Below are 72,089 nucleotides of genomic sequence, written 5' to 3' on the forward strand. Positions count from 1 at the left end.
TAATACAGAGCTGCATGAGACGGTTGCAGAATTGATCAGTAAGAGAATTGAGTAAATTTCTTTCCCCCCCCCCCTCCTCCGCCGCCATTTGTTTGAGGTGCCTAAAATTATGCCTTCCAAGTTCGTTTGTTGTAGCTTGTATGCCCAAGATGTCAGAAAAACTTCCCATTTGCAAGCGGACCACTCACAAAAAAACTAAAAAGCTGACGGCATATCATTGTCACTCATGCGGTCATGTATGGTCTAGCATTTCGGCTCCCGTTCTGGTATCAATTTGTGCTAAGAAGGTAACTTCCTCGAAGCAATGGCAATTAAACTTAGGCTTCAAAAGTTTATATAATTAGGAGGCTTCTATTACAGTTGGGAGCTATACCGCCAGAGAAAGCCCTCCAGAGAGAAAACAATGTTTATGCAAAGCATAGCACTGTGAAACATGACACATAGAGCTTTAATTCTCACAAAAAATACAACGTTAATCATTGCCCCAGCACCTATCTTTCGGCCAGGCTTAGGGTTCACTATATTGTCGCTTTAACAGCAAAGAAATGTTTAATTTATAAAAGAATAAATAACTTCAAGATAGAATGATTAGTTGTGAGCTGATAACAACAGTTTTTGCAATATTATTTACGTATACTTTTATTTCAGAGCCTGTTTAAAATTCATAACTACCATTTCTGTGCTACGCATGACAGAAGGAAACCAGCACTACAAGCTTCATATGAACGAAGAGTTCAAGAAGCTCTCTTGACGGCATTGTTCACTGAAATTTATTTATTTTTACATTACTTCACTCTTCACTGTCACGAAAAAAATTTAATTTGAGTCAATAATGGCGTTAAAAAAGCTTCTAGATATTTTCGTTGTGATAGTGTTGGAAGTTTTGCTTTGTGTCTCTCGTGGATACTACAAAGGACTTGCAGTTGCCGGCAGACAGGGTTAATTGGGGATGAATGGAACAGACATTTGTTTTGTATCGAAACATTTTTAGTTAAAGGGTTTTGCGCCCTCCAATTACAAATGAAACGAAGCTTTGCATTTCCAAACTTTCCAAGCTGTTTTGAACAAAGGATCTCTTAATAAGCACATGGCCGGTCTCTGCGTGGAACGGTTCTTTTGTTCTGATAAACTTCGTGTTTCCTGTAAAATATGAAATAAATCTTGGAGTTAGGGGCCCCGCTTTCCATCTTGCAATATATTGATGCACGTCGCTTTTGTGTCGAGCGCCATGATAAAGGCGCAATAGTTTGCGCACAAAGAACTTTGTTTCAATACCGAGGGCTCTTCAGCTCTTCAGTCCTTTTCGTCTGTGTCACCTTGGTGAACAAAGACAAAGAGCAATGAAATACGTGTGTACGGCACAATAAAGGAAGGCTTTGTTATCAGCGTGAGCTAACGTAGATCGATAGATAAAGACGAGGAGGGAAGGCAGAGATGTTAAGCAGAAAGGGGTTCCGGTTGGCTACCCTGCACTGGGGAAGAGGAATTAGGGGACTAAAAGGAGGAAGAGAGAAAGGGAAAAGGCATAACACACACACACGCACAATGCTGTCACAATTTGTCACTCAATCCAGTCGCGCTCAAGTAGGCAAAGAGTGCCTTGTATGCCTAGAGGGCAGTCGACTGCTGTGGCCACGGACCGAGGATCTTTTGCTCTGTTAATGGGCGAGGATCGAGGCGGTCCAGGGCACAACGCAGTGTATGCCTTGCACTCGCAAATGCAGGGCATTCACAGAGAAGATGAGCGATGGTCTCCTCACAACCACAGCCGGAAGGCATAGTGGTTGGTAAAAGAAACACCGATCCATAAACGGCATAACAATGTTGCTTCGCGACGTGCTAAGTTATGTGGAAGACGAAGGCGCAGTCCAGGGTCCAGTGCCTTGAGGTGGAGGTTGCACAACTCTCCCGTGTTCCACGCTGAAAGTGTGAGCTCCAGCGCCAAAGGGCGAAGCCCACACGCAGCGTCAGGTCTTGATATTGGGATCCTCACTAGAAGTCCGCTAACTGAACTAACGTAAAAAAGTTCTTTAAGGTAGATAACTTCAAGTCATCTAAAATACTTGTTGTTCAGGCCTGCAAGCGCTGTCCTGAAGAATAAAGAACACGCTGGCTTTTCGAGCAGATGGCTCCTTTTGAATAAATACCGGTGTGATCGATATCTCGCAGAAATTGCGCTTTGAAAGACTCATTTGCCTGCATGTTTTGAATAGACTGACCGGTTAAGTCAAATTACAAGCATCGACTTGCATCGAACAAAAAAATTTCGCATATAAGCGCGGGGATTCTTCACTAGTACAAGTGCTAGTTGTTGAGGCCAGGGATATGCAGGGAAAGAACTGGTTTTTTCTTTGTTGCTAGTTTTTCACAATCCTGAATTAGCTCAATCTCTCATCACTGTACATCTGTTTCTTACCCAGGCAAAATGTCAGTATTCTTTTCCTTGTTACCAAGAGATAGACTGCGCATTTAGTAGCGTTTCCAAACAAGGTATTCGGGTGCGGACACTTCGGGGGACCATTTATTAGTATATTGGGCGTTGCCCGGTAAATGAATGGCCCCTCCTTTCCGGCACTATACGGTGTGGAGGCAAACAAAACAACTCTCTCTCTCTTACACGGCGAAGCGTGTGCTGGGGCTTCGCTGACATTTTGGAAGGTGCTGTTCGCAGAAAAGCAATTCCAATTTCTTGCTTTTGCAATAGGAAGTTTCTCCATTTTGTCTCGACACGCCGATGGCGAGTACAGACGTTGCGCATCGGCAAAGGGTGACTTCTTCGAGGAGCACGCCTCGACGAGAGGAGAGGGTGTGAAAGTGCCTGAGGGGTTTGAGATGAAACTTTTATTTCCCTCTTCTTTGTTCCTATTGTCTTGAAAAGGAAGCTTAAGGCAAGCGTGTGACGATTGGCACTACATGAACGTGAGTGTTTGCCAGCTCATTATCCCATTTCAGACTCTGGAAGGGCGCACTGAGGCCCCTTTGACTGTCCAGCACTCAGCAACTTCATCGTCCACCTTTTTTTTATCCGTTTTTTTTCAGCTTCTGTCTGTGAGGCTACCATTGCCTACGCATTTATTTTAATCTCAGGCAGAATACGGTGCTGCAAAGAACAGCCAAAGTCGTGCTAGCATACATTTAGAACCTGTCCACCCCTAGTAGAATTGCCGCCCGATCAGATTTACATGCGCAGGCATGAGATATATTTGAAAGCGGTACTCTGTCTGACAACATAAAATGAGTGACAAGATAGACCTATTTTCAACTGCCAAACACAGAGAACCGCACTGTAAACATTGATATAAGTCGCCTCCACCTGATATATACACCAGGGCTGCGCTGCTAAAAGCATACTGACCACTGTGCAGAAAGCGATATAGTCTAATAATATAATCACGCCATTTTACCTCTAAACTTGATAAGTAATAGTGGTGCGGGTGGCTATTGTCTATTTCAAGCGATTATTGACATCGACCGGCGGTATTACTTCTTTGTGTTGGGATATGGTGAAACGCAACAATTGTTGCCCTAGAGTGTACCGCTATTTCGGCCGCTAAAGGATTCAACGGGAGCCCACACATACTGTCAGCGTCTTGTCTGAACCGCACTAATATGTGTCATTTTATGCGCTCCACAGATCGGATAGAATATTCTGCATTTTTAGCAGTCGCTTTATTCCTACGTTGAATGCTAACTTCAGCGTGATCACAGACCTTAATTCACAAATGCTACAATGCGACGTTGCCTTCAAAGCAAAATATGGATTTGCATGGTTGCTTAAAGACTAGGAAGTAAGCACTACGCACTTTTTGAGCCGTCTAGATATAAGCAACCGCATTTGGCTTGAACTTCCCGACTGGCGGTACCGAAGCGCATGCATGATACCTAACGCCTCCACAGGAACGCGGACAATTGCATTCAGTTCACCATAGAAGGTATGAGGTGGTGGCTTAAATCGGAACGACACTACATTCTGCGAATTCATTTTATTGTTGTCCCTCGTTTTTTACGCCTTAAGCACAGCGTTGTGAAATGTTTTTACTGAACACCGAGGCCTACATTTATTCCAATAGGAAGCTGACGGCGTAAAAGCAACAACACTGTAAACATAGATCTTGTGATTATGTGAGTATCGAGACCTCACTGACGTGCTCGCATGAAAGACTCCTCATGCATAATGCATTGCAACCAATCCTTGAGACTAGTTTTCCGCCGTCCCTGCTTCTGAGCACGATTGACGACGGCGAATGGCTTCCATGATTCGGCCCACGATTTGGTTTTCGCGCTTTTCTCCGAGGGCCACAACGTTTGAAGGACGTTGTTTTCGCACTTCCTTCATTATAAAGATGCTGAAAAGTGAGAGAGCGCCCGTTTTTTTCAATTACGATTTGTTGCACGGCACCCACCATTTACGACGCAAACATTTTATGAGGTAAAACACTGCTGTGCCCGAAATGCCATGGTAGGGTTCTGGGCCAACTGGCTTCCTTGTTTTATACTCGTGAGATCGGTGTCTTATGCAAAAGATGAAGATAAAGGCACTCACACCCTCCGCGTCGCACTTGCCACAGCGGCACTCATTCTTGCATATCATTAGCATAACTTTAATTTAAAGCCCTTTTTCAAACTTCTTCACAGAGAAGATTGGGAGGAGCAATATAACGAAAAAACCCGTACTATCGACCTGATGCTCGGTGCGCCAAACAACGCGGAATACTGTGGTAGACAATGAAAGGAAAGCAACTTGATATGCATTGTAATTTTAGAGGTTGATTTTTTTTTTAAACGTACAACGACATACTTGCTCTTATGAGCAAAGTCCTGCATATGAGTGTCTGCGCAGAAGTGATAGATTCGACCGATTTTCAAGAATTCATTTCTATAATGTCAGTCACAGAAAAGCCGAAGTAGTAGCGCGTAAACATCGCTTTCACTGCATTTTTGTCTTCAAAATAGGTTCATTCTTGTTGTGTTCTCTAAGACAATGTAAAAATTTCTTAAGTTTGTGGTCAGAAATGCTTTCTCGCGAAATAGTAATTAAGTTGATTCAGACACTGCGCCCACTGTAAAAAACTTTGTGCCGTCGATTTATACATTTCAACATAATCAATTCGCGCTCAGTGTGACCACGACCTGCATATAATCGGTTTTAGGGCTGCACTGTGTGCAGCATGTAAATATATGTCCCATTTTCGTTGTCACAATGTCACAATAACAGGGAGTTTGAAATAAAAGCTTGAATGAAAATGTTTGAAGAAGACGACGAGGATAGTGAAAAGGATCGCGTGGATTAAATGAATACTAAAGAAGATGACAAACAATTATTCGATGAGGTGGGGAGATGATTGGTGGAGAAGAGAAGAAGAGGGCGACGACAAGGATTGCGTGGACTAACCCCAAGACTATGAAAGCGCGAGGGAGAGCGAGGCACGGTGTGTGTGTGGGGGGGGGGGGGGGGGGGGGAGAACAGAGAAGCGGGGGCTACGGAGTCTCAAGGACGCTTCGGGTAGAAAAGAGTAACGATAGCTACTGCTCCGGTGAGCTCGAGTTCTAGGGCTTCGCACCGTGGTATTCCTGTTACTGAGCCCGTTCCGGGCAGTCAAAGCAGGACGATAGCACCTGCTACAGCCAGGGGTGTCTCCAGCGCTGTTGCCACCCATCCGAGTGGTGCCCCCAACGCCAACGTCACCGGCATCACCTCCACGGGCGCTTGGACCGCGAGCTTGTACGACGCAGCCAACGACGCCGCCAGCGACGCCAGCCCATGTACGTCGAACGCCGCCTCGACGCCGCCTACTGGATTCATACAACACCGCAGCCACACCGAACCAACCGTGACCACGAACGCAGACCGAAACAGTGGCACGCTAGCAGCAGATGCTAGTAGCAGTGTTCCCGGGTCGTGTGCATTGATAGTCTTTTTGTTTTGTGTTAGTTATGTGTGCTAGTGTTTGTGTCTCGTATGGGGTATTAAATGTGCGTCTTTGTGGGTACACCTGTCGCCTAGTCCATTCTTTCGGTCCGAGTGTTCTCCGGGGATATCCGTAACACACAACGGTCTTGGAAACAGCGTGCATCATTTGAATTTGAACTGTTGGAACGACGAGGAAAAGTGATAATTGCCGTCTTGGATCAAAATCTAGAACTGCTTTTTCTTGAACAGATTGCACGGGCATCGTCGCACTTTAAGTGCGTGAAAGGCAATCTGCAAACAGCCATTTAAAACAGATTTTTGTGCGTATCAATTAAGGAAGACCACAGTACTCAATAAATGAAAATTAGGAAACAACTCTTCTCTCGAGTGAAATTCACTTATTAAATGCCTTAATTTATAGTAAAAATCTTTAAACGGTAAAAAATTCCATGGGGAAGGATATTATTCTCCATGCAGGACAAAGAATTTATTTATGATCTAGAACGGGGGGATCACAAAACCTACTATCTCATTTTCCCGGTGTCGTCGCTTACTGCTCGCCGCTTTCTTCAATTAGGAGAGCTAAATTGCAGTACCATAATGGTAGTTTCACGAGCATGCATATTGTTTACACAAGCTTACATATTGTTCAAGTGTACATTTTGAGTGGCTTAGGGAAAATTGAAATCGAGTCAGCAAACGGGTCTGGGCATCCATACTTACGAAATAAATGTACCTGCATACAAAAAAGAATATATTACCTGGAACATCTGTAGCGCGGACATCATGGAACAACCGCTTACCAATCTCACATGGCGAGGCCACTAAGATTTTTTAAGGTATCATTCTCAAGAAAATAGGACAGCGCTAGTTGAACCGTAAAAGGAGAAAATCGGTAAAGACCAACAAGCAACCAAGTCGTGTAAGTACTATCGCGATCGAAAATAACACCAACAACGCGCGCCTACACGCTTAGCTGTTCGAATTTCTTGTGATCGCGCTTTTACCTAAGGAGCACAAATGACCTTAGAGCCGCCCTGGAATGCATCATGGATGACTCTGGCGTATTTTAAGAGCGTGAGCTCTTACTCATCACGTTTAGAGATTTCATGGGGTCTGCTAACAACATGAGATCAGTGCCATCTCTGGCAGCAGCTACTCATCACGTTTCGAGATTTCGTGGGGTCTCATACCACCTTGAGCCAGCGGTACCACGGTGGGGTCGCGTACCACCCAGCGCCGTCTGTGGCAACAACTAGAAAACAGCACATCTCGCATTGAGACTTGTAGCGGCGTCTACAATGCACACATTCATTCCATTATATATACTCCGAGAACAAAAGGCACCTTTCCGGAGAAAGTTGTGTACCGAATTTGGTAATCAAATAAAACCCTACGGTTTGTGGTATACGAATAAAACCACAATTAAACAATAGGTAAACCTTGTACACATGCAATTCCTAATTCAAGCGTTACCATAACGCACCGCAAGGCGAATTCTAGGTCCACCTTGACCCCCTACAAGAAGTAATTTCCGTTTGGGACGTATCCTGAGGGGGCGCAACTCGACAACGGGTAGACGTGCATCGTAATTTCTCTGATAGATAGCGCTCGGCTAGGTGGAAAAGTTTGTTTACTTTTCAGAACTGCTCAGGGTTTTCTTCACCGGCCCCGCTAGATGCGGAAAGACTTTCGTTTTACGCAGGGCCAATAAAGCTAACGCTCGTTACTTCAACGTCTTCCAGACGGTGGCGGTCTTTTTGATATCACCGAAATAAAATAATAATAATAATAATATTAATTGGTTTTTGGGGAAAGAAAATGGCGCAGTATCTGTCTCATATATCGTTGGACACCTGAACCGCGCCGTAAGGAAAGGGATAAAGGAGGGAGTGAAAGAAGAAAGGAAGAAAAGGTGCCGTAGTGGAGCGCTCCGCAATAATTTCGACCACATGGGGATCTTTAACGTGCACTGACATCGCACAGCACACGGGCGCCTTAGCGTATTTCCTCCATAAAAACGCAGCCGCCGCGGTCGGGTTCGAACCCGGGAACTCCGGAATAAAAGCGCTCTGAAAAGAAATTCGAACAGCGAACCAAGTAGGCGTCGCGTTGTTGGCGTTTCTTTCCATTGTGATAGCTTCAAGATTTTAGGGCGAAATGCTGAGAAGAAAACATTCCTTCTACGGACTTTTTTTATTTGAAACACCGTATCGATAAAGCGCGCAAAGAAAATACAAAATTATTGTCAGAAATTGAGCGGCGTCGAATCCCTTTTGAGAGGATCGTGACGAATCGAACACTGACGCAAATGTCACTTCCGCTGCTTGTGGATCAGTGGGTTCTGAAATATTTCAGGAATAAAATTATACTCAGACACAAAAAAAATCATTTTCGAGGAGCGAAGTGCAACCCCAGCTTTCTCCGTCAGAGCGCATTTCTTCTCGGCGGATCTGCCATAGGCTGCACTGTGATCCTCTTCACACCCCAGTAAAGCTGTCTGAAAACGTGAGAGGCATTCAAACGCAATCTTGATTAGTTATGATTAAGCACAAAAGATATCGTACTTTATCATGACAATTCGTCATTTTGCTGTGTCTTTCGCAGCATAACTGAACCAGAATAAATCTTTTCGACACCCCTTAAGGTGCTTAAATAAAGCAGCACGCAAAAAACGCAGTTAGTTTAAAGCACACAATGTTTGGTCATTTGCACAGCATTTATTCCTTCCGTCTGTTCCAGGCTGCATACCAAAAAGCCATTGCATTAAAGCGAATTTTCGTTCCCAGCGTGGTTAGGAGCAGTTCGAGGTACTGTTTATCCTAATATTTCTTTACTTGCAAGTCCTTATGCGTAGCTTTCTTCTTTTGTTTTCCGCATTGTAACGGAATAAAAAAAAGGAGACCACTGTGTTTTTCTGCTCTTAAGAGAAAACCAGAACACACAGAGCGAGACAGACGAAAGAAAAAAGTAGAAGACCGCACAGACACAGTGCTTTTCTGTGTCGTAATCTACTCTTGTCTTTTTCTGTTTCGCGCCGCCTACCCACGATGTACTATCATTAGCAACTCTCCCGTCTAACCACTATTCTTGAGAACACACAGCTCAGCGTTCGTTTCATTACAAAGGCTACCTGAACGCAGCGAGCACCAAACGTCAAACCGAAACTCTAAAGAAAGCAAAAAAAAAACGACCACCGAAGCGAAGAGATTTGCTCTTGGGCTGTGATTGGACTTCGGTATCGGAAAAGGCGAAACAGCTGCGCAGGTGGAAGGAAGGGCAGTATACCGGTGATGGTAAAGGAGACCCGCTGTTTCTAGGAGTGCGTAAATACCATATCCAGTGCAACAAGCGCTGTAAGCCGTAGACATAAAAAGGCAGCTGCTCCCGAAACTGGCTTTGTATAGCATGACAAGGAAAGGGGGTAGAATGAGGTTTGGACCGCTCTTTCGTTTCTATTGTAGTTTTGGTATGTCAACGGACTAGTACACTGTCAGAATAAACGAAACGACAGCTGGACGTTATCGCTGACAAGGCCGTATTGCTTCGTCCCGGATGAATTTGGGCTTGGCTTGCTTTCTGCTCCCAAACACGCCCATTCGGGGACTAGACCGCACAATTTGCTTCTCCTCAGTAGCAGCTGTCGACTTTACCAGAAGAAAACGGGGACACTACTGGCGCCTTGTTGACAATAAATCTAGGCTCAGCATAAAGTTAGCAACTTCTTTGATGTCACAGTAGCCCAGAACCTACACGCGATATTTCCAATGCGTCAAAAACAATGAAGCCACCAGTAGAGCTCGTGTCAATCTATTGTTTTACTTCAAAACAATCTTATAGAACTGCTGCAACTTGAACGTAACGCATAATAGTTTCTTGGTTGAATTCGGGAGAATATTCAGGTGTAAAAATAGATTCTAATCCACCAGCACTCAAAACCTGGTATACGCGATAAAGGAAAAACTCAACATTCAATGTGCCGACCAAGAAATAACTCTTCGTAAGCTAGTAAAGAACCACTATATAGTTTTTAGCTGGCTTGTTCCATACTTAAATAAAGGAAATTAAAATAAGTAGAACCCAGAAAAACCGTGTCTAGCATTCGGGGTGAAGGTTTAAAGGGAGAATAAGAAGAATGCGTTAGTATCAAACTGTCTTCTGACTGCCATGCACGTAAGCTACGTCCTACACCTGAGAGGATAGTTTACACGTACATTCATGAGAATAATTAACATGAACGCATAATCGTGTGCATCTCTCTACTGCCCCTGCTGCCTAGTGTACACTACGACTGACGTTACGCGCGTATGCCACACCGCTGTGGCTGTTTCGGGAGCGCGAGCACTTCCAACTCTCCCATAATTTTTTGCCTTGTTTCCCTCTTCAGTCCGAAGCGCTCGCTCTCTATTACACGGAGCGTGAGCACTAAAAACCACAACTCAATCATGCGAGCCCTACGTGGAGCGCACGCCCAGATGGAAGGATATTAAGTGGCACCTGCATGAAACGTTCCGCCTTTTGGTTTTTGATTAAGATGTGCAAGCAACCGAGAAAGCGCATCTGCATTACTTTTTTTGATTGCTCGCTCCGGTCAAAGCCATTTGGGACCCAGGCATCCTTTTCACAGAAGAAAATAGAGACCATAAAATGTTTGCAATACCCAGATGCAGAACAAATTACGGTTGTGCGATGGTGAAATATATTCTTCCGAAATGTTTGAACAACCCTCTCTATAGCAATTTAGCAGAAATGACTTCTGCACTTAGGGAACTGTTCATTGACTAGGATGTATTTTGTTACTCTGTTGAATGTTTTTACCTGTCATTTTTTTTTCTTCTTTCTCTAACATTGTATAATGACTCTCATGTGTAACTGTGTCTGCTAATGTTGCCAACTTCTACGGGTGACGAAGCTTGTCAAGCGGTCATTGCGAACCGCTTTTTTTTCGTCACGCACAGTTTTTGTAAGACAAAAGCTGAAATAAACTTTACTTCACTTGAAAAAAAAAACATGCTGGCTTATGATTCGAACCGTCGCTCACAATATCGCTGTCAACGTGCATGTCAAAGAAACCAAGCAGCCCTTTAGTGCCCGCCCATGTGTGATGAGCTATAGGGTGTGCGTTCTTGACAGCACGCATAGCTCGCGGCACGCGGGCGCTGCCCGACAGTGCAGCGGCTCGTCTAACATGCGTCGACACGATAATGCAACAAGGGAAGGCACTCGCAGTACACATTAGAGTGACCTGTCTGTACACCATAACAGGCGTTCCCATGCTCTCCGCTTACAGTTCTCACACTTCACTTCATGGAACATTCCTCAGTAGCGAATCCATGGGTATTCCATTTTTACTCTAAAACGCGGGAAAAAATGGAATCTCTTATATATAACACAAGGCGGAATGACACAACCAGTCCCAAAATGTTATCTGGCGGCAAAAAGGGCGGCGCTCGAGCACATAACTGCGCGATATAATGTAGGTGGGATTTAATGTGTAAAGAAAGTAAGCGCAGCAGAGACGGCAGAAGGATAGGTGGGCGGATGAGATTAAGAAATTTGAGGACAAATGGTGGATGGCATTGGCAAAGGACAGGGTTAATTGGAAAGGCATGAAAGAGGCATTTACCCTGTAGTGGGTGGGTGTACTGGCGCTAAAAGACGGAGACAACACACACAAGACAGGACTACAATGTCTTTACGATATAATGTCTTTACGTGCGCTCCACTTATAGGCTCATGCTGGTGGGCATTGGGAGAGGTTTGATTGATTGTTGGCGCTGAATACGCATATTTTTAGTATAACTTCTCGGGTACAACCTAACTTTGGAGGCAGTGAGCGCCCGAGAAAATATTATGCCCGATTTTCTTTACCGTTGTTACTCAATATAGCAAAGACACAATTTACAGAGCGCTTTCAGGAAATACTGATAGCTACCCTATGCATAAGGATGCGTCGACAAATTATGATAGCTGCAAAGAAGCAGCACATATATTTTTAGAGGTGAAGGCTAATTTAAGGAAAGGTGAAATAAAGTTGCGCTCTCAAACGGCACTGCCAGGATAAAAGAATACTGGAATGGTAAAGAATGGCGATCGATCAAGTGAATTTGGGGGAGTAGGGACCTGACATTTGCCGGCTCCCGATCTAGTGCACTAGGGAGGCGCGATTTTAACAGCATGTTTGTTAGGAGGAGTAAAAACATTTTCAAAAGCGGCCATTCTCGCTACGTCTGCGGAACAATGCTTTAGAGTTGTGCCTTTTTCAGGGCGCGCTTGCTTTAATAACTTATTCTGGGGTGATTTTGAAAAAAGACATACGCTGTAGTTGAGGAATGCCAAATATTTTATACCGACTGCGGTTCTTTAAAGCACGCACGGAGAATTCTTGAGCAGTATCCCGGGAACTTGAAGCAAACGACTATAAAGCGGAGTGTGACGAAGCAATGCGGCGGAAGAGTCGAGAATAGGGACAGGCGCAGAAACCGCTTGGAATCGCTTGAAACCGCTCGGCACTTGACCAAATCAGGAAAGCCAAATAACAAATATTTGCCGAAAAGTTAGCAAGGTGTGCAGGGCTATTCACAGAATCAAACCTCCTACCCAAAACTAAAACCAACAGTGCTAAAATCAAAGTCTCTACACAGTGTCCTAAACGCACATGATTTTCAGTGGTTGGTTATGTCGTCACTGAGGGCCATAAAAATTCTCCCGCACCGAACTGGTACGTAAAGCTCGACTGAAATTTTGTAGCCATTTGCTACATGTTGCAAAACAATTTTGTCCACGATTGCCACATTTGGGGACAGTGAGGTTCAGACGACTTGGTACTAGGTTTGTCCCTGGTGCTCTCTGCCACCGCCCGCACATCCTCTTAGCGCATGCTGAAGGAAGCAACCGAAAATTAAAAAAAAAACACGCAATCGTTTCGGAACATCTTAGCCTGGCTCTGAAGTTAAGTGACTTTATCAAAATGTTTGAAAGGGACACTTTCTTGCATGACTGGTAAGAGCAATGTGAAGGATTAAAGAGCGTTTTGAGGAGCGAACTTTTGAAGAGCGGTCAGGACATTGCATTACGAAAAAAAAGAGCATTTCAGTATTGCCACAATGTTTAATATTCTTTGCAAAGTTATATTTCATCTTTAGCTCTCTTTACGGTTTTTGGTGGCATTATTAATCAAAGTCAGATCACCTGCGTTTCCTTTTCATGATGACGTCGAAGGTTTTAGGTAGGGTGTTTTATCCACTAAGAATAGAAAAAGTGGAGCCACCAGTAATTTTTTTTGCAGTGGGTAGCGATAACTTTCACAAAACAACTTGGAGCAGAGACAGAGACAAGACCAACAGAACGAGTCGCTCTCTCCCTGTCCCAAATCGTTTCAAATCAATTCAATTCAATTTATTCAGCACCACATCATAGTGCTGGAACGCGGCAAAAAAGCCTACAAAAATCTTCGGCTTGACGGGAACCGCGCCCCGTTACAGACAATGACGGCGGCAGCGGTACCGCATTTTGTTACACTGAACAGAAAAGCACCAATTCGAGAGGAAAAAAAACAGGTAAAGACATAAATAATGAACAAGGAATTTTATTATGTAGCTATACAGGGCATGTAGACAATCACCTTTAAACAATCGTTCCTAACGGAAAAAAATTATATCAAGTGAGATAAAGAAGCACAAACAGCAAGAAAAACTGTGGTAACAAGAAATACAAGAGTTAAGGAAAATCACAATTGACTGTTGACTGCATGAAAGAAATTTCACATAAAAAGTCAAGTTTGTGCGAGGCATTGCAGTTTCCATTTTTTAGCTGTAAGGAAATGGAGATGAATGTTTAAAGGGGTCGTGAAGTGTTTTCCGAATATTTTGGACGAAGTGTATATTTGGAATTCTGACCCTTCATTCTATAGCGTACAGTGATTCGTTTCATCGTCCGGGTTGATCGAGTAGCGAAAAAAAAGTTAATTTCGATTTCCCGGCACGCGTCCTCCTCAACTCTACAGGAAACGTCATCATAAGTAGCCAATCCGAGGCTTCTGTCGCCGACACAACATGGCGGCTTAGCGAGGCCTGCTGGCCCATAGTTGACCGAGGTCAGAGCACTATATGTACTCAAATGTGGCGTCAAAATGACGTCACGCTGCATCACGCGCAGAAGGTTATTTAAAAATGGCCGATCTTCCCGAGCTGCAGCGTCGCTTGCTGGAAAGGAGTCGGCTGTTGGGGTTTGAGCCGTACGGCGACACACCTTTGCGGGTGCCAGATCAGCCGTCGTCAGAGGACGACAGCGGTGGCAGTGACAATGGCTGCGAAGACGGAGCGTGCGGCCAGCAACTAGCGGTCGTAGCCCGCGGCACAACCGCTACTTGCGGAAGCCCCGACCGTGAGCCTCCCGAACCCGGTCGTGTCGGGAATACACACTGGTATGTCCGAATCATGTTGCTTACGTTGAGCAGTTTTCGAGAGAGTGCCATCGCTAACTGAAGCATTCGAATAGGTGTTTCTGCGGGCGGTGCGTGTCGATGCCCACTGCACTCGAGAGCACCTGCTGCCGCGAGATCCCTGCAGCGACTGTGAAGCAGCCTTCCGCGTGCATCACGGAGCACCCCCACTTTTACACCCTGTGCCTCGACGAGGTGGTGCTTATGGTGGCACTGCAAATGCTTTTGGATCATGGGCTACGCGTCGAGCACACAGGGTAAGAACAATGCTCAAAGGGAGACGCAGCATGAACAAGCGACCGCCTTTTTTTGCTCTTTTCTCACATGCGAAGCGGTGTAATCAAACGGGGAGCCAGTGCTCATCAAAGACTTTAACCTAGCGATAACTTCTGGGATGACATCGCTCCCTAGGTAAATGCGTAAATGCGCCGAAGTGTTTGCACTAGGTGCCATGGTTTGTATACACATCGCGGCACGCGAGTGCGAACACAACATCGGTGGTCTTTTTTCATATGCGTGGACGATCACGATGTTTTGCTACTCAGGCGGTAAAATATTCTCGAGTAAACGAGCAAGCAGATGAGATGTGTCTTCTGGCATGTGTGAACTTGGATAATGCAGTTGAAGATCATGCACATAGTTGTGTGTATGCTGGCCAGACACATTTCTGTTTTATTGGCTGAATTTACATCTTTAACAGGTGCAGCACTAGAGAAGCCGATTGCAATGGAAAGGATTGTGAGAACTGCAGTAAAATCAGTATAAAACAATCAATCCTTTATTTCGCAGGAGACTGTACAAAATGGAATTTCATAGCAAAGTAACCTAGCCCCACTCACTGCCAGAACAATCACCATTCCAGCGCTGTCCTCATTGCCATCTTTTTTTGGCAACGTGCATTAGGTGGTAACATTCTATAGTGTGCCATACAAATGGTTTCAATTAAAAAGAATTTGCTGATAGACTTCATTGCATCCATCATCACTTCTACTAATGTGTGGATGCTTGTGCCACAGCATGGTGTATAAAATCCGCATCTTTAGCAGTCACACAGTAAACCTGTCTTCAACGTGTCGACACTGGCATCTTGCATGTGCTGACGGTGCAAGGCATACCTCTTTGAAACTCCCAGCTGTTCCGCAGCTCCACCCACCAGCTCTAAAGTTGTAAAGTGGTAGGGCCGACCAGCGTGACAGAAGAGGTGGTATCACAAAATCAAACAGAATTATTTAATTACACAAATAGCTTTGCATTGAACACCGCACAAAAAGTGCTTTGAGCCTTGCTTTTTGAGCCAGATGTGAACAACACTGCGAAACAGAATGTTCTCGTGCCACAGGTCGTTCTTATCGTAGATGACGGTTGCGCACAAGTGTGGACAGTGAATGCCTCATCAGAACCTGTTCTGATCCTGTTGGGGCTTAAACTCGCTTGATTTGATGCTTATGACATTCATACTATCAGATCCATATCTAAGTGTGAGCATTCCAGTCGAGCCACAGACTTCACCGTCAATATCGATCGCAGGATTAACAAGTCCCTTTTGTCGTCCGAACTGCTTGCATTACAGGCTGTTCTTAGCCAGTATGTGTCAGTGTTTGATTTTGCTCAGCCAGCCACTTCCTCTCCGCTGCCAATTTATGGCATGCAACACTATAGATTAACACTGGTACCGCTCTGCCCATCAGACAGAAGCCTTGGTGCGTGTCTAAGGCCGAATGGACTGGCCGAATGGCCGAATGGACTCACATAGCCTCCCTCAAATGCTGCCATCACAATGCTGTCTAAATTGCTTGAGGACAAGCTTCAACTGACCTGGGGCGAAATGCTAAGCCGCGCTATAGTGCAGTGAAAAATTACGACAGACTCGGTGGGCGCAACAATATGCTATGGTGCTCGCCACTGACTGTTCAGTGACGTGCCCAATCCCCGCTTTGGCCTTGTAAATAAATGCTTTCCTGCTCTCGCAACTTCGTATGAATATTGTAACGAAGATAGGACCGGCACAGATCACAGTCTCAGCGAAGTCCAGCGCACAGCAGGGAACTCACAAGATGGCTGTCCTAACCACACACACACTTCGTCTTTGTCCACCGGCACACGCACACTTCGTCTTCATCGTCGGCGCGCTCCCATGAGCACGCGCCATTACCCCCTCCATCAAGGCGGCGGCCCAACGCCGGAAACGAACACGGACAGCAAAGGTAATGTTCGGTATAGACGGCGGACGGCAGAGAATACTGAGAGCTGTTAAGCTGGTAAAGCGGCGGGTTGCAGCCTGTCATGGTAGGGCTTCATGCGCACCACGTGGACAGTCTCGGTCGGATGGCGCCGACGTGGTGAGGAGGTCGTGTCCCGCGGAAAAACATCGTATGTGACATCACTTATACGACGAACCACCTCGTACGGACCGAAGTAGCGTCGGAGGAGCTTTTCGGAGAGTCCGCGGCGGCGCACAGGTGTCCATACCCATACAGAGTCGCCGGGCTCGTACCGAACGCATCGGTGGCGGAGGTTGTAGCGACCAGCGTCGAGTTGTTGTTGATGTCGAATCCGGCACCTTGCGAGTTGGCGGGCTTCTTCAGCCCGCTGGACGAATGTGTCAACGTCAGCGTAGGGGCCGATGTCTCCGTCGTTGTGAGCAGCGGGTAGCATAGCATCCAGCATGGTAGTGACACACCGTCCGTAGACCAGCTGGAAAGGTGTAAGACGGGTAGTCTCCTGTTCTGCCGTATTGTAGGAGAAGGTTGCATAAGGAAGAACTTCGTCCCACGTACGATGCTCAACGTCGACATACATAGCAAGCATATCTGCAAGCGTCCGGTTGAGGCGTTCAGTCAAGCCGTTTGTTTGGGGATGATAGGCTGTTGTCTTCCGGTAACTGGTGTGGGTGTGTTCGAAGAGAGATTGAATTAATGCCACCGTAAAGGCGGTTCCACGGTCCGTGATGACGACTGATGGCGCACCGTGACGCAAGACGATTGATGTCATAAAAAACTGAGCCACTTCTGGAGCACTAGCGTGGGGGAGCGCCTGTGTCTCGGCGTACCGCGTTAAGTAGTCCGTCACCACAACAATCCATTTGTTCCCAGAGGAAGACAATGGGAATGGGCCGAGCAAGTCCATGCCCACTTGTTGGAAAGGTGTTGTAGGCGGTGGGATGGGCTGGAGAAGCCCTGCGGGTTTAACTGGTGGTGTCTTTCGTCGCTGGCAGTCACGGCAGGTCCTCACATATTGCTGGACTGATGAGAGCAACTTTGGCCAGTAATACTTCGCACGAATGCAGGCATACGTCCGCGTAACACCCAAATGGCCAGCCGATGGCTCTTCGTGGCAGGCGTGCAAGATTTCTGGACGGAGTTCGGATGGCACAACCAGATGAAAGGTTTCCGTGTTATGGGCGAAGTTCCTCTTGTAAAGGACGCCATCTCGGAGACTGTAGGAACCCAAACCTCGAACGAAAAGCCGCGGAACAGCGACGTTAAGGCCCTCCAGATGCTCGATGAGCGGACGCAACTCTGAGTCAGCCCGTTGACGCCGGGCCATATCGGACGACGTGACGAGAGCAAGAAACGGGAAGTCGTCCTCCGTTTCGGCCGGAGCAACGTGGGCAGGTGCACGTGACAAGCAATCGGCGTCATTGTGCTTACGGCCGGATTTGTACACTACCGCGATGTCGTATTCCTGGAGGCGAAGGCTGCATCTCGCAAGCCGTCCCATTTCTTGCACTTGGGATCGTATAGCCTCCCGTCCCACCGGCGACACTCTGTACGGGTGTTGGGATATGGGGCTAGTCTCCTCGTTGACGATGATGCGGTGTTTGGCTACCGGGGTGCGCCCTACCTTTGATGTCGTGGCGAAGCACTCTGCGAAATCGTGAAGGAGCTCTAACAAGCGCTGCTTCTGACCCACCGACAAGCCGGGATTAATGTCCACGGTAGACAGAACGGTTGCTGCATCGCGTCCGTCCGGCGACGGTAGCTCCAGAGCACATATTTCTGCGGGCTCAACGAAGTCGGTAACGTATGCGACGGCCGTTCCTTTCGCAATAGGCTGGAACTCTGTTCCGAAGTTGGTGATCAAGAGCGTCGCAGAGCGATCCCGTAAGCGAACAAGCCCTCTTGCAGCGCAGATTCCTTTCTCAAGTAGAAGGCTGACGTTTCTCTCTGCCATAACGTCTCGATCACCGGGCGAGTCACTTTGCACGGTGACCATCATGCTGCACCGCGGAGGCACCGTCACGTCATCAGCAGCAATACGCAGGGCGGGTATCCTGGAGTCGTCTGGGTCGGCTATTTCAATTGCTTGCGTCGGCGAAAACGTCACGCGCGGCTCTTGTAAATTGATAACGGCGACGTTAGCTTGTAAAATGTCCAGGCCGAGAATGACATCGTGCGAACAGTGAGGTAGGACAACAAAGTCACAAACGTAAATAAATCCGTCGATTGTAACTCTCCCCGTACACCGGCTAACAGGGGTAATTAGGTGCCCACCAGCTGTGCGAATCTGAGGCCCAGTCCACGCGGTTAAAACTTTCCTCAGTTCTTTTGCTAGCTCGTTGCTCATAACCGAATAGTCCGCTCCCATATCAACCAATGCCGTAACCGCTAAATCGTCGATATCGACCAGTAAGTTCGAAGCTGCACATCCTTTGTGATTGTCACGTGTCCTCGTTTGATAGCCGTCGTCTGGTCGGGAACGCGATGGAATATGTTCGGCTGTTCGCTCGTCAGCGGCCTTACCTCCGCAGGCCGCTGGGTCTAGTTTCCCCGGCGAGGACTCAGTGAGCGGCTGAAACGGCTAGTCGGAGGACGGGGACTCGGTGAACGATAGCGGGTAGAGGTTGGTGGGCGGTAGTCAGAGCGAGGGAAATCAGTGTGAGTGTGATCCCGGCGCGTTGACAGGTGCTCCTCAATTTCGCGGGACCGTTCGCCATTGGGCGGATAGGGGACTCGCGGATGAAATCCGCGAATTCCAGCTCGACGATAAGGGCACCACCGCAAGATATGGCCAGCCTCACCGCAGTGGTAGCAAAGGGGCCGCTGGTCAGGTGCCCGCCACACGTCCGTCATCCGCAGCCTGGCTTCGGGCAACACAGGGACAGGCGGGGGCCGCGGCTAGAAAGCAGATGCAGATGGGCTGGTGCTCCAAGGGGCGAGGTCGCAGTTCTGTCGGAGTACCGACGCGTACGTCTGGCGCGGGGGCGTCGGTGTAAGGGCAGCAGGGGCAACAGGTTCAGGAACCACCTGCTGCACTTCCTCTCGGATAATTTGTGCTAACGATGGACACTGCGGCTGCGACTGGGCAGAGAGGCGCATTTTGTGCAGCTCTTCTTTGACGATAGATCGAACCAGCTCCCGAAGGGTGTCAGCGGAGTCGCTGGAGGCTGGCGCAAAGTCGGCAGTTGATACGGTGTTCACGACGCGATTGTAATAGCGGGCGCGTTGTTGCAGGGTCTTTTCGACGGTAGTGGCCTCCAATAGAAACTCCGAAGTGGTGTTAGGTGGGTTTCGCACAAGCCCAGCAAACAGTTCTTCTTTTATCCCACGCATCAGGTGGCGCACTTTCTTGTCCTCGGCCATGTTTGGATCCGCCCTTCTGAACAGTCGTGTCATGTCCTCATAATACATTGCGACGCTCTCATTGGGTCGCTGGTTCCTTGACTGCAGCGCCGACTCAGCTCGTTCCCGACGGTCGGTGTTGACGTAGGTCGCCAGCAACTGGCTACGGAACCGTTCCCAAGAAGGAAACGTTGTCTCGTGGTTCTCGTACCACGTCCGCGCCGAGTCGTCAAGAGCGAAGTAAACATTGTGCAGCTTCCGCTCCGCATCCCAGCCGTTGTACCTGGCAAAGCGCTCGAACTGGTCAAGCCAGTCCTCCGCGTCCTCAAACACTTCGCCATGGAAGGACGGCGGCGTTCGCGGCTGGAGGACCAGGAAATGAGCAGCTGAGTTCCCGTTGTCAGCCATAGCTGCCGCGTCTCCGTTGCTAGCCATAGGTGCCGCGTCAGTCCTGCGCGTCGCAGCTGGAGCCCAGGTCCTAGGGGATAACGGACCGTACTCTGGTGACTGACCTTGGATTCGGCGGCTCGTACTGCGATGAATCGGAGTCAAATCCGTGTTCATTGAGAGCCTTCGGGGCACGTAGATGTTGGAAAGTACCCAGCACCTCCACCAAAAATGTAACGAAGACAGGACCGGCACAGATCACAGTCTCAACGAAGTCCAACGCACAGCAGGGAACTCACAAGATGGCTGTCTGAACCACACACACACTTCGTCTTTGTCCACCGGCACACGCACACTTCGTCTTCATCGTCGGCGCGCTCCCATGAGCACGCGCCAATATAGTAGTTCAGCAACATTTGCCTGTACTGCCTGTGGAGAACCGTGGCACCATGAATAAAAAGTTTCAATGCTGCCACGAAATTGGGGTCATGCCACTGTTGCATTTTTGTTGTCTACCATTCTCTGTCAGTAACTTCAAAATGTTGCAATAGAATTCAGAGTTCACAATGCTGCCAGGAAGAACACACAGTGACAATCACATGATTTAACTTGCAAACAATGACGTTAGAACTAACTGTACAGACACTGATAACATGATTAGCTTTCAGCATTGTAAAAGCCTGAAACTGAACTTTCATTTTGCTATGCTGAAAAAAATAGTGACTCTTGTTTTTCTCTTGTCAACAGGAGGTACCGCTACATCAGCTACAGCCAGCTTGCACACTGGCTTTGGGGACGCCTGGGCAGACATCACAGGAAGGTCCTCCCTGCTTGTGCTGTATGCCAAATAAGGGAGAGATTTCCATCGGAAGGTTACACTGGTTTCCAGTATGCACAAGGGCTCTAGAAATTTGTTCAGCAATGCTTGTGAACTTGCAGTCATGTCTTGTTAACATGGACACCTTGCTATAAGGACAATTTTCAAGGACTGATCCCCTCCCATTCCATTCTGCCTTGGTGATATAGAAACTCTCTGCGTAGACTATGGACAGCTTATTTGGAAACCAAAAGCAAAAAAAGATACATTTTGTCTCAGTTTTGCAGACATTGCTTTGGTCCTCTGGGACCTTGCTCATTGGGTATAATATGCAGTCGAAAATTGGTTGTTGGGGAAAGGAAATGGCGCAGTGTCTCATGTCTAGGTGTCCAACCATGCAGTAAGGGAACAGTTAGAGGAGGAACTGACAGAAGAAAGACAGAAAGAGGTGCCTTAGTGGCGGGCGCCAGAATAATTTGGCCACCTGGGGATCTTTAACGTGCACTGACATCACACAGCACACTGACGCCTTTTGTGTTTCACCTCCATCGAAATGTAGCCGCCACGGTCAGGTTCGAACAAGGGTACTCTGGCTGAGTAGCTGAGTTTTGACCTTCATTCGTTATTTTTGACCACTCATATTATAAATAATTTTTTCTGGGAACAAAAGTGTCCATATTAACCGCACATCACTTTATTATGCAATTCAAAAAGTATGGAAGAGGGGAATGCACCTTTGGGACAAGAGACTTCAAAGTGAGAAAAGTTTCGCTGCAGATGGGAGCATTTGAAAGAAGTAGCACCCCCTAGGTGTTCATTATTTTTGTGAAAGGGTTGCTTTTAAAAATCCTATACTTGTATCCATCCATTTCTGAATAATATTTTTATAAAGTTTCATCTGCATCCACTTTGTTATCATGTTATTATTTTTAATGTGCTGATGTTGCGTACAAGGCATAGGTAGGGACAGATTGATTGCATTTTCGCACTCTATCCCAAACTATGCTTTTGAGAGATGGAGAGTATTTCTTTTTTTTGTCTGAGTGTGTGACGACCTACACTTCAACCTCTGCCATGCTTCATGGCAGACATCATGGAATCACAGCACTTATAGCCGGGGACAAAGAGAGGACACACAAACAGCTGCACAGTTTTGCATGTCCGCTCTGTGTCCTCGTATGCAAGCGTTGTGAATCTACGATGTCTGATCAAAAAACAACTAGCCCAGCAACACTCCCTGCATAAATTCATGCGTATTAACATGCGACCAGACTACAACTTGTTTTGAAAGTAATGGGCCTATCCTTCAACACTGATTTCGTAATTTTAGGGAATACGCACCTGTACTAGACAGTGGTGCTCCCCATGCTACTGGCAAACCTAGACCTTCTTGCTGCCACGAGTTCATTCTTAGAGGGCCTCGGGAAAGAGTGACTCATGGAGGGTGGGGCAGTCGAAAGGTTTGCCGCAAAAGCTGCCTTGAAATACGGCCACTGTTCACAGCAATGGACTGTCTCCTTCAGAAGCAGGCCAACATAATCTGGAAAACAACAAGCGTGCATATAATAACATGAGCATTATTAATGCCAACATTCCTGACACTAACCAGTTATACAAAAAGAGCGTGCTGAAGCGTACTAAAGAGGGTATAGGAGATACTGCTTTGTTTATGCCCATACACACCCATTATTTAGGTTTTCTTGGAAACGCCTACAATAGAACTTGGTGGCTGAAATTGAATACAACCTTTGTCCGAAATGTTCCGAGAATGAGTCCATTAAAAAAAATGCGTTTAACATTGAAAGCATTTGTGAAACACCCCTTCAGAATAGTCTCCCTTGAAGTCTATACACAGCTCCCAACGCTTCTTGAGGCCTTGGAAACAGTTGGAAAATGCCTCTTTTGGCAGGGCTGTCAGCTCCTTTGTCGTGGCGTCTTGAATGGCCTCCACGCTCCTAATTCAGTTACCTTTTAGGGCTCTCTTCACAGGAGGAAATAGTTAAAAATCGCATGGAGAGAGGCCAGGCGAGTATGGCAGATGGGGAAGTACAGTAATGCTGTGCTTAGCAAGAAATTTTATCACGCTGAGAGCAGTGGGCAGCCTTCCGTCATCGTGGAGAAGGCTCCATTGTCTAGATGTCCATAAGTCAGGGCGACGGCGTCACAGTGCATCAGGCCTGTGTTGGAGCATGCGGATATAAAACTCCCAATTCACCGTCTGCCCTTGTGGAACGAACTGATATTTTATGACACCTCTGGATCGAAAAAAGCTATCAGCATCGTCTTTGTTTTTTTCTTCTGTCGCCGCACCTTTCTCAACGCCGGAGAGCTTGTGGATCGCCATCCGGCGCTCTGCCTCTTTGAGGATCGTATTGAAAACGCCATGTTTCGTTTTCAGCGGTGATGCTGTCGACTAATGCAGCACCCTTCTCTGCCTCGGAGACCAAATCAGTGCTCACTGATGCCCACATGTCCTTCTGGTCCTGTGTAAGGGAGTGCGGCACAAGTCTGGCATTCGGCTTTCATTTCCCCAAGTTTTCTTGCAAAGTTTGGTGGCATGTTGTCTTACTAATGTCGAAAACATCTGATAGCATGCAGACTGTAATGGTGCAGTCTTGCGGTACGATTTCCCTGATCCGAGCCACGTTGTTTTCAGTCCGTGAGGTTGAAGGGCGTCCCTGCCTTGTGTTGTCTTCCACCGATGTTCTCCCCGAAATGAACTTCTTGTGCCACTCGAAAACTTGCGCCCGCGAAAATGTCTAGTTGCTATAAACGTCACGAAGGAGCTCATATGTCTGTGTGGCTGTCGTGCCAAGCTTCACTCAGAATTTAATGTTTGCACGCTGTTCGAGGTGGACGTCCATCTCCACATTTCGTCACAGTAGAATGCACAGACGACCAGTGACAACGTATTTTCCTACATGTAAATTGCTCAGGTTAGCTTGGAAAGATGGCACATACACACCAACATTTCCTTTCAGTAATCATTTCTAGAGAAGAAAATAAATCAGTCTCAAAACGTTACGGACAAAGGTTGTACTTTGATTGGTTGGATGAATATGCCACCAAAATGCTGGCCAAGCCTATATTCTAAATACAAAGTTGAAAGTTAGATGCTGGTACACGTGTGAAAGATTGTAGTAAAATTTTAATGTATATACATAAAGCGAGGCCTGTAATGTACTCTATATAGTAGCGTGGCCAATGGCCATTTTCAAGTTTGCTGTCATTGGGGGTTGTCTGGTCCCAGGCTGCATCAACCCACGATATTGTGTTGCACTGACACCACCAGGTGGCTTAGAGCAGTCATGCCCATATATGATGGATATCCTTAGGCACGCTGTGCTTGATAATATGGCTTCACAATGGTTTGGAGCATATAGATTCAAATATTAAAGAAAAGAATTTGTTGCCGATATTAGAAGTTACACTTTAGTTACTTCTGTTTTTGTTTTCTTAGCCCACATTTTGTTTTGTATCCCTTTGAGGTCTTGGACCTTAAAGAGTTTACAAAAAATTGTTTTTGTAATGCTAAGTAAACTGCTTACCATATGTAGGCTCCGCTTTCACGGGACAAGCAACGGCTGTACCCTTCCTTGCTTTTGGGTGCTTTATTTTCCATCTGGACAGTCCATCAGCTGTGGTGGCCTGTCCTTTGCTGGCATTCTCATTGAAATGGAGTATTGCCAGTTGTGTTCTGAAAAACCAGACAAATAATTCGAGCGGGTCATCAGGTGTAAATTTTCGCATAATATCATTCACTACTTACCTTGCACGCATGCCCTCAGGTGAGAAGCATACAGACTTTGGTGCAAAGCCTATCAGTACACTGTGGAAAGCCTCCAAGCTGAAGGTGTGTGTACAGGGAGCCAGTTGCCTAATGTCTCTCAGGATACGAGGTGAGCTCACATCCTCTACGAACTTGTTGTGTGCAGTTGTCCCTGCATTGACAAATCAATTTCTCAGGAAAGCCTTCTCCGAAAAAAGCCTTCTCCATCTTTTTAGGCGGGCATAACTTCCAATGACAACAACAAATAATTCTTTGGGAAAGGTTCAATATTAGCTGGATGCCCGCAACTTCGCTGTTTCACGAAGCATGTCGCATGCCATACTTCATCACAAAAACATGATTCTAATGTGGAAAGCAAATGAACATTTAGGAAACAAATTCAGTTCCTTGCAGAGAGCATATCTTGCTTTCAAATAGTTACATTACTCACCAGGAACTAGCCATTTCCTTTCTCCAAGTTCATCGTGTGCACAATGCGTGTAAAGGCCTGGATGTCCCGTGTGTATATTTGCAGCGTGCCGCTCCATGCTTTTCCACATGTCTGTCAGTAGCTCTGCACTGCCATCGCTGAGGGCTGCACACCAATATAGGTGATTACTGGCTGGCTGAATCCATATTTTTAGCACACTGCTTTCAGCTCGTTTTGCATGGGCAGCCAGCTTCTTCTTGATGCCTGGAATGGAGGTGTAATAATTAATGAAGATTAATCCTTCAGTCATTACATGTTAACCTGGCTCTTGAGCTTCCACCCCGAAACACCCACCTTCCCTCCTCTAGCCTGCAGAACTCAAGGAATCCGGTTTCACACCACAGTGCCCATCCGCAACCTGTGCATGCATGGCTGGCCTTTCCCTCATAGTCATTGACATAAACCACAGCCAAAAAGGACAGCAAACAGATAAAACTTCCCCCATCTTCTTGCCTCTTCAAATTCTGGAATCTCTCTCACTGCTTCACTATATTCACTACAATTTTGCTGTCCGCCCCGCTTTTCTTGTAGTAAAGTCTGCTTGGAACAATGAAATTTAGTCTAAAATTTCGCCGCATTCTACAAAACATGATGCAGGAAAGAGTCTTATCTGCGAAGCGTAGGTTCATTCGGTTCTACCTTTTGAGATATGCCAACAATCATTGTAGTGTCGGATGGTGGGCTCCTGCGTCCGCATATACTTGGTGACTTGGCCGTGCCGGTCAGTTGTCACTGACGCCACCTTCAGCCCCCGCTCCTTCACCATGTTGAGGCTCTTCACAAAGGCGAACTTCTCCATGGAGGTGCTTGATTGTACATCTGCACACTTTTGTCGGGAAAAAAAGCTAAGTTACATCACAGAGCCATTTTATTAAAAAGCTGTGACCTACCTCCCCGACTTGCACTTGCTCGAAGTGAAGAATTTTGTTTAGCTGGGCAACGTGCAAAGAGTAAGTTAAAAATTTTGCACAAAATCCTGGCGAATCGCAGCGTCCATCGCCAGCCAAGTCCACAGTGCAGCCTTCCAACTGGCGAAACAACTCCTCCTGTTGTTTTTGCCAGATCAGGTATGACAAAGGTGCAGTTTTTAAACATCACATCAAATGCAGAACACTATTACGCTGCTTCTTCTGTTCTTGACAGGTACCATGAAATGATTTTGAGAACCTCTTTTCAGAACTCTTCCTTATTTAAGATATGAGGGTGAAGAACCATTGCAATTTGCAACCAAAAGCAATTAATGTGTTATACATAGTTGAATAAAATGGGACATATAGAAATCTCTGGGCAGTACTGTACGCATGCGTGAAGAACTTTAATTGCTTCACTTGTTTTGCAGCAGTTGTTGCTAACAGCGTTGCTCTTTTATTTTGATTATTGTGCTCGTCTGGTGCTACCTATGTTCTAGATGTGCACTGTCGACTTCAGGACTTGTCACCGTAATGACGGTTTGGGCCGCACCATTCATTGGAGAGTCGAGGAGAAAAGGCGTCTGGAATTTTCTACCCTTGTTTTCTTCAAAAGTGAGTGCAGTGGATCGAAAATGAATAGCTGTTGCTGAGTCTTTTGGAAATTGAAGCTGCTTTGGGGTCATTCTGTCAGAAAATGATTTCATGGACCCTTTATGTAAATTCACGATCAAAATATTATGGGACACGTGTTCTCGAAAAAAAAATTTATTCCAGCTCTGTCTTGTGAGGAAGCTGCGTGGTATTGCTGCCAGGGTATAGAGCATATTTGCCCCCACATACCGTGACACATTTCAGGCGACTGGATTACGCAACAGAGCCACAATTTTTTTTCCATGTACTCGTGTCCAATAAACTTTTGATTGCGATAGTATGTGGACCCTCCAGAACACATGCCTCACAGACCAGATATTACATCAGCACATACAGATAGAACCTTGTGTCTTAAAACGAGAGGGGTTTTTGATGTTGACAGGCACATGGGCAGACCCAGGGTCTTCACCCGAGAGGGGGATCAGCTCATGAGAGGTTGTTCGATATTATAAGCAAGGTAGAGTGATCAAGTTTCTCAGTGCTTTGACTCCAAATGATGACTTACTGGATGACTTACTGCTTGAACTGAAGTAACTAATTGTGAAATATTGGTTCAGCAATTCTTCATTTTACAATGCACAACCTTTCTCCTACCTTGTCGATTGCAGGAAGCAGGTAGCCTCGTTGGTAATTGTAGAATGTTCGTGACGTGAACACCTGCACGTTCACATAGTTGAACATCCGGAGCACTGAGGTGGGACTGGTGCCAGCGAACAACATAGCTGCTGACATCAGCACGTTGCCCGCCGCCTTGCCATTGATCATCGGTTGGCTTGACCATGTCAGGAAGTGGTGGTTTGCACACAGTGTCTGTATTTGAAGCCAAGTCCCAGACACACGACTTACACTTTTGCAAGCGGCAAAGCACTTGCGGCACACTTGAAATAGTTCTTTCAGGCAACTTTCAAATATTACAAATTTTTTATCATCCTGTGGAAGGACTTCCTCAGTGCTGGAGTCAAGTCTGAAACAAAGTAAAGTGAGTTGCAATGGTTAAATAGTCATGTGATGCTGCCAAGAGAACTGAAAGCTAGAATTTAACAGCATTAAAGGGCAGTAAATGTAATGGTTGCCCACACCGACACTGCGCCTTCTGTGTTGTAGTGCGCATTTTTCCATTCTGTGCATTTTTTTGCTTGTAATTAATGTTATGAGAGGTTTGCAAAGCTTGCAAATGTTTTTGTCTCATTGATGCTGCATGAGCAGCTGCTTGTGCCATGGAATATTGCAAAAGCATTTCAATGGATCAAGAGCTGCTTTATGAATATTCATAGGGTGCGAAGTTGGCCAGCTGGAGAGAGGACATGTGCACCACCACAACGAAATTATGCGAGCGCAGACAGTACGATACTCATACCTGCCCCTGCCCGAGAAAAGGGAGGACCACCTTATGTGCTCTTCTACCTACTAAATGACTGATTTGATTTTTAGTCACGCCATCATAATGGAACAGCATTCAGTGCACATGCTAAAGGGGTACGTATTAAGTCATAATTATTACCCCAAGAAGGTCTCGTTAAGTGATGGGAAAAACTCCGAGCTCTGCAGAGTGTTATGCTCCTCTTCACAGTCTGAGGCTTCGGATTCTATGGGGCTGGATGACTGTCGTGGAGCGAATAAGATGGAGACGGTGCTCGACCATCAATTGGTAGTGAGGGGAATGTTTGGGAGGGAGGAGGTGGTAGAGGAGAAGAAACAGGTTGCGTTGTGGAGGCTGGAGCTGTGCTTGTATTCGTGCAAGCTTCACAGTGTGCACTGGTGGTCTGCCCGGCATCTGTCTGCACGTGGATATCCTTTCTCACGGAAATGTGGAGGTTCACCTGTGTATCTGAAAGTTAATGAAGAAAATGAAACCCATGCAATGCCAAGAGCTGTTTGTTTATACAATGTTAATATCACACAGTTATGGATTCCTCATTATCAACTAATAGGCATGCGACTGCCAAACTTGGTATCAGTTATGCTATCACTACCTGCATGTGAAATACGTGATGGCTTCCTTCGGAGGCCCAAAAAATTTTATACATTATTCCAGCACTTCCCCAGATTGGAACTGACAACACGAATGCCTCCTCCAGAATTTGTCAAGCATTCAGTGGTACCAGTGAACAATGAATGCATCAAACAGTGCTCCTTCCCTCTTCCTAAACCGCGAAAAAATATATTGCGACCCAATTTATTCTTGTGGAATGTGGGTAGAACTCGAACGCGCCACTGCTGCAAAGAAAATCTTACATCGTGTTCGCACATCACGGCCGTCAGTCTGGCAGGCAACAGTGAAGGTGTTTCTTGGGGTCTGTGTGCAGCTGTCAACCATTTGAGGCGAAGTTTGCACCTCTTCGGCTGTCAAAATTGCTTCCACATCCTGCGGGTCCGGTAGTTTCTAAAAAAGGAAAAGCTGTTTGCAACCGAAAGAAAGGACAATAAAGTGTAATAAAGTTCATCATTTTCGTCTCGCGAACTTACCTCGGACCTTCTCCGCTTTTTTGGCGGTGCGCCGGGCGAGAGGTTTTGCGTCGGTACGGCGTCTCGCTTGATGCGAGCATTCTTCAAATCCATACCGAGGCTTCGAAGGACATCCAGGTTCGTTTCGTAGTCGCCCGGTAGAAAGTGCTCGGAGCACACGTACCCGGTCTGACTGCCCATATCGCGGTTAATGGCTCGAAGCCACAGGGCTCTTCGCTGCGGGTCTCCGGGCAACTTGTGAAATCTCATATTGCTTCCATTCTGGTAAGTCGTGCGGCACTGTCTCACAAGGCACACAGTTGGCATGGCGTGCACTGAAACGCGGATAACACGCTGAAAACCACAGCCTGAAACTGCCACGACACAAAGAGCTACGAGCTACTGTAGCGTGTAGCCGGAGGCCTGGGTTGGATTGAGTTGTTTGTTCACAAACCGGCTATTGGGATCGTGAAAACGCCGCGAGTCGTGTCGGACTGAACTCGACCCTTCCACTCCACCCGAAGGGTGCGTTGACAAGCAACCGCCTCCGCAAAATACACAATCATTCACGCTTTGGTTTCCGAAAACATTTGTTTTGCAGGTGAGGACAGAAGCGGGAGCCGGTTGACAACTCGTGTAGTCGCACCTCGCAGGGCGCGCCACGAGAGTTGACTCACTCGTATTGAGCGCATGTAAACGGAGAGTCGTCGAGTTTGGCCGGCCTTTCTCAACTCGATGCCCTGACAGAACCACCCGCTATCGAGTTCATGTAAACGAAAGACCCCACGGAGGACGGAGAAGAGCAACCGAAACCGAAACTGATCCCAGGTCAATGACTGATCTAGGATCACGTGCTGTTCTTTGCCCAGTAAAGTTCCGTGTGCAAATAATTGTCACACTTTTTTTCGCTTTCTAACTTTCATACTAATCTATTATTTTGGGGTAAACGAAACTGAAAGATATATCAGTTTCTAAGCGTCTTAATGTGACGTAGTTGGGTAGTACTTCTGTCAGCCGCCGGGGCCGCATGGTCGTTTCACGAGCGCAAAAAGGCAACGATTTCCAACGGGCTTTATTAAATGCAGACTCAATATTGCGCTGAAATATTTCGGAATCGGCATGTACAATATTTATTGAATCAATGTAAATTACATCCGGGCGGCTTCATTTTCTTTTCACAACCCCTTTAAGGAGGGCGTTTTGTTCAGTTTATACGGTAGCTGATGTTCGATCCTTTGCTGTCCATAATTCGTACGGCTGGTCGGAATGTACCAGGGCGGGATGTGGAGTCAAAGTTTGTCAAAGTTAGCACTACCCACTGCAAAAATGCTGTAGCAACTAGCCCCAGTCGTTTGTTTATTACCACTAGGGATACCGTCTACTAGGTCCACACTGTTTGGGGAGTGTTTGGAGAGGCACAACTTGCAGGTTTGTTTGGATGCATTCGGAGGTGTTTTTATTGCGGTCTCGTATTCTCCGCCCAGGTGCGCGCATAATACATGCGACGAGAACCTTGGTCTGGGCGGCTGGATTATTCATGTGGGCCACGATCGATAGAAAGGTGGCTCCCATGCCGGATCCTGCGCACACACTCGGCATACAGACTGCGTTCGGGACGGCTGTGGCCGGGCTGGCGCCAGTTAATCGGCGAAAAGCGTAAGGCGAAAGCAGTGCAGTTGGGACTGAAGTATGCTAGACTGTGGCATGTGACAGCTTGCATAGAAATCCTGGGCCACACGTACCCATACGAATCGCCCTGACGTCGTTAGGAAGCAGATAGTGTGCCTGAAAGGAACGAACAGTACCACATCAGCTGTGAACGAACGCTATGATAATAAAGCTGGAACCCTGCGATTTACTTTGTCCATTGTTAGCAGCTTGGTGTTTCGTGAAGCATCGTAGTAGGGCGTGATTGTCAGTACGATTTTGCGGATGCATCAAACGTGCTGAAGCGGTCGTTGCAGTGAACGTTCTATGGAGCCTTAAAGAACCTGAAAAGCACAAGCTTTTATCATCATCATCATCATCATCATCATCATCATCATCATCACCAGCGTCACTGCGCCCACTACAGGGCAAAAGCCTCTCCCATGTCGCTGCAATTTACCGTGTCCTTTGCGAGTTGCGGCCACGGTATGCCGGCAAACGCAAAGCGCGGATACAGGGATAAAAGCTTTAAGACATTAAAAAGATATCGCCGTGAAGAGCGGTGTCTAGAGATAAAACTAAACACTGAAAGCTCCAAAAATTTGATAACCCTTAGGAACCCTTAGGCACAGCATTAGAAGTCATGTAGCCCCTCCGCAACTCCACGTGTACGCATCCGTCTTGGAGCCTCTTTCATTGTACTTAAACGGACAGTCTTCCTACTCCAAGACTGATGCGTCCGAAGTTTAATGGCGCTCTTGGTTTTGTGAAGGGTGGCTACCTGACTTCTAACGCTACCGCGTTTAGCTTGCTAACGTTCGACCAGGTGTTTGCAAATTTTTATGAGGCCTCAATACACCGATTACACCAAGTACATCCCGCACCAGTTCACGCGTCACGTGCCACGGCCGATTACAGCAGCGCATACATCTGATGTGCCAAGTGAATCCCCATGGTCAGCTGCAGCATGAAACTCCCCACATTGACAATATCATACCCGTCAATCCACGCCGCATCCTGACACAACTCTGCATCGCCTTGGCGTTTACACCGAATTGCTGCAGCCACCAGTGCTCGTCCAGAGGCACCTTGGCTAGCGCGCCGCGTTCAATTACGCTCCAGCGCCGTGTTCCGAGCCACGTCGCAGGACTGTCTTTCACGACACGGCAAAGGAACCGGCTCTCCATTCACCGTAACTCCGGCACTCGTCGAAGGCACGGAGGCGATCACTAGCAACAGCTGACACGACTCACAAGTTCTCCTTTACCGCTAGATTCAAAGCACATGGTAACTGCGCTAGAGACACGGACAAAGATAGAAGGACACCACGAACGCTAACATCAACTGGCTTTATTCCAGACAGGCACATGAATATATAGGCAAATGTGTACATCAGATCACTCCCTAAAGCGCATGTGCAACGGCACCTTCTTGTTCAGGAAATGTATTTCTTTAGATGACAGTGATACCGATTGGTTGCTTACGCAAGGCTGTCGTTCTATGTGAATGAGAATGCTTCCAGTATTTCGCGTTGTTTTTGATCTGAGCTTGCAAAAATGACCCTGGCTTGATTAAATATCGGAGAACATTTATCCTTACATCGTTTGCAATGTGCCGCCAAGTGTCCCGGACCTGATAATGCTTCGACAGCCAGCTTGTGCTCCATAAGCCGAACATTGATACAACTGCCAGTTTGGCCGATCTAGAAATTCCCGCATGACAGAGGAATTCTGTATACCACATTAGTCCTGCAGGCCACAATTGGCCTTTGATGTTTTATCGGGCAACGGGGCTTCTTCAGAATCGAGGCAACATTAACAGCTTTACACAATTTTCCGAGTTTATCGGGTGCAGTCAGCACAACTCGGACCTTGCCTTTCTGCGCCACCTTCTTTAGGCGGTGTGTCAGCTGATGGATGTAGGGCAGTGCCACGTATCTAACCCGCTCATGAGCTTGTAGCTCAGTCGTCGTTGCCGGTTTCTTAACGGTTATCATTTTTCGCAGGCCTTCAGCGACATATGTCAGGAGTTCCCTATGGAAGCCTGCTTTCGTCAAGCGATCCGCCTGCAGGTGCACACTCTCCATCACCTTGTGTGAGCAGGACTTGTCTATGGCAGCACTAAGGCATGTCTTGGCTATACCTCTCTTTAATAAATTTGAATGGGCCGAATCAAAATTCAAAAGTTCTTTTTTGGACCTTGGCTGGTACATATAGCAAACTCGTGCGTCGGTCAAAAAAAAAAAAAACCTAACATCTAGGAACTGTAGGCTGCCCTCTTTTGAAAGCTCATGAGTGAAATTAAGACCATAGGCAGAAGACAAATACTTGCAAGGTTTGTTCGACTAGAACATCCTTTTTGTCATCCTGAGTAGTTTTTGCAACTACCAAAAAGTGATCGACATATCTAAATATCTTCAAAATCCTGTTGTCAAGACACGCTTCAATGCGTCTGTCCAAACTGGCTAAAAACAATTCACTTAGCGCGGGGGCGACACAAGATCAGATGCACGCACCATCGCGCTGAACGCACATCCCGCCAGCAAAATTTACAAATTTGCTGGAAAGGTAAAACTCTAAAAGGGTTATAAAATTCACCAAAGAAATACCCGCATCATTTTGAAAGCCCACAGTTCCTAAGGATTCAATGCTCTCTTTCACTGTCATTAAAATTTCACTTTGAGGGATAGAATAAAACATGTTTTCGATGTCGATCGAGTACGCAAAGTTAGCCCCCGAAAACAAATCCTCTTTTAAGAAAAATCAATTACATCTCTGGACTTGGCCACTCTGAACGGATCATTAACATGAAGAAGCTTCAACCGCTTTTGGATGAAGCGGGAAAGAAGAGCCTGCCAAGATCCTGTTTCGGTGACAATCGCACGCATGGGGATTTCAGGCTTGTGTGTCTTAGCTGAGAAGACTTGTAGACTAGCCAAATGCAGGTATTTGCAAAGGGAAATCGCATGCTTTTTAATCCTTGCAGCAGTTAAAGGCTTTTTCACAAAATTTTTCTCGATAGCTTCACGCGCTTTGCCTAGGAAGAAGTGTCTTGGCATCACTACAAACCCACCTTCCTTGTCGGCAACAAGCAAGGTGAGATCATTAGATTTTAAGTAGTCAACAGTTGCTTTCTTATTGAGCTTAACCTTGCCAGAACGGTAATCCTTCCTTAGGAGACAGTCCATACATTCAGACGTGCAGCGGCTTTTCTCCTCCTCAACAGCCGAGTTAGCAAACATTTTCACCATTGAGACAAGTCCTACTGCCGTCTTTTTAGGTTCGGTGCAACACTTGGGCCCGTAACTAAGTACATGTTCAACGTTTTGAGGCAGGACACACCCACCTAGACAGGTAACACTCCCGCGCACAGTGTTCTTCTTTACACTAGTTTTCTTCCAGGAGCACAGCTTCGGTAGACAGGACTGCCAGAGGAAATCACTCTTACGCACAGCTTGCCTGCTCCATGACCGCTCCTATACCCCGACGGCCACTTTAAGCATCCTGACACATGATTCGACGCTTCAACGACAGAACAGCGGAAACAGCGCACACCCTCTGGCTGCTGCAACTGCGCCAACCCTTCATCCGTCTCGGCCTTCAAGTCTGATGAGCGCCGTCTAACTCTCATTGGTTGACTGTGGTGTGACGCCACGACGGCTGCCGACCAATCCTGAATTAGTGCGGCAATGCGCGCGGCTTTTCCACCGAACGTCCCCTATCACGCTATTGCGTTAATACAGTACAAAGCGTGCGCTGCCTGTAAAAACGACTACGGGACTCTACATGCTGATGAAGCTTCGATAGAATTGCCTCCGATGCCAGAGAAGTTAGTTTGAATACACCTTATACGTTCCGGCTTGCCAAAAAGGCAACATTTATGAGCCAAGTGCAATGCCACGTTGTCTTATATGAAAATGACAGAAGTCGGATTAGTTGTACGATCAGTACTGTAAAATATATGCAGGTAGGCACGTACCGTCCTCCTGTCGCCACTTCTTAAAACGACATCTGTTGCTACCACCCGCGCTTTATAGAGACATCCTAAACGGCTTCCGGCCTACTTAAACGAGAAGCAAGCAATGCTGTAAATAGCGAGGACTCGAGCGCCGGTCTCGAGGGCTAACAGTGGTCCCACCTAACATTGGAGTCGCTGTCTTGTTTCGGAGAAAAAAATTGTTACTAAAAACCATTCGCCAGCATCTCACTTGCCCTACAAAAATGAATATTTTTTTTAAATTACGAGGCCACGAGAGAAATTAACGCAAATACTGAATTCCTTAATGGCTATATGTATTGAGTTCTGAAAAAAAGATCGGCATCGGGTTGGAACTGGAAGTGAACAGACACAAATCAATACATTCTGGTACCAGGTGTTACCGGTATCGATACATAATGAAATATTTCGTTAAGTGACCAAACGTATGCACGTTCTTTTTCGGACCATTTCTAAATATGGTCCATATTGTTATTATGAAATAAAGTTATGGTTTCTAAGGTTTGCGGGAAACTAACACGATATGCGCAGCCTTCACTGTATTGTTCAAAAGGCATTTTATCACCAGAACCGCCATGTGTAAGACCAAGCACCACCAGTGAATAGTGAGAAAGGAGCAGGTAACAAGGCAGTGTTTATGTTATAACAATGGAGCATAAACAGGATTCAAATCTACATTTACCTGTCTCATGGCTTATCTCACGCTTATCACGCTTATCTCATTATCATAATAATAGTAATCAGCAAAACAATAATCGCCCACCGCAGGGCAAAGGCCTCTCCGATGCCTCTCAATTAACCCCTTCCTTTACCAGCTGCGCCCACCGTATCCCCGCAAACTTCTTAATCTCATCCGCCCAGCTCCCTTTCTGCCGCCCCCTGCTACAACTGCCTCCACTTAGAATCCATTCTGTATCTAATAGGTGCTTAGCCATTTCTTTGCAAAAGAATATATTTTATGCAAGAGAGCTTTTGATGAATAGCTATCTCCGAAACCAATTTAAAGCTGTCGTAGAATATCACGCCTCACCGGAGTTTCACACCAGCGCCGTTTATTTAAAAAGGCGTAGCGTGAAGCAAGCAAAAGTAACAGGAAAGATCAATGGACTGGCTATGCTTTCTTCAAAAAAGCCCAGCCACACTGGGCATTTCTAATCTTCTCAAGAACCCAGAACACAGGTCTTACACTTGGGTTCATTTCATCATTTGTAAAACCTGCATTCTGGTTTATTTCTAACCTCTCGCTGTTTACTATTCAGTATAGTTCTATATTTAAGCTGCAGATTTCATTCCGGCTTTTAGCCAATATATTTTTCTGTATCAGGATAACGTACGCCTGCTTGTGTGTCAGCTTTCCATAGTTATATGCTTGTGCTTGTATGTTATTTCCCAGAAAATTTGGCTGTCACGTGGTGCGCATGGCTATAACTTTTTGCTGGAAAGCTCCTTTTTCCCTTTCGCCTTTGAAATGCGAAAACTATACAGGTATTTTCAACGACAATAGAATAAATCTGAACCACGGGCCGCAAGCAAGGTCACATCTCCACCACACCGCAATCCTCCTGCTGACAAAGAACGCGCAGTAGAGCAGTGCAGTTGCCGCCAGCATAGCTGCTCATTAGGAAGCAGCGTTGCCGCCCAAAACTCTGAGACATTACGAAGCAACAATACTTCCCCACAGAGCTTCATAATATGCTGCGATGACATCGACGAACTTACAGAGAGCACCACACCTGCGCTGCTTTCGCGCAGTCACAATCCCAACAGTTTCCCGAATGCCCATCTGATCTCTCTAAGCCATGCACCTCAAGAGATGTCCTCGACTCGCAGCGAACGCGTCTGCTTCTTTGAAAAAAGCGCTTGAAGAGTCTGCCCAAATAATCCGCAAGAGCAGGAAGTGGATAAGATTCTAAAATTGACAGAATATGTAATTAGCAAGATACATTATAGCATGTTATCTAAGGAAACGAACGGCTTACTTACTGCACATATTGAAGACCAAGCTCCAAACATCAAATATCCAGTTGCAGTAAAACCTGACTTTATCATGACAGTTTACTTTGTAAAGACGCCAATAATGAAAAGAGACACCAATTTCTTCGCTCTGTCTGTAGTAAAACTGCAAGAAATCGGCGGTGGAGCTACTTATGAGCATTAAGGGCAGCTGCGTCGACCCTAGTTGAAGTCCCAGATCTCCAAACGAAGACATCTGCTTGCTATGTTGTAATTAGGTGGACGGCAGAAGTGTCTATATTGGTCTTGAGAGCAAAATTATTATAAATACTTGTGTCCCCAGTAAAACTATATATACGTAGCTGTGAAGCTAATCTAGTGCGTTTCATTTGTCATTATAGCTGCGCTCCAAAAAATTGTAGGGACAGATATAAGGAAGGTAAAGGTTTTAAAACAGGGGTGAAGCTATTTAAAGGAATGTGCAAGAAAAACGTTTACTGAGAAAGATGAGAACGCGACAGAGTTGCTGATATTAGTACCTATAAAGAGAGAGAGAGAAAAACTTTATTGTTGGAGAGGAAGTCGGGGCACGCCCCTGGGTCTCCGCACGACCCCACTGCACTCAAGTGTTTATGTCCCTAAGGTCCATAACACTGGCAGCCCGACCGGTGGCGATTGTCTGCACGGACGGGTCCTCCTAACCCTAACCTTTACAAAGCTGGTTAATGGCTATCGCCTCTAAGTATATGCCTCGTAAAATGCCTGTTCTTTATTCTTGCGTTTAGCAGAAGAAAAAGTGTCCATTGATCAATAGAAATATTATATCTGCTAGGTGATCTCAGCCGAAATTTCACAAACTCCACCGTAAGTTGCGGCGACTGTGGGCCTCTTTTCGTGACGTCACGGGAGGAGCACTCAGGCCTTGTCAAATTCTCTAGAGGGTGTTGTCCAAGGTGTGCTGGCTGCCCCTTCCCAGACGTCACACACTTTGACCGAGCGCATCAGGAGCGTCTGGTGGAATCACATGCGCAGGGCATCAAAGCGGGCTCTGCATAAAACGCCGGTGTACTTTGATGCGTTCAGCCTAACTATGACCGCAAACGTAACCAGGGAGCTGCAGCTTTTCGCTTGCGACCAGGGTTAACCAAAGCCTAAACTAAGCCACTAGCAATTGCAGTCGCTGATGAAGTTTTCTTAAAGGGCGCACAAAGTAGTTCGTATCCAACGAATATCTTTTACATTGAACACGGAAATCAACCAAATGGTCTCTCTGCGCAACTTTCGCAGATTGCACTCGTGGACAAGTTATTCAAAATTGCGAAAGACAGACTTCAACAGCGCTAGTGCGTAAATGCTGACATCATGAGCGCTGGTGTGTGTAGATGCTGTCACGAGTTTAGCGCCAAATGTTCTATTTTAGTCTCATACGAAAATTACGCTGCGAGGATAAGCCATTCAAGGCTGCCCATTACAGATACGTGGACTCCTGAAGCGCTGGTGCGTAGCTGCTGTTACGAGTTTCTCTAGCGAATCCCTTGATATCTAGCGCTCAAAGCTGTAACAGCAATATTTGTAAATACACAATCCGCAATTATAAGAAATCAAGCGCAGCGCCTTTGGCAGTGATATATAAGCTGCGCTCAGTATGCTACGTCAAAATTTTAGTTTACTTGCTTATTTAAGTTGACTTCTACCTTGTCACACAACTAATTTTTTTTGCTTCACACTTCAAGATCAGCCAATCCGCGGCAACATTTTTGCCTAGTTGAGGTCGCAAAGACGCAAGGAGTTAAGACCACTTGAAGAGTCGCAAATAAAGTCACTGGAACTCTGAACGTACCGCAGCTGTTACCGAGGGCGTACCGGAGGCGTCTGGATTAGGACGCGCTAGCGTGTTGCAGCGTCGCCAAAGGGTCTAAGGAGCACCATTGCCCGTTCGGCACGACGCCTTGCCCGTTGGACAATTTAAGGAAAGGAAATGACGCTTTTTCCACATATTTTAGTGGACACCCGAACAAGAAAGGAAGAGAGAAGTGCCGTAGTGAAGGGTTCGGGAATGATTTCGACCACCTGGGGATCTTTAAACCCGCCGCGGTGGCTCAGTGGTTAGGGCGCTCGACTACTGATCCGGAGTTCCCGGGCTCGAACCCGACCGCGGCGGCTGCATTTTTATGGAGGAAAAACGCTAAGGCGCCCGTGTGCTGTGCGATGTCAGTGCACGTTAAAGATCCCCATGTGGTCGAAATTATTCCGGAGCCCTCCACTACGGCACCTATTCCTTTCTTCTTTCAGTCCCTCCTTTATTCCTTCCCTTACGGCGCGGTTCAGGTGTCCAACGATATATGAGACAGATACTGCGCCATTTCCTTCACCAAAAAACCAATTATTATTATTATTATTAATTATCTTTAACGTGCACTGGGATCGCACAGCACAAGGTCGCTTTAGCGTTTTTCCTCCATAAAATCGATAAGGCGCCCGTGTGATGTGCGATGTCAGTGCACGTTAAAGATCTCCAGGTGATAGAAATTATACCGCAGCCCTCCACTACGGCACCTCTTTCTTCTTTTCTTCTTTCACTCCCTCCTTTATACGTTCCCTTACGGCGCGGTTCAGGTGTCCAACTACTGCGCCATTTCCTTTCCCCAAAAACCAATTATTATTATTACTAACGACCTAAATGAAGTTGTAACGACGCACATCTTCTTAATCTTCGAACCACCCGCTCTTATACATCGATTTACTTTCAACAAATAAATTGGCCGCGGGTTAGCTCGGCTATTCCAGGATACATGTACCGAAAGCTAAGGAATAGCATGGTTAGGCTTGGTTAAGCTTGATATATGAGACAGATACTGCGCCATTTCCTTTCCCAAAAACCAATTATTATTATTATTATTTTAAGGAAAGGTGCGGCGCTGCGCAGCGGAGGAACATATCACTCGGTGTACACACGAACCGCGCCGTAAAGGAAGGGATAAGCGAGGGAGGGAAAGAAGAAAGAGGAAACTGAAAAACGAAAGTTCCATTTTGAGGAAAGCCGCAGCGCTGCGCAGCGGCGGAACACATATGGCTCGCTGCTACTAGTGGCGCATGCGCAGTTGTGACTAGGGAGCGAGAGAGTGAAATGCGCCGTGTGTTGTCACTGCTCCTGACGCATGCGCAGAACGGCTCTCCAGCGAAATCACGCGAAACTGCTCAACCTGTGCCCAGTAAAGCTTTCGCATTAAAAAGAGAGTAACGCCAATATTCGCAGTTGCCTGATTAAGGATACAGCGTCGCGCTTGGCGGCATGCGATTAGGCGCGACGATATCGTGAATAGTATTACTGCATTTCGATTGGATCGATTCATTTTCGTTACAAATGATCGCGACTAAAACTAAGCAGCGCCTAGCGTTACCTTTGCGTCCCTTGTTGAGTAGAAGCGATGGCAGGTACAAAAAAAATTGGCAGTGGCTTACATTGGCTAATTCTATAGTTTAGCGAAAATAAAACACGCTTGCTAAGTGCCTGAGGCTCGTCCACGGCAGCTCCGCTACACGCTCGCGACAGCCGTTCTATATAGAGCCACACGACCATGTGGATATTGTGTGGCATCACATCGTCTTGCAACACCCCCATCGGGCGCAATCACATGGCTTCCCATCATGCCATCGTATGTTCTTAAATGGTCAAACGTCAACCCAAAATTGACCCAATTTCAAAGATTAACTAAACGTGATGGGTCAAGTTCAGGGGTCAAGGGCTCGACACCAAAATTATGCCACATATGGTAAACACATACTGTCATACACGGCCAACGTGGGTGGGCGGAAGGTCGTTAAAGGTCATCCTCCGGCCTACGCTACGACTGCTTTACTTGCCGTAGCGTAGCTTTTCGCTTCAAAAAGAAATACACGCGCAAAAGGAATGGTTACAATATATCTACCGAGTAAAGGAGATTGCAGTCAAGTTTTATTTTCACACTACAACAGGACTTGGCAATATATAGCCGACCTCGCGAACCAAGCATAAGGTGTGGCTTCTACCATTTCTGTTACCGGGAGAGTAACGGATTATGAGCAGAGCGTCCACATATTGGTTACGCCCAAAGTAGCACGATAAACTTAGGTTCAGCTTACCGAACTGCGAACTGGCACTTCTGTGCTACTCCTCTGCCGTGCTCATAAAGAACACGACCACCGATCGTAGCTGGAATTCGGGTCACGTTCTGATGGTTTCTCCAGCTGCCAGTTTTTTTTTCTTGCACGACTACCGTTGCTTCATTTTGATTATTTAGAGCATTTTTCCCAAAAAATTATAAGTATGCCACGAGTGCGTTCCTTTTCCGCCGTTCTTTTTTTCAGCCGACTATGCACTAGCTGAAAAAACCACCCACGCTACATCAATCGTATATTACGAACTTAGCTAGCTTAGCGGGAGCCCATATCACTGTTTTGTGTTTTCTAACACCTTCCTCTCACAACGTTATATCTGTTTACGGCACATGTATTCTTCTATTACAAAAATTAGATATTGCCGTTTATTTAATTGGCTCAACAGCACCTTTTGATAAAAAAATAAATTTTTTATTGAGGCTGTCATAGAGTTACCTTAACCAACTTGCTGCGGCGTTCAAACTGAAACACAATACAGAGCGGCTGCAGAGATTCAATTCAGCTCACTCGACAGATTCAGTGTAGTGGAAATATAAGTTCAACGTTACAAAAGTATTATAAAGTTAATTATTTCTATGATAAAATAGTAGAGTTTTAATGTAGGTAAACTGAGTCGAAAGCATGTGCACTCCGTATTGTACGTGTTTAGCCTGATTGGCTCATGGTTTTGTTTTACTGGGTCGTCGGCAGGTCTGGCGACGATATTAGACTCACGTTAAGCTACGATCGAGGCTAATACCCCTGCCACACGGCAAATTTAATGTCGTTCCAACCGAATGTCATTCCATACATCGAATGTCATTCGGTCTCCTTCGGTGGTACACGGTAAAAAATAATGTCATTCGAAAATGATGGCAGTGACGATGAGTGAAAAAAAACTAGTACAATTGAAAGACATCAGCGCACGTAAGAGATGTTTGAAATTGTTATGTCGTGTTTCAAAAGTGGGTGAGAACATTTCTGTACAATAATATAATCTTAAAATATTATTTCCAGCAATCCTACAGCACTTCAGCCATAAAAAGCCGAGCCAGGTACAAAGTCAACCACAATCCGATAAACGTAAACAAAAAAAAAATGATTGACGCGGCGGCGCGCGGTGGCGCGCGGAGCGTGGAAACGGCTTAAAAATGTGAAGTGCTCAGTTACATTTTTAAGTACTTGAGAGATAAACGAACATGAAACGCCAACCAGCAACAAGCACGCAACCCAAAATGATCGGCGGTCGCGGGAAAGGCCCTGCTTCACGGTCGGCCGCTGCCGTTGGCTGCTGCTGTGACCGAGAGTAACAACTATTCACGGCAGCTTCTACTGTCAAGAGGTTGGCACCAAAATTAATATTTCTTTAGCAGAACTAAATAAATACAATTTCTAACTTTGGCAGTGTGCATGCTATTTTTTTGCGTCGCTTGTTTCTGCTGCGTATCTGCATGGTGTCCAGAGTACACATTCGGTTTGAGATCGAATGATTGCCCCAAACTCATTCGATGGCGAATGTCATTCCAACCTAATGGCATTAAATATTCCCGTGTAGCAGCCGATAAATGGCATTAGGTGCAAATGTCATCCGATTGGGATTGACATTAAATTTGCCGTGTGGCAGGGGTATAAGCTGATCTGATCTGTTCGCACCTCAGATGGAAGTTCATGAAAACGATGATGTACAATGCACATCGTGAAAGTATGTTGCAGTTGACCACGAGGCGTGATCAACAGCGGCCAGAGATAGCATAGTGCTTTCGTGCGCTGACCAGCGCAGCTGTTCTGTTCGCGTCGCTGCGAATTTGAATCTCACTCGCGGCAATGTTTATTTTATTAAATTTTTATTTTTGGTAAATTCTCAGCACAACCTCACGAACGTTGCAAGGTCTTGCTCGGGGTTTACCCATCAAAATAATGCTTTCGCATCGATATTGAACGACTGTATTCAAACCTTTCTGAAACCATTTTAACACTCACACCAATGATACACTCTTAAGCCTTCACGAAACCAACTGGTTATGCGTAACGTTCTGTAAGCGGAACCACAAATTTTGCATCAATACCCTAGGCCGCAACCTGAAGCAGCAAGTAACAAGTTCATGAGATATTACAACACAGATTAAATGTGCTAAATCCATGCATTCACCTCCGTCAAATCTGCGTGAACATGCATATATGCTCTCTCTGAATGCTGCACTATCAAAAATTATTGGTGATGAGTTGTTGATTACCTAAGATCCCGAAAACAATTTCAACCTCATTAGCAGACTCTCGGGTGGCACAAATCAAAACCAAGAGGTTTTTCTGCAAAGTTTTGTTAAAAGAATCCGGCCTTTAGTGCATGAAGAGCGAAAGAAAATCTAGCGTGGAGCTTTTCAAATGATCCCTGGTTTACACTCATACTTCACTGGAACGGTTGTTTTCCTGTTTCCACCAATACTTCAAAGCTTTATTAGAATGTTTCATAACTATTACTGAAAAGTTTGCTTCCATTACTTCTAATGACATTTTTATTGAGTGTTAGATGAAAAAATTAATCTGTAGAGGAAGCCCCAACCAAAATTACCTGAGATTAAAGTGACATGCAGGAAATGTGTTTCCTACTGTGTCACAATCAAATAAGACTGACCTTATCTACAGGCCACTGGCTTACGTTTGACTCCTATCAGAGAACATACTGACATCTTAACGAACGCGCTTAATAAAGTCTGAATTTTTGTTCAAATTTTTTAGAGTTTAAAAGGATTAAATATGGTGTCAGTTAATGCTCGATGTGCACTTCTTCAAAGGTTTATGTTAGCATCATGTGCTTATGTATAGCCTCTACACTGATTTGTTTCTCTTTACCTCATTGCGCCACACGGGTATTTGTGGCTTCACTTTTAGTCAAGTTCCTAGTGCCAGAACAATTCTTCCTCCCTTTATGCTACTGATGCGCCTTTCGTTCGCGTGAGGCGGTTAATAATCTTTTTTACCAGGTGCTTCCACGAGTTCCGACGTGCAGTTTGTGGTCAACTTTTCAATAATTCTAATTCAGTATTTACGGTGCAGCTCAGTTTGAAATTTATTAATTTGTAGCTTAAAGAACAAAAATACTTTCTCAGAAAATGCAACCAAGTAAAATATCATACAGATTAAGAAAACTAAAATAACATTTACAGCATTTACTGCCGTTTTGACCGCGCTTGTATAATGAACGCTCCCCCTTTTTGCGTTGCAAATATCTGCAAATTATTTTTGTGCACGTAATGAGCACACCCTATTTTTATGACACGCAGTGAAGTAACGAGGTAGTAACGAATAACCAAGCAGCATTTTTGAAAATCAGAAACTACGCCATCTGTCGAATGTAGCGAGGTCTAGACTTTACCTCTCTGATCGAAAGGAGGTTCTGCCCACAATCCACATCCCAACAGAGACAATAACCCGTAATAAACAGTTTCTCTCTTTGATATCTCACGTTAAGGACTGTGGAAACTTGTTGTGGTTTAATTTCGTGTTGAATGGGGAGTTGTAATATTGTGAGCTCCAATCTTGCCTTCTGAAGACAGCACAATGGGGCGCTTTCGCTTTATTAGATATGGGTGTCGGTTTAAGAGAAAAGTTGCTCTAAATTCTTTGAACCGCGGAATTCGAGCAGAGGAGTGTGCTATGTTTTATTTTGAAGGTTAGTGAACGCAAGGCGCCAGCGAAGGCTGCCCCTCATCCGACGTTCACTACGGAGAAGGCCGGTTGTAATACTCCGAAGGGGGCCCTCAGCTGGCCGAGAACGCAGGAGCCAGCAAGGGCTGCACTTTATTCCAGAAACCCTTGAGTAAGAATATTGCTTTCTAAGAGGACTGCTTGTGTTTAGATATAGTTTCTCCATTACAACGTGATCGTAGCGATGTGATCGGGAGAACCTGCATCTTAATTACTTTCGTTCGCGAACTGTGTGTGATCATTTTTTGTGCCTTTGGGCCCCGCACCCTTGAGTTCGTCGGCTATCCTGTTTTTGGCAAGGCGAAGCGCGAAACATGGCGGTTATAGGAATGGATGGCTCCAAGGCGTGGTGCTCCGACATGTAAAGCAACACCCTGGGAAGCGACGGGCTGTAGGGAGTACTGTGTTCCCATCTAGGTATGGGGCTCAAGTAGTGCATGCATGCCTGTCCTGTCATCGGCTGTCCTGAAAGTTCCAAGGCGAAAGGATCTGATTTCCGCAACGTTCAGTCGTTATTGTCATTCTCGTTGCAGCCAGCCCATACTTGCAGTTTCTCTCAGAAATGCGTTTAAGAAAAGGACACGTAGGATAGAAGCTCGCTATATTTATTTCCTCAAAATTTGCGCAAAGTTGATGGCTTTAATTTGGAGCAAGACCGTGCCTGTATCATTTCTCCTCCAGCGAAACGAGACAGAAAGCAGTTATGCATATTTTGAAAACTTGTCAAAAAATTAGTCTGCAGGTTCCCGTGTGCAACGGATTGCAAGTTGATAAAAACATTGAAATCTTACGAGTGCAAAGATTTTGTAGGCGAAATATGAGCCCAGCTATATCATTCCTGAGTTACTGTCGGCTCTCTATGTTTACACAGCTTGACTCATCACTGCTTTCTGTTTGTAGTTAATACTTTTTGTACTCAGTTCTTTCGTGAGAGTGTGTGGGGGAGGTACTGAATAGCTTCAATAATTAGGCATACAATATTTATCACATCTTACAGCCGTCACATGTTTGACCTTCCAGTGCAAAAAGAAGTCCTTGGACCGAGCATCTTTAGATTACAATTATAATATGAATGCACAATTGTAACGAGAGGCGTTAGAGAAAAGCTACTGCTGGGGAAAAAAAAAATCGCCCAAAGATACCGCAATATTTTTCGCCACCACCTACGTATTTTTGATTGCGCAGTCATTCCAGAAAAAAAAAACGGGGAAAAATTCGTTGTCGTCAGTATACTCAAATCCACAAGGAAATACCAAAAATGTTTTCGAGATAAAAAACATTTGCATACAGTTATCATTTCACCGCTCCTGTATGCCGGCTCTCACCCTCTATGCCGGAAAAAATCACCAATAAGACAAGCACCAGTGCAGTGGTCCTCGAAGCGTGCATGCTAAAGAAGGAAAATGGGAAGCCGAAACTCTGGAGTAAGATCTGAAGACACCCAAACGCCGCTGCCACCAGCTGCGGTCCAATGCCTTGTTTCTGTTGTAGGCCTCGGTTTTCTATTGGCCATGCGCTCGCCATCCTTCTCATTCTTCTCGTCTTCCATCTCCAGTCTTCACCCGCTTTTCCTGCTCTGTTTTCTGTATCCCTCCCCATCTTCACTGGTAGTGCATCTCTGAGTCCTCGCCCTGAAGGAACAGCAGTCGACCATAATAGCGCTAGCATGCTTACAAATGCGACCTCAGGGACTCCCGGCTGTTCTTTCATCAGCCATACTTTCCTCCCGCCCTGTTCTTTTTCGCGTCCTTTATTGTTGAGCAGTGACTGTTGGAGGTCTTCTTTATGACAGAGTTGTAATTTTTTTCTCTCTCACCATAGCCACATCTTCGGCGGCCTCAAACTGTGCGCACACGCATCACGCTACTCCCGTTGTTCTTGCTTTCTCTATGTTTGTGACGAGGGAACAGCAGCCCGTGTTATAACGCGAACCTATCTTCCCATTAAACAGCCATTTGTAAACCTCCTCGGGAAAGGCCCCCCTGAGTAGCGCATCGCACAGGCTCAATGCTTCGGGGCGTCCGTTGCACCAACGACGACGAATCTTAAGCATCGCTGACCCTTCCCGAGCACTCGTGTGTAGTGTTGTTGTTGAAGCATAAGCAAGCCTCTGGTAACTGACTAAAATATCCTTCGGCGTGTCGCATACAGATGTCGATTTAAACCCCTGCGCGGCATGAGATGATGTAGACGAAATGTGGAAGACGCGTGTGGCCGTCTTTCTCTCTGCGCTGAACATGACATTTTCATTCGTAAAACGTCCACCGTGAAAATACTACCGCAGCCTTTACGCGTTACACGTAAATCGGCCTCTGACTCGTTTAGTTCGTAGCTTTGCACCGTCATGTATTCCGTTTCTTTACTAACACCTGGAATGAAGTTTTGACAATACGTTAGCAGGCGTTGCAATAATAATACTTCTAGTTAAGAAATTATAAAGAGCTTGAGAAGCTCATGGTTTGGTTGCAAATATTTCCCGCCTAACTTTAGTGCTTCAGCGCCCGTTCTGGCCAGGCCCACTGTCCGAACTTCGAAGCCCACTGATGAAGGCTGTAGCTCAGGCAGCGAGCTCTCTGCGCACGTCACACGCGGAGCTACAGCTTGCATCGTCGCCCTGCTTCCTCTTTCCCCGCCCCCTCACTTTACCTACCTACGGCTTGCCTACCTATCACCTTTGCTGGAGTATTCCCCGTTACAATGCTAGAGCAGCATGCCAGGCCAACAACCAGGCATACCTCGCCTGTTTCATTAAAGTCTCTCTCTCTCTATCTCTCTCCGTTACGCTGAGGGCTCTTAGTACTGACAAAACACCAAACGTGTGGTTGTACATTTTATGATACTTGCGGTATCTTCCTGAAATGGCTTCTTTCACTTTGCCACATATCGTCTAGAGCATGCATTTGCTGAATAATTCCACACTTCTTATGCTTTATTTCGCTCCTTTTTCACGCGAAGCGCAGTCCGTGCCACGAGTTCGATAACACTTAGGCTTCCCACTGAACAGCGCAGACTAGAACTCGGAGGATACTAATGCTCTTTTATGAACCTTCAGCATGCTTCCAATTAAACAGAGTTGTACACCACGACCAACATGTCCAGTGCTGCCTTCAATGCACATGGTACAAACGCTTTTAAGGAAAGCTATCACTCTGTTCGTCACGATTACCAGCGAATTATGTGCCGGAATACGGAAACACTTCTGTACGTTGAAGTGTAATCCGGTTTCTCATTTATGCGAGATTCGCAAACTGCAGATGTTTCGTTTGCGCGTTATTTAAGCCACTGCAAGGCCAATAAGTCATCCACCACCTGAGATTGTTTCTTTCTTAGTGGCGGGTGCTTGTGCAGGCCGTAACAGTAGTCACCTTCCAATTACAGGTCCTGTTGTTCAATTCGGTCTAGAACTCAATTTTGGTGTCTAGATAGCAAATTCAAACTATTGCTACCCGGACAACTGATGAGCTAGATTGGCTGGCAGGAGCTGAAGTTGCGGCAAGTCGACAACGTAGTTTGGGATGGTTTTAATTTTTATTCAAGTATTTACGCCTAATAAAGAAATTTACGTTTCCTGGAACGTACACACGTCTGGCCTGTCTTGGCCCATCGTCCGCAGCCATTTAGCATTGCAGTTGCCCCGGTAAGTCAGCTCCAGTTTGCATCAGAGTTCATTTCGTGCCTCCTCCGGAGGCTAAACTCGATGTGATATCTATTTTGCATTTTGGGGCTCCTTTAGTATTCTCTTCATTCAACACGAGATAAGTAATCTTGTTTAAAATCTCCTTACAAAATTTTCGTCCCGTTGTACTCGGGAGAAATGGTCGCGGAGCAGTACTACCAGCAGTAGCAGTGTTAGTTTTACCGCTTACCTAAGCTGGTATTTAATCTAGACTCCACTGTGAGTTGGTTTAGTACTCTTACGTAATGCGGTTCAGTTGTTACTTCTCGCCGTGTTGCCTTCTTTCTGGAATTCTGCATGTGCCATCGAGCTGTTTCACTATTCTCTCACGTAACGGTTCACTGATTCGCGTCCTTGGAGGCGTCCCCTGCTGCACACGTCAGAAGATCGGGGGCCGAAGCGGGCCTTGTGTATTACAACGGTGTTTTAAGTTGACCGCAATGTACTCCTTAGCCTGCACAAGCCCAAGACTTCCATCAACAGTTTCCTTTTCGTACACCGTCACTTGGCGCCCGCGCTCCCTCAAGGGGTCCGTTAAATATTAAGCTTGGAATACATGCTATCTTCGCTACCTGAATGGCCATACGCTATACCTGCGGCTGAACTAAGGGATGCAACCTAACCCAAGCGTGTTCACATAATAGTGCTGGCGCTGGGGCCAGATTCCACTTCGGTTCCGTTTCCGAACCGTTACTTTTCGGAGTGACGTCAAAATGACGACAGCGAAGTACGGGAGGAGAAAGAAGGGGAAGCCAACGGCCAATCGGTGAGCGCGCGACCTCGCGGGAGCCCGGCCCACGACTGCCTGGCTTTTTCGGGGGCCGTACACTAAAAAATAGGTTGTTTTAAAAAGAAATCAAATATTACAAATAAATGGTAGTACATATTATTTAATAAGAAGTCGCAGCACGTGCAAGAGAGTGCAGTAAAAAACTATTTTGACGTTTCTTTTGGTACATGTTTCTCTTTTCTGTCGGTAGATGGTGTCGCATACGCGCGCGCGGGTTGCCGTCTGGGAAAACATGTGCTTTTTGGCGCGCGTTGAAGTTTCGTCTGCCTTTGGTCCCGTTTCTGACAAGAAGACTCGCAATGGCAGAAGCAGCTACTCGCCGGCCTCTTGGGCCCCATGTTTCGCCGCGACAGCGTACTCTGCTTGTAGAGTTCATGAATGAACCCCTGTGGCTCGTGAAAGGGTCGTATGCAATATATTGAGAAAGTAATGCGGAAACCTCGGCAGAATTTGTTTCTCATAAGTATCGTTAACATGCTACCCGAAAATGTAAATGACGTTTCCTCACTCCGATTTTGAGTGCATTAAAATTTAAGCATACAAAAGCACGAAACCCACGCAGGCGGCTGAAATTCGCGAATTATGATTTTGTTTTAACGAGTGGACAGACTTGTAATACTTACCAACATCGTGTTAATTTAGGGCGTAGTAGCCCTTTCTGGTCATGAATGCCTGCGTTTCACCAGGGCTGAGGCCTTTCGGCACTGATGGCAACGAGGGTTCCATCGATGCAGCCAACAACACCAACAGGAATTCGGCCGCGGTGCAAAAATTCTGCCACTGCCTGCTGTTTTCCCGCTGGCGTGGACGTAAAGGTTACCCACCCTTTTCGCTTGCTTACGTAGCGAGTTACAGCTAGCGCTACTGCGCTGATGCAGCGGCTCATTGAGGATTGCGAGAGTTGGATGGTCACCTAACTGCCGACAGAAGTCTGAAAGCTCCCGGTTTCAAAAAAAAAACCGAAGCGGGCAGAGAACTTTCGCTTCTGTCGGCAGTCCGCTCGGCCCCTTTGCCCCGATTTGGCCCTCAAGATCAGCACACAGCGTACGCCTTACCAGCGCCTTACTCATCCTGAAATGGCGGCGGAAATCTTACTCCGGCAGGTCGAAGGCATCTTCCCTGTTTCTGGGTCTTCTCTGCCCAGTGCGGCCGCAAAGAGCCGCGAAAAGATACGGGGTCATGGGCGCCGCCATGTTTGTTTACAAGCGTGCAGCGGTTCCCGCGAAACGGACCTACTCGCCGCGGTTCTTGTGCCGGCCGGCGAAACGGTTCCTTTCGGTGCCGTGGCCACGCCCCGTGACGTAGACGAAAAACGCGGAGCCGCCTCCGGAAGTTTTTCGTCACGCCGGACGTGACGACGGACGGCCAATGACAGGAGGCGAAAGGAACTGGTTCCCGGACGGAACCGCAGTGGGATCTGGCCCCTGATTTGGTACGAAGGCTGGCGAGAACAACGCCGTCGTCTTGTGACTGCAGACTCGCCTTAGACCCAATATATATAGCTATACGTGTTATAGGCCGCTAGCACGGTATTTAACAGAAACTCTGGTATAGAATTCCCGTCCAGCAGCCTTGGCTGCTTGGACGGCAGCAAGAGACAACAGTCAGTTGCAGAACTCAAGCTAGCACACAGTAACGGGAAATAGAGCTGCCAGGGTCGTCTTCATACTCGTGCGCAAGGCAGGCATCGTAACTTAAACACAGTGTTTGTCCGATGCTACACGTGAATAGGTAACACAACTAGAACCCGCGTGAACAACTTGGAACATCGTAAAAATTTTACCCTCTCTAGGTTTTAGAAAAGCGGCTGGCGTAGAGCTGTGACGTAGGAAAGCGTAATCAGGTAGAAACTTGGGCTTGGTGGTTCTGACCTATATCCATCGTTGTAGCACATAACACATGACGGGCATAAAACGAAAGCACACACACACACACAGTCCTGTGTGTGTGTTCTCTTGTTCTATGCCCTCTTTGTGTGTAGCGCTACAACGACATTTGTAGGAAAGTGGTAGTCGGCAGTGCAAAGAAATCACAAAACTGGCTCATTCTATATATATACTCATAGGCTGCAGAAAGGCACCTCGTGCCGAGCACGTCGTGTAATCACGCTCTTGATCCTCGGCTTGCCAGCACTGCTTTCCCCGTGACAGGAAGTGAGACACTGAAAGAAGCTGGACTTGAGATTAGGGTGGAAAGCAAGTTCGAGGTGGTGGCAACCGCATTTAATTATTGTACTCCACGACGTGCACCCGTGCGGCCCGGCAAGGATAAGGTAATTGAGCGAACCATGAGAGCTGCTCGCGGTCTTCCAGATCTCTGTGCACGATGCTTGCTCTCGCCACAGCTCGACGTTTGTGTTGTTGTTTTCCATGTATTATGGCGGATACCCATAATGGTTAGGGGCCACATCCAGGAGGCGACAACTAGTTTTTGCATTGGATGCAGCAGAAATGAGGTGAGATCCGGAAAAAGGACAGTCAGATTCAGTCACAGAGCTGGTCGAAGGTGGTAAAGGTGCCTAAGAAGCTTAAATTTGTGGGAGGTAAAGAACAAAAAAATGAAAAACAGAAATGTGAAGATAATAAAAGAAGGCCGATATAAATAAATAAAAAGAAAAAACGGTAAATTATGATGGGAAATGTTTTGATTCGAAAAGAACGTTTTCAATCGCGGCGTTCCAAGCTCGCGCTCGCCAGCGCAATGGCTCGGTTGACTGATTGATTGCTTTATAGACTGCTTGATTGATTGATTGAAGCAATGTTTATCTGCATAAGAAAAAGCCGCCTCTCTCCCCGCCCCCGGTACACAGGCCTGGGAAGGCGCACAAACCTACGGCTGCTTGCCAGCTTCTAATTCGCGTGCGCAAGGCGAGTGCTCGGTGCCCGCGATGGTGACGATTGCTACACACGAAACGACCGTACTTAAGAGTTATGAACCGTGAGCCCGGGATTATGCGGCCAGTGTGATGATTCATTTTCTTCAGAAGTGCAATAACTGAGGTAAGAATATCAGCAGCCGTGTTTCTCTCGGCAATTATTCAGTGTCCTGAAAAATGGGAATATAGAAGAGACGGATTTCATTAATGTTCTCCTCTTTAGGCGCCCCAATGATGTAGAATTGATCTGTAATATTTACGTGAGACATTCCTTCCAGAATGGACGACGCCTGCTTGATGCGCTGAAGCTCTCCGTCCCCTTTTTTTACAAGCTATCCTTCAGTTCGCCGTAGGCTGCTTGTCTTCGGTGAAGATCCCCAAGTCTGCCACTGGGCATCAGCGACACACGAAGGAAATAATATTAGGGTGCATCGAATGCCTGCGGATAGTAACCAATAAACTTTCAGCCTGAGTTATTTGCGCTGTAAGTTCTGGAAAGAAGAGCAGCGCTATTTTAAGACGATGTGCAAGCCGTAGCTTCCTTCAATACGTCTTATAGTTGTGTCCTACAGAGTAAAAATAAGCCAGAAATATAAACTTTACGCACCACTGAGCCGTTCCTCCTGTGTGCCAAAGTGGTGGAGAAAAAATGTTCAGTTAAGAGAAGCAAGAGCGAAGCTCTCCGTGCAACCAAGACGGCTGAAGAAGTACATTGTTACATTCCAGTCGCCGAACGCATAAAATAAGCCAGCGGGCCTCTTCGTAACTAGAGCATCGTAACTAATGTAATAACGGTCGCGAAAACAAATAAGTAGAAGCCTGGTGCTGGAGAAAATTTGACATGAAGCATTTTTGTCGTGCCTTTTTATTCAGCCTTTCTATTGTCTTTCGTGCTTGCCTTCCGCCGAGCGCGTGTCGCTGGCTTTCTCTACCTTCTTGTATGCTCCCACTGTTTCTTTTCTTACTTGCCTCCCTCTCTTGCCGCTGTGCCGAAAGAATTAGGCATTTTTGTGCCCCTGAAGGCTTCTAAAATACAATCACACAGTTCGCCACGCTTCTTTCATGCACCGCCTGTTCCGCTCTCAAACCCAATATCTTCTTGTTCCTTTTACTCGTACGCAGGCGCTTTCAATTCCGATCCGCAGCGGTCTCGTAATTTGGTCCCTGAGGCATCGGTACAATGTCTGTACAGACTCAATGCATATGCATCCAGACACGGTCATCATGTACCCCATAGCTCTTGCTCTTGTTTTGTTTGCGAAGACAAAGGAGCGGATTGTGTTGTTATGCTCCGACGCAAAGAGAGCATTGCGCCGCACGGGAGTTAGTAAACCACGCAAGAAAGGGCCGGTCCACCCGCAGGCCATGCATTCCATTTTCCAGGGCTCTTCCCCGCCCGCTGTAATGTTAATGACGTCAAACCAGATGTTTCGCAAACCATGCGCTCAACTGTTGAGCTGTCCTAGAATCTGAGACAAAATATTTCGTATTCTTCAAATTTTCTGTACTGTTTTCTTTGCGCGGTTAATTACCCCTGACACTACGAGTACCGTCCGGCGGGTCGCGGTAAAGCGCTTATTCGCTCTCTGCTTGTGTGTGCTATACTATGTCGCATATAATTGATAGAACCCTCGAAGCAAAATTTTGAGCTCGCTGCTAATTCGTCCACTGTTTACGCATTATCTTCAATAGAAGTATTTAACTGGTAAATCGGTATACAGGCTACATACTGTGTTGAAAAGATCGCATCGGCGTTGATAATACAAAGCAAACATGTACAGGTGCGGACAAAACTAAACGGAGCACGCTCTTGGCTTGGAACATTTTTCACGCGCTGCCTAATTGAAACCCGCCGCGGTGGCTCAGTGGTTAGGGCGCTCGACTACTGATCCGGAGTTCCCGGGTTCGAACCAGACCGCGGCGGCTGCGTTTTTATGGAGGAAAAACGCTAAGGCGCCCGTGTGCTGTGCGATGTCAGTGCACGTTAAAGATCCCCAGGTGGTCGAAATTATTCCGGAGCCCTCCACTACGGCACCTCCTTCTCCATTTCTTCTTTCACTCCATCGTTTATCCCTTCCCTTACGGCGCGGTTCGGGTGTCCAACGATATATGAGACAAATACTGCGCCGTTTCCTTTCCCCAAAAACCAATTAATATTATTATTATTATTATTATTATTAATTGAAATTGCCAGCAATGGTGTGTGCCTACTGCTAGGGGACGCCCGTGGGCTTTCTCATGGACGAACAATGTTTCTTCAGTCCCTATAGGCAAGACGTGTTTGTACTTAGAACGAAATCACTTGCTCCGTTTACTTATTTCCGCGCCTGTATGTTATTGCCAGATTCCTTTGCAGTAACACGACTTTATTGCCGGCGCAATAACACAGGGCCGAAAAAAAGCGTTTTTTTTCGCACTTTCTCCATATTTCACGACATTAATTTAAACTCCAATGATCTTCACGTGTGCCGGTGTCCCCCCCTCCCCTTTCCTGACAAAGAAAGAGTGCAAAGATCCGTTTTTCAGAGCGAGCAGATAGACTGCGCATTGGGAGCCTTTCTTGTATACAGGAAAGGGACTTTGACGGCGGATCATTAACCACTGGCGCTGCCCATTAATTGGGCTGCTGCTGTTCACCGCCACCATATAGTACGGAAAGACTCCACCAACGCTGTTCTGCTCGTTATGTGGCGAGCATGCGTTCGGTGGTCGCATACAGTTCAAAGTTGTTATGTACAGGAAAGCAATCGCCGTTCCTTACAAGGATATAATGGCATGGTTCGCCTTTTTTGTCCGCGACCGAACGAAACATTTTCTTCATAAACCTTTGCGTGCAGTGCGTATGTGCCCACAAAGACGGGGATGTAAAGCACGTGTTATTCGATTTCCCACTGAATGCCAAGCTTTACATGATAGCGGTAAGGCTTCAGTACTGCAGAATTTCCGGCATCGTAGGCGGTATCCTCCTTGTCGGCGGCGCTGTTTTAAGCGGAAGAGCAGGTCGCCTTTCCGCCGTAAAGGTCACATGACCTCGTGACGCCTTCACAACCTGCACACCGGGTTGTGAGGAAACTATCCACCGCGGCAGGTTGGAGCTATACTAGTGTTCACGAGAGGTTGCCCCCGGGTCTCACAAGACCACCGGTGGCTGTGTTTGAAACAGCCACCTGCCAACGCTGTGGTGCAGCACTTAACCGCACCATGGCGCCAGCAGCGGCGAGGGGACTCCCAACGATCTACTAATCTATGAAAGAGGAGTACTGTCGAGGAGGGATTTTTGATGCTATAGGATTGCACACTTAAGGGTAAATTAGGCGTCATTCAAGTTGTTATTTTTTGCTGCCTATTATTTACGATTCATTTATTCTATTTTTATTCTTTATTGTTTAATGAGATAATGACGAATAATGTCTTAATATTGACTTATTATTAACTTTTCGTGTTAATATTTCACGCGCGTGCATTGCATTATCTGTATTGTAAATTGTGTGTTGAAGCTGCGTGGCGTTTTGTTGCGCTTTATGTCTCTAGTTCCGTATAGCTTTATTTCCTTATGTTGAATGTTGTAGCCGAAAGCGCTATGAAGCATCAAGCTGTCATTTGATCTCCCTTTCTGAACATAAGGCACTGACGTACTCCACTGACAAAGAATTGTTTCCCAAGCAGAATAGAGCTACAGCCATAAACCAAACCATACCCTCTTTCCACGTTTACCATCTTCCGTCGGTGATTCCACCACTCTTCTGGAACCCTCCTCCTTGCAGGGTAACCACCTTCGGTACTGTGCTTACAATTGCCAAGCTCCGGTTACGCCTTCTTACACTGTCGCCATATCCTCACAAACATGTAGCGCCAATAAAGGGGCATAAAATGCGTATCACCTATTGGTGCCGGGACACATTTTATCTTGCAGCCCAAATCAAATCTATGGCAGTTGCACAATTAAATCATAACTATTACAGTTATGCACACTTTCCTACGCATATTGCATCGAGCGCATAAATAATCAGAGAACATTTCAACAGAGGCAGAAAAAACTGCCATAGCCCTTGCCATCCGCTGGAGCAGGAATGGTGCATTGATGAACGACACTAAAAGAGCAGTGCTGAATTGGATTAGAGGGCGAGTAAGCGAACCATGCTGGAAGACAATAAATAAAGCAGAACTGAAAAATATATTGATCATCTGGACCCTTGAAAACACGAACACGCCCGGAAATGACTCGGCTGACTCCGAGGTTCGAGCCGTCAAGTCAGCTACTAGGCCACGCGGACACTACAGAATACTAGATTGTGAGAAAAAGTGTTTTGAGCATACCTAACATTACTCTCAGTAAGGAAGAAAACATAATTAGAAGGATACTAACAATCTAACCAATTCTGCCACTCTAAACAGATGGTACCCCGACATACGTGATCTGGCCTGTCCTTTACGCGAGCAGCCGGGCAAAATGTTTAACATGATATGGCAGTACCGAATAAAATCCTAAATTGAAAAGAGACATTTGAGACAACCAATGTATGTTGGGAAGACACACTGCGCAGCCAGGACCCCGCTGTCCACAAACACCTGGCGATAAGGAGAGGAGGAGCGCTTCAAGACATTCGGCTCATGGACTGAGTTCAACTGACTTTGCACCTCTCAATAAACGTTTCTCGTCCTCCTCCTGTGCACGCCTTTGACCAAAAACGTTAGAGAATTAAGTTGTTTGTATGGCCCGTGGTATCCCATTAGAGATAACTTTTGAAATTATTGATTATGATCTATAGTATGAAGCGCTTTTTTAGATCTAAGAATAGCGCTAGCACGATTTTGCTAATATCTATGGCTGCATCCACATCCCTCGCAAAATCTTCCTGCAGTGTTGTAGTAGTTTTCCCACACACAAAACCGTGCTCAGACTCGGATAGCATGTGGTCTTTATCACTAAATGACAGCAAGCGCTTATACAATACTTTCTCTGAGGACAGCGTAGTGGGTTGGTAAGTGCGAGTTAGTAATATTGGAAATGTGGACGAGGAAATGGGCGTGAACAGTTCGTGTAGAGCGGAGAACTGATGGTCGATGGTGTGTTTACAACTCAGTATATTCCAAACAGATGGTCATTGTGGATTAACGCGGCACGAAGCAGAGTAAATGAATTAAATTTAACTATGTACTGTTGAGCCACGTTGCACTATAATTCCAAGTTTAGCGACAGCTGCGGTTGGAGATTATTTCCCATTACAGGTACAGGACATGCAGTAGGTGTGGTGAGGGGGAAGGGTTAAAAGATGCGTCAAAGCACCTTAACTGGCCCCGTCTCCCCCACAGAAATAAATGGTGAGAAATACCGATCCAAGTCAGAGCCGTAAGTAACTCTGGGCAGGGGTATCGGGTTTGTTTTTACCACGCAGCCGCACTCGCATCATGGTAACTGGTAAACATTAGTGCCAGTTACACTAACCCTGTACCTGAAATGGTTAGTGTAGCCAGGCGCAGTAACTGGAGATTGGCAGTATATACATCGCACTATATACAGCGTACGCATCGCTTACAGCGTTGCGTACGCTGTATATAGTGCAAACACGACACATTTAGTTGGCCGTGCCGTAGCACACGTAGCGCCCATCAGGGGCATGCGTAAACAGTAGCGCCATCTAGTAACAGGATGTCAAAACACATCTACGCTCTGTTGGAAAAATTTTCGTTCATGGTTACGGATGGCTAGGGTGGGTGCACTGCGAGCCATTTTTTTTTGTTCAAAGAAGAAAACCTCTCCAAACTGAAGAAAACGTAATAACTTACAAAAAGCTAGAGAACTGCTTCGCCAGGTGCCGCTCCGACGAGGAAAACACAATGCATTTAGTTAGGCCTAAGTGCTTGAATATTGCTAAATTAGGTGAAAAACTGGGGCTAGTTATCGCTTATACTTCTACGTGTGGGCGATTGATGCGAAATAAAAGCGAACCGCTACGATTCGAGCGAGCTATCGAGACGAAGAATTCAACGGCGACATGTATTTATTGCAAAGTGGGCGAGCAGGGCACCGCCATCTTCTCAATGCATCCCGTAACGTGCTTGTAGCACACGCACGCCATGATTTGTAGAAGCTGTGAGATACTTAGCATTCTGCGCATCCGCATTCGTTGCCCGCAGAGTCGCTACGTACGCAAACTCACGGTGTACGCCCAACTTACAGTGTCTATGAGCGAAAACTGATCCCGCGCGGAGCACGGCACGCCGAGTCATCTACCGTGCGTAGCATGCAGGGATATGCAGGGTTATTTTTGCGCGCCAAAAAAAAAACATGTCGGATTGACACTTACATTTCAGTTTTCTACAAATTTCTGGTTAATGAAACCCTCCTTTTCATTTAAAATAGTTGCTTTGTCGCGGGACATGGAATCTATCGATAAAACCAACCTCAGTCTGTGCAGCGTCCGGCGTTGTTGACAAGAAACAGTGGGGTTCTCAAAAACCCCAGATGACGTTAGTATGGTTTGCATTACATCAGCAATAGTTCATCAGAAATTAGCGGCTAGGAACCCAGGTGATGGCATCAGCAATAAAAAATAAAAATTTCTTTCGAAGCTGCGGACGTTGAACCAAGGACCATCACAGTGTGAGGCTAGCACCCAACCCACAAGCCACAAAATTCTGTTGCTCTATAGCGAAAACAGGCAGACATAGTGTATGCCTTTTCTTACGACTGTACGCTATTGGGGAGGCGCCTCACTAGAAAGGCTGGAATCTTTAATGATCCCCTTGCCAAAAAAAAAAAAACTCACGATGAGACAATACCTTCCCATCAACCCACGTAAGTAGTCTTGAATGCCCTCCGTAATCTTTTTTACTTTTACAGGTTTTTATTTTAAAAACTGCGACAGATACGTCAGTGCGGCCTGTTGACTTGGATTGTGCAGCAAGTATTAAACTTCTTAATTTTTATTTCATGGGGCAAGGTTACATTGCTAAATTGATGGCCATCAACGTCGAAGGTGAGCTGCGTTTTTAAATTTTCTTAACAAACAATGTGCTTCTAAATATTGAACGACAAAAATAAACCTTTGAAATCTTGTTGAGATGGCTTTCCCCCATTGCATATTTACATAATGGTGCTACTCGCACTTTTTGTGTATAAAATACGTACATTTTGTGTATTTGATTATGCACAAGAAGCTAACGACTACGACAAAGATACCGCACACAGCGACGTCATTTTATCATTAGGTAATGATAGAAAGGAAGCTTAAAAAGGTCTTTGACCTATAGTCTATGGGGTTTGATCTCCACAAAGCGACTTTGGCTACGTGGGAATGTGTAGTCAAGGGCTCCTCATAATTTCGGCCACCTGGGATTCTTCAACATGCACAGACATCCCCCAGTACAAGGGCCTCTAGCATCTCGCCTGCATTGAAATGTCACCGCCGTGGCCCTCGTCTTTCGAGTCAGCAGCCGAGCACAATAATCACATAGTCACAGCGGCGTCTTATACATTTGAAGCTTTCAAATGCTTGTCTGTGACTCAATATTTTAAACCACATTGCCAATCCTTAGAATTTCGAAACATAGCTCACTTTCGCTGTCGACGGCCATCGGATTTTCAACGTAACCTTAAAGATTTATTAGTAAATTGCAGTCATTTAATCGCCTAATTATTGGGCCTAGTGGACTGCACCAAAGTATCTCTCACAATTTCAAAAGTAAAAATATATAAACTTTCGAAAAATCACCGTGTATATACGAGCAAGAACAGACACTTCGCTCTCTCCGAGCAACACCATAGACGGTTTCACTCTGCCAACCAGCAGCAGTAACTTGCCACTGCTTGGATCGTGCGTACCAGACCCATTTTGTCAAAAATAGTCCTTAGAATGCTCACGTAGGGACAAAGCACACTGGTCCAAGTGTAGAGAATACCGCAACGGTGCTGCGCACGTGCTTAGCTTGTTTCCAATAGACGCCGAAGCGAAAGATCTAATTAGAGCGCTGTTCTGTTGCTTGACTGCGCTTAAAGGTGGCAAGGAAAAAACGACTGGACGTGGCGCAGCGTTGAACTCAAATTTTATTTCGACAAAAAAATTATGGGAAATGCGAGCCATCACTGAGCATGCATGTTACTTTTTTTCCTTTAACAACTGCGTGAGCCGCTTGCCAGCAAATGCCATCGCACTCGGTGATAGTGCTATTGAAGGCGCGCTAACGCAACCTTTTACTGTTTTGGCGGTTAAGAAAGCTTCGATGATCTCCCTGCCGATGCCGTCTTTGCACGTGGCCAGCACACGAGTTTCTCGAAATCAGGTTTGCTTTCTTGGCAGGGTTTCGCACCTTTTGCAGTGATCTGCAAGCGTACCAGGCGAGCTGATGTGTTCCAGGTTACTTGAATGGTCCTGTAATCTAACATTCATTTTAAGACTCTGCGCAGTCACGCAACAGAGAAACGCATTACCACCTACCCTCTTTTATCGCCTTGCCACTTAGAGTGGACTGCGCTTGAGGTCATTGTCGTGTCTGTCTCGTCTGTGTTTGACTTTATTTCAATTAAGCCTTAGAAATTTGCCAGCACAACAATGAAGGGTCTACTCTTGCCACAACTTAACTGTCAACCGTAATATAACAAAGCTGTAGTCGACTTTGCTGACGCCTCCAAGATGGAGTTTAGGGGTCAAGTAGGGCATGGTAGTCGCAGTGCACTGGAGGCAGCTACTCCTTTCATTCATTTAGCCGCTGACCATATTAAGCAAATATGAAATTTCAGCTCATTCACCTGGTTCGAGCAGTAAGGATACAAGTGGTTCAGCAAGCGGGCCCCTTCGCCATCATGAAGATGGGGCTGTCGGCGTTCATACTGGTGGCTCCTGTCCGCCGGCTCGAAGACAGATATCAAAAAGCACTCCGGCTGCGGCGAGCCGCATGTAAAAAACATCACTTTTTGCATATGCTGTTGTTAAACTTTGTTCTTTACAAATTCAGAGGGGAATGGTGATGGGATCAGGCGGGCGAGAGCCCCTTGGTCCCCGGCTCCCTTCGTAGCCCATGCACAGGCGGCTGCTTGTACGTTTGGGTCTGAGCTGCGCATCAGTGCCTTCCACTGCTCCACATTTTCGATATTGCTTTGTGTGCTTGGGAGATCTGCGAAACCCCACAGCCCCACATCACGTGGGCGAGGTTGCTTGGCTCAGAACAGAATTTGCATATGGCCGTGCTCTGATCTCTAACTCAGCGAATACGTTGAGGGGGCGAGGGTATTCGTTTTTCTGCAGCCGGCGCCATGTATGTTCCTAGCCCTCGGTTAGCGCTTTCTGGCCGACGGGCTACTGTTTGCGAGCGAGGCAGTGTATTGCGTAATCTCTTGGTACGTGGTCAGTACATTGTTGTGAAAGATAAAACCGCTTTCCCTGTCTCGCGCTGCCCACGCGTCACCGTTCCCTCGCTGCGGGAGCATGGTGATAATTCGTACGAGTTTTTTTAAATATACACCCGCTCGGTATTGTACGCGCCACATGTAAATTCCCACTAGTTGTTGCTCGCTACTCCGCACTGGCAGACTCGCGCTCACCTCCTTAACCAAAGCCCCGTTCAGCGACGGCTCTGCACATATTGCCCGACGGGCCGCTTGCGGATCTTCGCACAGGCGGATGGCAGCAGCCAATGCGAGCGCTAATAGCGCCAGCGTAATGACGGCGTAGGGCGTGCTTTTAAGGTAACCCTCACCCCTGCCACCTGCACCAAAAAATTTCACGAAAAGTCGGTTTTCGCGTAATTACGTGTCCGGCGGATAAAGGTACGTCAGAAACGGCCTGTTTTATCTTTGACGAATATGCCGAGCTTTAGTTAGGAGCGGTAGCTACGATGCAAGCAGATTTCGCCCTATATCTGGTGCGGTGCCACTCGAATGGCCTGGTTCTCTGCTAGTCTCACTATTAAATGCATCGGGGCGGGAATTCACCTTATTGTTATTTTATGTGAAGATGGTACCGTCAATAGTAAAGCGGCAACTAGACTGATGCCTTTACAATAGCGATCACCCGTCAGCTTCAGCTTCGGTGAAGAAGAGGCTAGGCATAGCTTTAGGCGTAGCAAAAGCCAGGCAGCCACCAAGAAGCACGGTCCTTTTCGGGCCTACCCGCAAGCGGCACTGTTGCTGCTTGTTGAGCACTTGAGCAAGCGTTCTTTGTCCTTACTGGAGTTCGGTAGGCAATCCTCCTGATAGCTTCGCCATGTTTCCTTTGGTGCGTGAGTCAAATACACTGAACTAAATAGTGCTCAGGCCCAGCTGCGCTGCCATATTTTGAGGACGGCTCTGGTAGGAGCGCCTGAATCGAACGGTGCATCAGTACTTGCCCATGCATGTGTCCATGCGTGCTATCGGCCGATGAATAGATCGCGGCGCACCGAACGAGCTTACGCATGTCTTCAAGGCGAGCCCCGACGTGACAGGTGGAGGATAAAAAGAACAAGGGGGGGGGGGGGGGGGGGGGCGAACGCCGGAGACGACGGCAACGACGACATGATTCCGCCGAACGCGCTATACTTTAGTCGTTGTGTAACTCTGCGGCTACAGCTGGCACAGAACACAGTTAACTGAAAGTCAATGCGACAAGTTTCAATGTGAAAGCACTCATACGCTCGCCAACACCGGCCAAGATTATTGTCCGATCGTGTTTCTGCTGGCAACTGGCAACAGCGGCGCCATTTTCACTTAAAATTAAAGTATAACACATAATTATTTCCAAATTTTGCCCGACCTACCAAAAAACTGACTATGCCCAACACGATAGTGACCTCCAAATTTGGCCCTGGTTATTTCGAAACTTTGGCCCGGACCACTCGCGAAATTTGAGCATGGCCGATTTGCGCAAAAATCGATGACCAAGCATAATGGACCGTGCCCAACACGTTGGTGGCCTCAAAATTTGGCCCGGGGCATTTCGGAAATTTGGAAATGGCCATCTCCGAAATTTTACCTTGGCCTAATTGCACCAATAAAGTACTGCTTTTGCACTCCATTCAATTTAACCAAGTTAAAACCCGGGCACTCTTTTAAACAAAGTGGTCTTAAATAGGCTCATGGCGATGATGAATGTAGTGACACTGGTGATGATCATGCTTGTTATCGCAAGTCAGTCGTGCTGAAAGCAAGCGCAAATTAGTACGTCCGCGATGCTGCTAAAGACGCGACAACAGCGGCGGTTTGTGACAGGAATGTACACGAAGTGTCGCGGTAATTGGCTGTTTCTTCCTTACCTATATAACACTTTTTTTTACAGAGAGGCGTGGAGGCCTTTTTATGGGCTGGTAAGTTAATTTCCTTGTATGAACTGGTCGCTCCCCTGCTAATTGAAAATGCCGTAAACGAGGGGCTCGAACAAAGTTCAGTTGAATCCCGCGTTTACACTCTACTGTCGCAGCGTATAGACTGTCAGAGGACACTTGAACTTGTTTTTACTCTCTTTCACACAAGAACTACCGCAAGCGTGGTGCTTAAAATGGAAAAAATTCGACAGAATGGATCGCAAGAATGGATTCAAAGGTTTATCACACAAAGGTGGCCTGGAAATGAATTCTATGCGTTGCTCTATTGGGTTCAGGAAGGTGTACTCCAACAAGCAAAGCCTTCGAACAATCGTACTTACCGAGCAAGCCCAGAACACCTTAAAGTGAAACGGACAAAAGCAGGCATATTCAATTCAAATAAATATTAAAAAATGCTTTTTCACTTCCTAAGCACTAATTCGATGGGTACCAACCCCGAGAAATATCGTCCGCTGTCTATTACTACGGCACCTCTTTCTTCCTTTCTTCTTTCACTCTCTCCTTTATCCCTTCCCTTACGGTGTGGTTCAGGTGTCAGCCTATATATATGACACAGATACTGCGCCATTTCCTTTCCCCCAAAACCAATTATTATTATTATTATTATTATTATTATTATTATTATTATTATTATTATTATTGTTGTTGTTGTTGTTGTTGTTGTTGTTGTTGTTGTTGTTGTTGTTGTTGTTGTTGTTATTATTATTATTCCCCTGTCTGCTCGCAGCTGGCCTAGCGCGAGGGTGCTGTTTTTTTCTTTATTGCCATACTTCGACAAAGAGCGAGGTCACATCCGAGTGTTTCTCAGGCGCTCATTTTAGCTTTCTACACGTAGTCGTTTTTCTCTAGGTCTCCACTCTCATGCGCTGGTCTAGAAGCGCTGCACCGCCAATGATCCTCTACTCTGGCGGCGCGTCTCGCAGCAGCTGCCGCAGATGGACCGTGCTACATTCCTCTGCTCTTGCCATAGCCTCCCTCTTCCTTCCACGGTAACTACGTTCCTGGTGGTTACCGTGGCAGGCCTTCGAACACTCCTGCCACAACCTTCTCTTTTCTTTGTGCCCCCTTCCACCCTTCTGCTCCTTCTAAGGAAACTACCCTCTGATTGTTCCCATGGCAACCGCGTTCCGGTTACGCGTTCTCACGCTCTCGCCATACCCTCTTCCTTCTACAGTAATAATAATACGGTTGCGGATTTATCCGCTCTCGTCCTACCCGCCTACTTTCACAGTAACCACCTCCCGAACGCTTACCATTGTAACCATACTCTCGTTGCGCCTTCCTATGCTTTCAACATAGAGCCGCCTTTCATGGTAAATTTCCTCGTGCTTGCAAGGTAACTATACCCTCCACGTGTTTTCCGTGGCCTCCGCCGACCGGCTGCGCCTACTCGCGCTCTCACCATACCCTCCTTCTTCAAGGGCAACAATCCTCCGGTTGGGGATTCCTCCGCTCTCCCAATACCCTCCTCGTTCACGGTAACCCCCCTCCGGATGGTTCCTGTGGCAACCAAGCACCGGTTATGCACATGTAACAGGCAAAGACGGGCTAGATGATGGTTAACAATGGATTGCATATTGCAACCGCGCAAAACGACGAGGGACAAGAGAAGGAAGCACAGGACAAAACGCGTTCGTTTTGTCCTGTGATTTCTTCTCTTGTCTCTCGTCGTTTTGGGCAGTTGCAGCGTGCACCGGTTAGGCATTTCGCCGCTCACGTGATACCCTCGTCCGAGTGGTTCCAAGGCACGCACCCGCCGGTTGCGCCGATGATGACAGACCCCGACATCCTACTACGACGCGAAACCAAAGAACGGGCGCTTAATAGCTGTCGCTGAAAAAAAAATAAACACTGCTTTCGCATTCAAAGCACGTTAGCAGTCTCAAGCGCCCACCGTAATGTTCTTTTATTTTAATCCGCTGGTTGCAAAGCCACTAAAACTTCACAGTCCTATTCGTTGCTCGCTCAGCGTAAGTTGTGGTCAGCGGAATTAGTTTCATGTTACAGAGCTGTGCACCGGCAGGCTTCAAATGACCGCTGCCGGCTACCTGGCTGAAAGATGTTCATGACGTCATTTTTTTGCCTCATGGTTAACGAGGTGACTTCGAAGGCTCATAAAATGTTAAAAGCAAACCAACGACTGAAAAATACGTGGCTACTACATCTCTCTACAATCCGATGCTGAAAGATACTCCCTAGAGCCTTATTCAAATTCTCAAGTTTTCATTTATTATGCCTTTAAAAGAGCAGCATAGCAAGTGATAAATATTTTCTTTAGAAGTATTCGTCTGGCGACAAACCACCACATAACCTTTTTGCTGCCGGTTCATTTAAAGCGCATGCTGTCATATAATAAATAATGTACAGAGTTGGAGAAAAATTCTAAGGCCAGAGGGTTTAGCTTTCAGCAATAAATTCTAGCACTTAAGGGCGCCTATGAAGCTACTAAGGATATCAGAGGTGAAAATGATACTTTACCTACCTCCCACAGAAATGTTTAGCGGCGAGGTGGTCGTAAATTCTTCATTACGTGGCTCAAAAGCTGACTATGTGGCCTGGGAGCTTTTTACGGTTCTTGTTTATATACACGTGGTGGCATCCTTTGCTAGCGGAAGCCTCATACGAATTAGTTTATATTTCTCTTTCAAAAAGCTTACAAACGCTGAACGTGGATCTCAGTGCGAAACAGCCACCAAGAAGTTCACTTCATAAAAGCCGGCAAAGCTATCGCCTTCAGTTTAACGCCGTGCGTTGAAACCTCGCTTTTAAATTTTCTATGTACTTCGCATACTTTTCAGCAGCAAGTGGAGGAGTTATCAAAGGTACTCACACCCAGCAACAGCACAGAACCACAAAAGTACAAATGCAAGCTTCATTTTTGCTGTATGTGCAAAAAGAGCGATACAAAGGTCACTTTTATACGTCGGCTGAAACAATGCGACACAAAATACCTACATACGATGTAATGATGCGGAATAATTGCACTCTGAATTTCAGTTGGAAGCCCTATTGCCATGCAATCTGTCTTCTTGAAACGTCCAGCTTTGATACACTTATAGCACTTCATAGAAGCACTTGATTGCTTAACTTTCGCGAGAAAGGTGAACGAACTGCAGTTCCAACTGCACTTCTTACAAGAGGTACCGTCAACAACTGTTGCTGTGCGCTGTTCACCACCAAAACTCCAAAAGGTATCAAAAGGTGACAACAAACTTTATCCTTATTTTGCACATGTTTACAGCGAAAGACTTTCCAAAGCTGTTCCGCTACACGGCTGAGAAATATACCACGTTGTTTTCTCATTTTTGCAAAGACGCTACGCTCAAAGATCAAGTATTGGTTTCTCTTTAAACTTGGTCACCTTTCACCCACTTCTACATATTCCAACTACGCCACAAACAGAGAAATCCGGTATGCTGAATCACACACTGTCAAATTTTGTTGTGTAACAGGCTTTTTGCAATACCGAAATGTACTGCCTAACCTAAACGGAAGCTTAAATGTTTTGGTTTGGTTTGGTTTATGAGTGTTTAACGTCCCAAAGCGACTCAGGCTATGAGGGCGCCGTAGTGAAGGGCTCCGGAAATTCCGACCACCTGGGATTCTTCAACGTGCACTGTCGTCGCACAGTACACGGGCCTCTAGAATTTCGCCTCCATCAAAATTCGGCCTCCACGGCCGAGATGGAACCCACGTCTTTCGGGTGAGCAGCCGAGTGCCATAACCACTGAGCCTCCATGGCGGGCTTAATATGTTTTGGCGAAATACTATATGTATGAGGAATTCAGTGTTAAGACAAACTTTTTTGTATTTTGAGTTAAATTTTTTGGCGAAATACAAAAATACCCGCGTCTGTTCTCCGCCGGGTAGTTACTAGCAGTGCCCGGGCGCTCCGCGAGTGCTACCTTGGACGATTAATAACTGGACGCCCCACTCCAGTTGTAGTCAACATAGGGCTGTGCGCGTGTGTTTTATTGCTCCATCATGAACTAATCACGCGAACAACCTCTATACGTTTCTTATTGTGTAAATAGTTTGTGTATATTACCACTCCCCCTGTACTCTCTTCCTGTCTCCTCACATCTTGCATTTTATTACTCCATTCTGCCTGCTATCCTTTATTTCCGTTGCCCCAGCTCAGGTGCTTCAGTACCAATGGCAGATGACGGGGCTAGCAAAAAGTTTATCCTTCCTTTTTATCATTCTTTTAATAAGCCACTACTGCTACTAGTATGCGATGTCACCGTACGGTAAAGAACCTCGGGTAGACTAAGCTCGTCGCGAGCCCTGACGTAATGTGCCTTTCATAGCCGATGTGTCGCTTCGGGATGTTAAGCCACAATATCTGCATTTTGCTGTGCGTTACTAAATCAATTAACATCTTAACACGGAATTCCTTCTAGATACACGGAACCAGGGGAATGGTACAAAACAGCTTTTTCTATAATGCTTTATTTTTTGGTTTCCTTGGGTTTCTTTGAGTCTGCGTTCGTATTTCAGGGTTTTCTCACTTCTCTCTACACTGAGATTCATTGTGTCAAGCACCTTAGCTTTTTTGATTGATTTTTATAGTTATGGTGGTTTTACTTATTTTACAGTTTTGATATTACCATGCCGTGCTGATTTTTATTCAGGATCTCTCTCTCCTGGGAGCGCTTGCCAGACTCCATGGCACGTAGTCAGCCCAGCGAGCAATGCGAAGACGCCTAGAAAGCGCTCATTATTTGAAGGGTCTGTTGCGTATCGGTTATTGCAAAACTAACATCGTCATTTATCGGCCGTAGAACAACACCTCCTTTCTTGTTCAGAGAAACATTATCAAGCAGGTAGCTAGGTACATATGGCGCATGCTCGCGTGCGTATTTTGGGAAGTCCTGAGCTCGTTTCTTCAATATTATCTTTGAAGCATTGATATAACCTCTTCCGTTAATAATTTATTTACAGCTGAAACCTCGAACTTTACCTCAAGTATATACTAAACTAAGTATAGTTCTAAGTTACACCTGCCGCACAATAAAAAAATCTGTTATGTAGCCGTCTCTATGCAAAGTGCAAAGCGTGAATCTGCACGAGGGGACTAAAAAGAGCGCAAAGGAATAGAGAAGGAATTTCAGCTATTACTGCCGCTCGTACAAGGGCCGGTAAACTTTCTGAGAAAAAAAAGAAAAATCTGCTAACGCTGGAGTAGCGCATTCTCAGCGCGTTTTTCACCCACCGTCTAAACAAGACGATAAAATCCTTATCTGAAAAATAATTGCCTACAGTCTTTCAATTTTTCTCTCTTTAGGCGCTGCTTTTCCCCGAATGGCATCTAATCAAGATGAAACTGCATTATGCAGCTGGTGTTTCACATCCCGGCAACAGTCGTAAAGCCAACGCTTTAGATTTAACCCATAAATGTAGCCCGAGGCACGGTGACGTCATGGCATGAAGCAGTTGCAATCCAATAATGAAAAAATTGCGGCATTACTTTGTGTCCCTTCCGCTTCCACCGAAACACTAGATTAGAAGCACAAATTAGACAACATTCTTTAAGTGTCATTTTCTATAAGTGTATATGCATTCCTCGAACCTCATTTACGTGTTTGGAAAGGTGCATTTTCTTTAAGGCTTGTTGCTTCATTGTATCGGTGCTTTCTCTGGTCGTTTCGTACCTGCACGCTCAATTCTGCTCTCAGTTTTTGTGCAGTGCAGTTGATTATGAGGAAACTGTAATTTATATAGGATATGATATATATAAGTCATATATGATATATATAATTATATAAGCCATAAGATATGTTTCTATCTTTAACGGGTTCTTAGAGACTGCTGCATTACCGAGTATGTTGACAGGCCCGAAATGGCGATTGTGAGACCAATTTAGAAGGGTGGCAAGAAAGAGATTCTTGATAATTATACACCCATATCTGTTTTACCAATAATCTCCCAGATTTTAGAAAAATTTATGTTAGAGTGCTTGACATCATTTTTGAAAAAGTTTTCTATTCTGTCTGACCGACAGTTCGGCTTCATAGAAGACCCTTGAACGCGTTCACTTCTAGAAGAATTCGCAGATGAATTGTATACTGCTTTTGATCATATTCAGTTTGCCTGCTGCCAGTTTCTCGATATCGCCAAAGCTCTTGATAAAGTAAATAACGAAATATTACAAAATTGTACCTGCTTGGAGTTAGGGCTCTATTTCATGACCTTTTTAAAAGTTATTTGCAAGGTCGCTCACAAGTCGTAACCTTTGATAATACCACAGCCGTTAGCAGCCGTCGGATGATAAAGGCTGGAGTTCCTCAGGGGTCCGTTCTGCCACCTTTATTTTTCAAATTATTTATAAATGACTTCGCGTGAGCGATAACAACTTCTCTGGTAATTCAGTACGCCGACGATACGGTTTTACTAACAAAGCACATTTCCTACAAAACCGCAGTTTCCTTAGTGCAAGAAAATATCTGTAATGCTATGCGCTGGTTTTCATTGAATGGTCTTTTGGTAAACCACCAAAACACAAATTTAGTCTGTTTTAGAAACCCCCTGAAGACAACTCTACTGACTGAATCTGTTTGTTTTTCTTTACACTCCCACAACGATAAATATTGCCATTGCGCTCCAGTTGAAAATGTTCATTGTATAAAATATCTGGGTGTTTACTTTGACAGTGATCTGTCGTGGCACAATCACATGGCATATATCTGTAGCAGATTACGCAGCACTGCATGGCTATTGTTACCAATTAAATCTCTCCCTCCTGCATCTGTAAAAAAAGGCAATCACGCATGCACTTGCATACAGTGTTATGAGTATATGGCATCACAGTTTTTGCGCACTGTTCGCAAAGGTGGCAGGATCGTGTAGATGCCCTTCTAAAAAGCAAGTGGAAAAGTACCGCTTTTGAACATTCCTTTCCCTCTCGAGTAAACTTTTTTAGTTTTCTTGCTCTTCCGTCCTTTGAAATTTTATATCATCAAACAGTAGTTATCCGACCCTTTTGGAACCCTGCCTTCAAGACTAAATCAGTTGCTACCAGAACCTACGTAAACGTCAGCGCTACATAGTTATTAAATACTCAACCAGATTCGGCAAATCAAGACGAGGTGCATATGTCCCTGCAATGTTCAATAGTCTTCCTGATCATGTACAGTCCGCTACTTCCAAAACGACCTTGACACGGATGTTAAAATGGATGTCTTAAGGAAAAATGGTGCAGAGAGCACGTCACTGCTACAAGGGTTTTCTTGTTTACTATATATTCTATTTAGTAGTGGAATTTCAGTGTATGTACACTTACATGATATTTTATTGCTTTTACTTTCACTTGCCGATACTGCCGGGCCTAGTCCTGCAAGCCTTCTCTTGGCTTTGACAGGCCCGAGTCTGTACGTACCGCAAGACGTTATGGCAATAAAAAAATTGTTATTATTATTATTACTAGTAGTAGTAGTAGTAGTAGTAGTATTAGTAGTAGTTTATGTGTCGTTGAGTGATGGTGTTAAGACTGTGACCTCACAGCTTGATTCCAGAACCGATTTGAGTTTCTACGCGCCTGCGTTCCTGAGCATGCGTTCTGGTTAGTAGTCTCTGTCATAGACCCTTGTTTTGTATCATTTCAATATTTTTCAGGCTACTATTCGGCTTATATAAGGCTTACCCTTCCGCTAATAAAACAACTTAAGAGCGCCTGTGTGTCGTTTTTCATGTTGTTTCTCTCAGTTTCCGCTTAAACTTTTTACAAGATTTTATTTCGTCTCCACCGAACTCGCGAACTTGGAATCAGCAGCCGAACGCCAAAGCCATTGAGCCAAAGCGGTGGGGCGAATAAGGCACAACCAGATCAGTGCTCCTTCACCACGTAACTACTGTGATCGCACGTCGCTGCCTGCATAGTACAGGATCTCCATACAATCTCTACGTGCTGCCCATACATTCTATAAACGGAAACGCCCATACGCGATCATTATTGAGCTGATGCTTCATGCTTCGTTTTCACACTCTATCTTATTAAAAGATAGGGTGTTAGTAATCAAAACGAGAAACACGCTTTGGTCGAGCACTCTGCATGTGTATGTCTGCGTCGTGCTTAACATTTTTACTCTTCGAATGGAACAAAAGAAATTTGTTTTCGTTGCTTGTTCCTGACAGCTGATTCATGGTAAACAAATTTGAAAGTCTGAATGATCGTTTGGTATTTTCAGTTGCAGCTCACGCTTTTATACTTCGATTAAGAGAAACCCTGATCATGCATGTACAATGGACGCTCAGATTGTATTAAAATTGCCGGAAAGTAGCTTCAGTGCAGTGTAAAATATCTGCTCAACACCGACCAATGCGCACCACAGGTAGTACTGCATTTGATTCCTATGCATTCTCTTCTAGTGCTTATATGCCTCCTAGAAGACTGTTAATTGCCACTAATAAACAGTTATTGATAGCCTTGTTTACTTGCATGTTTACTTGCACATCCCAATGCATTACTAACATCAATATACATAGTAGCAACCGTATTATTATTGTATTTATTAATTATCTCAGTCATAGCAAGAGTAGCAGTTGAAAATGACATCTTTCGTGGCAAAGCGTGCTGATGACATCGTATGAGAGAGAGAGAGAGAAATACGGAAAGGCAGGGAGGTTAA

General features: G+C 45.9%; 2 protein-coding genes across 2 annotated transcripts; one reads left to right on the forward strand and one right to left on the reverse strand.

Moving 5' to 3' along the window:
* Positions 1 to 14,080: 14,080 nt before the first annotated feature.
* LOC144111286 (uncharacterized) lies at positions 14,081 to 22,026 on the forward strand. Its single transcript, XM_077644525.1, has 3 exons — positions 14,081 to 14,336; positions 14,411 to 14,611; positions 21,050 to 22,026. Exons 1-3 carry the CDS (start codon positions 14,083 to 14,085, stop codon positions 21,207 to 21,209), a joined length of 615 nt encoding a protein of 204 aa, XP_077500651.1. The 5' UTR covers positions 14,081 to 14,082; the 3' UTR covers positions 21,210 to 22,026.
* A 1,681-nt stretch (positions 22,027 to 23,707) lies between these two features.
* Positions 23,708 to 25,628, reverse strand: LOC144109683 (uncharacterized). The gene is made up of 3 exons (XM_077642482.1): positions 25,340 to 25,628; positions 24,889 to 25,060; positions 23,708 to 24,816 (listed from the first exon to the last, which is right to left on the reverse strand). The coding sequence occupies exons 1-3, from the start codon at positions 25,626 to 25,628 to the stop codon at positions 24,651 to 24,653; spliced, it is 627 nt and encodes a 208-aa protein (XP_077498608.1). The 3' UTR covers positions 23,708 to 24,650.
* Between the last annotated feature and the right edge of the window lie 46,461 nt (positions 25,629 to 72,089).

The sequence above is a fragment of the Amblyomma americanum genome, chromosome 11, assembly GCF_052857255.1.
Source record: "Amblyomma americanum isolate KBUSLIRL-KWMA chromosome 11, ASM5285725v1, whole genome shotgun sequence".
NCBI lineage: Eukaryota > Metazoa > Arthropoda > Arachnida > Ixodida > Ixodidae > Amblyomma > Amblyomma americanum.

Coding starts and splice junctions, on each gene's coding strand:
- LOC144111286 (XM_077644525.1), top strand. CDS start 14,083: ATGGCCGATCTTCCCGAGCTGCAGCGTCGCTTGCTGGAAAGGAGTCGG. Junction 14,337..14,410: donor CGTGTCGGGAATACACACTG/GTATGTCCGAAT, acceptor GCATTCGAATAG/GTGTTTCTGCGGGCGGTGCG. Junction 14,612..21,049: donor CTACGCGTCGAGCACACAGG/GTAAGAACAATG, acceptor TCTTGTCAACAG/GAGGTACCGCTACATCAGCT.
- LOC144109683 (XM_077642482.1), bottom strand. CDS start 25,628: ATGACTGAAGGATTAATCTTCATTAATTATTACACCTCCATTCCAGGC. Junction 25,061..25,339: donor AAGGAAATGGCTAGTTCCTG/GTGAGTAATGTA, acceptor TTGTCAATGCAG/GGACAACTGCACACAACAAG. Junction 24,817..24,888: donor CCTGAGGGCATGCGTGCAAG/GTAAGTAGTGAA, acceptor CTGGTTTTTCAG/AACACAACTGGCAATACTCC.